This window comes from Rhipicephalus microplus, chromosome 10, assembly GCF_043290135.1.
Source record: "Rhipicephalus microplus isolate Deutch F79 chromosome 10, USDA_Rmic, whole genome shotgun sequence".
Taxonomy (NCBI): domain Eukaryota; kingdom Metazoa; phylum Arthropoda; class Arachnida; order Ixodida; family Ixodidae; genus Rhipicephalus; species Rhipicephalus microplus.
Genome location: NC_134709.1, coordinates 41,556,445 through 41,628,533, shown reverse-complemented (window position 1 = coordinate 41,628,533; position 72,089 = coordinate 41,556,445). Strand labels below are relative to the sequence as shown.

The following is a 72,089-nucleotide window of genomic DNA, read 5'->3' as shown; positions in this document are numbered from 1 at the left end:
TGCAGGTGGGATTGGTTGGAGGAAACCGACCGGCCTCCCCGGTGGTTGCTTTCGTGTCTGGCAGTCGGGGCAGGAGAGAACGTACTTGCTTACGTACGAGAACATCTTCGGCCAGAAATATCGGCAACGAACTTTCTCCCATGTGCGCTTGACACCTAAGTGGCCTGCCGTGGTGGCGTCATGGCAGTACCTTAAAATCTCAGATCTCAAGCACTTGGGGACAACGAGCGCAGCACGATCCTCCGGAAACCCTTTCGCCCTTCGATACAGTACACCGTCGATCAACCGAAAGCTCCGTGCCGTTCTTTTAGTTTTCCTGACAACGGGCGCATCCGGGTGCTCGAGGTGCTGCATAATTTCTTTCATCCATGGGTCTGCCCTCTGCTTTTTTCCAACATCCACCTGATCCAGAACCAGCAACGGTAAGGGGTTTTCTTCGCTTACAGGCGCGGGATCATGGGGAAGGCGGGAAAGCGTGTCGGCATTTCCATTCTTGAGGCCAGGGCGGTGTCGCAACGTTATGTCGATGGGGCGGCCGGGCTGGCCCCCTAGGCCCGGCCGTTCTCGTTTCCCGAAGGATTAGGCTGCACATTCTGATTGCCTTGGAGCTCCGCCTGATCGTTTCTGCCATCTCGGAACCGCTGCCAGCACTGTTGTGCTATGTGACCTATGCGGCGGCAAATCTGGCATCGGGGACGCCCGTCGTTGGCACGGGAAGTTCCCTGAGGCCAAGGCATTGGGGGGCGCCGCACCTCGTCTTCGATGCTTTTTAGCCGGTCAGATAGCAAGGCGATCGAGTCCGCAATCGCTTTCAGGTCTCTTTCGCGGTCGGCAGCCTCCCGTGGGCAACGCGATTCGGCCGCGGCGCAGGTGGCGACACACGTAGGAGGGGAGTGCCCTGTCGCTGCGGCGGGTGCGAACCCTACGGGATGCGCGATGTTTTGCATCCACGACTGCAATCCGGTAGAATACTGGATGCCAATCGGTTGTGGCGCCGACGCACGGCTCATCAAAGCTGCCAGATTTATGCGTTGCAAAATTTGGAGGAATGCAGTGCAGCTCTCCGGGTTTGCGATTATCATCTCCAGAATATCCGGACGCAAACCGCGCACAAGGTGCCGCAACCGATCATCTTCCGTCATGGACGGGTTCACTCTTGCACACAGCTGTACGACGTCGTAGTACTGCTCGGGGGTTTCGGACGGCAATTGGGTGCGGTTTTGTAGCCGCGAATGGGCGATCTCGACTGAGTGGCGACTCGTAAAGGACGTTTTTAGTAGCGTCGCCCATTCTTCCCATGTATTAGGAGCACCGGTTAGAATTTGAGTGGTGTGCCACTTTTTCGCATCTCCGTCTAAAGCCAGATATAGAAATTTCACCTTTGTGGCTTGGTCCCAATTATTAAGCGACGCTACATGTTCGTAGCAAAGTAGCCACTCGGAAATAGATTCCTCCGGTGCGCCTCTAAAGAATGGTGGTCCGACGAATGGTTTAGCTTGGGGGGTAGACATAGCAGAGAAGAAGGTAGGGGGTTCCGTCATAGTAGAGCAGTCAGAGGTAGGTTCCTGATATTTGTTGTTGACTCGGGGCATAATTTCAGAGCGGGACTATCGTTACCAAGCAACCTCCACCACTTTGTAGCGAAACGTCGGGGTTGTTCAAAGTTAGGCGCATCGGACGACCAGGGAGACGAATAAGTGTGGGTGAAACTCCGCGGAGGCAATCGATGAGACGTCAACACGATGATTTCGGGGAGCACTCATTGGGGGTTTATTTAGCTAACACAACTTCAATTTACAAAATGCACTGGGTCACAAAGACAAAACATAGAAAATGGTGACATACCCCTCGGCCTGCATGGCCTGGTCTCCCGTGGTGAGATCCGCTGTTTACCCCGACTCCGCTCACTTTTCAAGTTCAAACATCCTCTTTTTAACCCTTGGTCGAACAAAGAGTCTTCACAAAAACCAATCACATGTTGGGACTCGCAGCATCACAACCAATCACAGAAACACTTTCATAAAAGGCACTACATTTGTAAAAACCTCCTTACCAAATGAAACACGCAGGGGATAGGTTCTCCGCACGGGACACTCTCTCCCATACCAGGCCGTGCTGTCCAACATTACTCGTGCTGCCTCCTTCGGCCGACTACCGTCGGTGGCCGGTCCCACGCTCTGGCCCCGTCAGTTCTTTCATTAACTGTTGCTTCCTAGAAGCGTCCTTAAGAGCGATGGGTACACCATTGCTTACCAGGTGTACATGCGACAGCGAGGCGCCCCGACATCCTAAAAACAGCGCGGGAGAATATGGTCGTGTACCTGCCGCCACTATTTCTCGGTCAGGCTAAGTGGTCGCGTCCCCATGTCATTCTCAATTACACGCGTGCCTGTTAACAATGGCTTAGACTCCGACGGTGGCACCGGACCTGCCTCTTGCTAGACGCTTTTCCGAGTAAGCTTTCCCCTTCTAATCCCGAAAGGGCGACCTTGACTGCTCCGTTTGTAAGCCGTAAAAGAACAAGATTCTCCGCGAAACCTTGCTCTCGCGACAATATGATCCTCCCATGCCCAGATGTTTGCAGTTCTCCGCGGGGGCTCGTCATCCTCCGGCGATGCTCGGTGAGTGAGGCCTCGAGCAACGCGGTGAGCCGCTTCGTTGGGGGTGCTCAGTCCGGCATGTGCCGGGATCCATAACAGGTGCCTTCGGTTATCGAAGTCGACCTCTCCTGGATGTATGGGATGTCGTTGGAGTATGTGAAACGCCTCTTGCGAGATGCGTCCGTTGGCTAAATTGTGAATTGCTGTTTGCGAATCACTAATCACGTATGTGGCATTGGTTTGTGTGAGGGCCAGTGCTATAGCCGCTTCCTCTGCCGCTTCAGCGTGTGCCGTGTTCACAGTGAGGCTTGTGATGTACTTGCCACGATGAGTGGTAACTACCGCCACGAAACTCTTTTTATTGGTATAACGCGCAGCATCAGTGAAAACCGCTTCAGTGTCGTTGGAGTAGCTTTGAGTGATGCGTTGTGCCCTGGCTTTACGCCGGACTAAACTGAAAAGAAAGATTGTTTTATCTAGTACCACTTGGACGAAGTTGCATCTGTCCCTCCATCATTTTCTTTTTTACTTTCTTCCCCTCTTTATCCTTCTCTCTTCTTCTCTGCATTTCTACTTGTGTTGTGTCTGATTATTTTTATCTATTTATCTCTTCTCTCCTTTCTCTCGCTCTCTTTTATCTCTCTCTCTCTATTTATACGCTTCCTTTTTTTTATTCTTATCTCTCTCTATTTATTTTTCTCACTTCTGTCTCTGTCTTGCTCCCTGTTTTTTCTACCTCTGTTTGTTTCTCTTTCTTTATCTGTGTATACTTCTTTCCCTTACTTTTCTCTTTCTTATAATCCCATTGATTTCTCTTTCTACATCTTCCCTTGTCTTTTTTACTTTCTTTCTATCTCTCTACATCTCTCCGTACTCATACATGGGAGTCCCTTCTGTGTATCACCATGGCCCCACAAAAGTATTGAGGGAACATGGTATCACTGACTCGGCACAGCAACGCCGGGTTATCTCACGCGCATTGGAGGCCCCGGCGTCTCAAGGAATCCCCGCTGACCTCCTCTAAGCAGCGTAACCGATCTCTCGGCCGGTACCCTTTTTTTGGGGAGTAATAAAGTTTTGATCATCCTCATCGTTCTCTTGTCATCCGAGTTCTTGCACGTAACGCCGGCCTAATCGGCGGGGCAGGTGAGCGTTCGCGCCGGACGGACGTTTTCGGGCAGCGAAGCAAGATCGCGAAGAAGAGGGTGGAAACAGGTGCAATTGAAGACCATCTTTCAAGTCATGAAACCTAACCTGACCCGCCAGTTTTTTTTGTTCGCCCACCCCTCATGTAATGTCCCATGTGGGTCCTTTGAGGTATTATCAATAAATAAATAAGTTATTCCGGCAGAGGTAATGCCGGCAGACTTTTTGTCTTTCGTGCGCTGGAAAGATAGAGGCGATTAGTTGCGACGATATTTTTCTTTGTTTGTTTTTTTTTTTGCGATTGCATAACGACAAGGCGAAAAGCTCGAAGGACCAATCTTGGTAGGAAGTGCAGCAACTATCGCGCTTGTGTTGTGTGTTCTGTGTAATAGTTGCCGCGCTTCCTACCAAGATGGATTCATACCAACTGGCCCGATACAATTGTTTATCGAAGGACCAACTGTAAAAAAAATGCTTTATCGTTGTGGTATACAGACCGATGCGTCCGGACCATCAATCTAAAAGCGAGAATAAGTTTTATGTTCATTGCTTCAAACAAGCGCCAAGGACCGCATAGACAATTTATAGGGAGGAAGGGGAAACCCTCGGACCATTTTTGTGCGTCTCGTGTTTACGGAGCGACTGCACACTTTTCTTCGAATCGGCCATGGTTTCGATGATCGATTACAGGCTCAATAGACAGCCGCACGTGTTTTCCACTGACATACCACACTTTCCTCTTCGATCTTGGTTGATTTGTCAATGATTTTCTCCTGCTTAATATAGCTAACCAGACGCGCGTACGTGGTTGACCTTCTTAGTTATTTCGTAGCTTTTGCTGGCCCTCTGTAGCCCTCCTGAGATACTTGTCAGCAACTTCATTGAGGGACCGCCTGTGAAACTCGGCATTGTGTGTGTAATGTGACATGTGTCTATCCTTCTCTCTCTATTTTACTCCCCCCTACCCCTCCCCATGTGTAGGGTAGCAAACTGGACGCATAGTCTAGTTAACCTCCCTACCTTTCCTACATTCCCTCTCTCTCTCTCTCTCTCTCTGTAGTAACTACAAACCTGATCGCAAGCGGCGTTCTCGACATGACAATGCGCTGTGAGTGTGAATAATTGTTTCAGTTTGTGTGGGGGGGGGGGGGGTTATTTTTTTTTTTTACTTGGTCACCTTATTCCCAAGGCGAGTACGCTATAGATTACACGAATACCATGCAACCGGAACGCTAGCGTTCGTGCCTCGTGAAAGGCCCGTTGCTGGTGTAAACATGGAGCTGCGAAACCTTCCGCATGATTGAATTGGCTCGCTTGACTCTCATTGTCCCCAAGTAATGGTTGGAATTTCAACCCCTGTAATTATTGCGTGTAATTATTTTCATTTGTTTCAATACTGGCCATGAAGTTTTGTAGTGTTGGATTATTTTGAATTCTAAAAGTGTCGTGTGAACGGAATATTTGATGTTTCGGACGTTTTAAAGAAGCCCTTTTTAAGGGTAATTACAATGTGTTACAATTATACAAAATGTGTCAAATTATACAAAATTATAAGAATGCCGGAGGAATGCTCCGTATATGCTGCCTTTAGTCAGCCATATTTTGTTGAACGCGAAAGTTTGCGAGCATCGCCAGGGACGGCAGTTTTCAGTCTCAACGATGTAAATGCAAGGACGTTCCAAAACATGGGTGAGTTTATGATTATAAAGTTATGTACTCCAACTTAACAAGGTATAAAAAAAAACCTACCTATCGTTTGGCCACCTATTGCATAGGTGGTGAAATCTCTGTTTAGTTTTTGTTATATTTTCAGACGGAATACATATTTTCAATCAACCGTGTAAACGAGGGTGCGTAAAATGACGGTGCTCGATGCAGCACTTATTTAGCGGTTAATGGAGCGCCAGTGTACTTCTTCTAAATGTACGCTTGTATTATTACTACTGTTTTTAAATCTAATGTAGTTCCTCTAAATCCCACGCTAAATACCACCCTATATACAGGTCGTTTTTGTGTAGGTAGGCATCGTGTACTTATAAATACCGTGCTTAATGCAGCCACACTACCGTGGAACTCAAATATTTGCGTATAGCAAGGGCAATTCACCCAGTGATTCCGTTGGCAATTCATTTTATTGACATTCGATTGGATTGCCGTGACGGCGTCCTCTCTACCATGGCGTGGGCTTCATCAGTTGGATATTTCAGAAATGCTTTTTTTTTTTTTTTGCAGCGAAAGCTGTTATGAAATCGCAACATGGATCAAGCGCCGCGCCGTAGTTGTCTGCCGCCGGCACTATCGCACCAAATAAATAAAAAAAAACTAATAAAAAACACCAATGACATAGTGCGATTTAAACACGGGTTCACTGAGTGCCAGTACAGCATTCTACCGAACATGTATTTATTGATTGTCACTGCTGAGCGCCCCACCGCGGTGGTCTAGTGGCTAAGGTACTCAGCTGCTGACCAGCAGGTCGCGGGATCGAATCCCGGCTGTGGCGCGGCTGCATTTTTGATGGATGCGAAAATGCTGTAGGCCCGTGTTCTCAGACTTGGACGCACGTTAAAGAACCCCAGGTGGTCGAAATTTCCGGAGTCCTCCAGTATTTCATAATCATATATAGTGGTTTTGGGACGTTAAGCCTATAACACATCAATCAATATCAAAATGCTGAGCTATGCCGGCGCTTGGTACTCGCTGTCAAAATTGATGTCGGGAAAACAATTTGAATTATTTAAGCAATAAAGCGCTTTAGGATATCAAAGCAGCTACTGCAGGCATCACAAAATGCGAACTGTGCAACGAGTGGGTCGTCTAATGTTTCCACACATTACAAAAGCTTGTTCTTCGTCACCTATTAACTGTGGCGTATACCCGCTTCAGGCGTCATCGTCATCAGCCACTTCATGCAACGAATTTCGCACAAATTTCGTTCTAAGTCTTTAGCGCACGCACTTCTCCGAAGAATCATGAAGAATGTCACGTACATGACGGCCTATATACTACACCGAAATTATGATTATTTTTCGCGTAGTGGGTACCCAGAAAGTGTGTTTGTAACAGTTACCCAAAGACAGTTTAGAAAAGGCTTTGAAAGACCGTTCTTCCAGCTTTCGCTGTGACTGTGCTGCGCGTTCCACGCAGGCATGGCGAATTTTTTTCTTTTTTTTTGTGATCTGAGGAGGAAGTTATTGTGATTTATTCTTGGTTACTTTTGCAGTATATATTGGTTTAAACCTTGTTAGTTCACTCTGCACTGGTTTTGAGCATTGTCGGCCTTGTTTTATAGGCTTGCATATATATGACTGCGCGACCATATGCGACATGAGATATATATAGTGTATATGGACGAGAACCCGGCCCCTCCAAAAGCGCTGTGCACTTAAAGGGACACTGAAGAGCAACATGATTTTTCACTTTTTAGTGAATCACAACTTCACAATCCCAAAAACACCACTCCTACCGCGACACGATCGCTTTTTGGAAAGCGTGAAAACACGGGTATACAGACGCTGCCTTGGGATTCTCGCACCAAACTCCGTGACGTCATCAATTTTGAAGGAGCCTACCATACGTATATAGCTTCTAGTCAACACAATTGAAGCTTATTTAGAAGTGTGGCAGATTTGGGCTAGTTGGTAGGACATGACGATAGTTATAGCGCAAGAACAGAACGACGACGAAGAGACAAGAAGAGACAATAGCAAGAGTGGTCCGCTTAAAGATGCTTTGGCTAACGAGTCTGCCATCTCATTTGGTATTTATCCAAATGAGATGGCAGACTCATTAGCGAAAGCATCTTCAAGCGGACCACTCTTACCTATTTTACCTGATTTCGCCTATAAGTAACAGCACTCAGATATAGAAATGCTTGTTTGCACAAGGAAATAGAAAAATCGTCATTGGATAAAGTCAGAGACTTCGTACATCTAAGATTTTGCTGGAACAAACAGTGGTGTGTGTCTCGGCGGTTAGAAATTACAATCACCAGGTTTCAATGCAGAATTCCGCACCTGAATTATTACCTACATCAAGCTGCATACTCTCAGCATCTCCGTTATGTCTCTTTTGCAAGGAATCAGAATCAATAGATCATTTCTTTTTATCCTGTCAACGATATTCTGATCAAAGGAAAAGTTACATGGTCGAACCGATTGAGAAGCTAGGTTTTAAAATAAACGCGTCAGTAATTTTATCCTTGTGAGGGATTACATTAGGTTATAGCCACCCTATAAGGTTTGCTCTGCCATGTGTGCGTACATAATGGCAACAAAAAGATCACCTTGTTAGTTTATTGTTAATATTATTTCCGGCTACGAGACTTCCTGAATGCCTGACTCCTAACTAACTCACTTAATGATCCTGCCGCCTGGTTCTTGGCCGATCCCCCTTTGTGGGCGAGTGCCAGCAGAGCTAAAGGCTCATCATCATCAAGCCCTCCGTGTCTCTGTCCGAGAAGGAACTGTAGGGTTCCTCGAAACGGTTTCTTTGCGCGCAAGTAGTAGTATATTACTTTTACATTTCTGTTTCGTTTCCTTATAGACTTTTCTTTGCCTTTTTCTGTGATTTTGTTTTTTTTCCTTACTCATGTATTGCTCTTTGTGCCACATGGTTTTCGCGCCTTGCGCAATAAACTCAGTAGCGCTCGTGTCCTTCTTGTCTCTTTGTCGTCGTTCTGTTCTCGCGCTATAACTATCGAAGCTCATTGGCATCTGTTGGTACCATGGACCAAGCATACGATGTTTCAGCCTACTTCATTAAGCTTAGGTCCTTCCTTTGTTGAGCGTACCATTCTTTCGCGTTTTACTAGAGATTTTAATAGAGTCGCGAGAATACGAAAAGTACACTTTCGACGTCATGCCCGGAAATTTCGGCGCTAATTTTAAAATTGAAACTTCAACCTTGACTTTCATCGCTAATGATGAACTTGTGAAAGTGAAACTTACGGCATTGGAAGGTATCATAGTACAACCAACCGATCCTTTCTCATTAGTGTTTTTTTCAAAACGTCAAACCCCACATATCAATCAGTGTTTCTTTAAAGAAAAAAAAAACTCTCCGTGGTATTTATTCCTGCACGGCTCGTATGTTGATTCGAACCCCTCTCCACACCTGGCCGTGACGAGCGGCTCTCAATCGCTCTGCTACGAAAGGGAGGCTCGCCAAGCAAACAACGAAATCGGAACAATGCTTCGAGGCGAAAAAATGTGATGAGCCGAGCGAATGGCGGCAGCGACGTGCTTCAGCGCTATCTCTCCCTGCACGTCAAGGCAATCGCACAAGAGCTCCTGCGCTCTCGTACACGAAAATATGGCTTGACGCAAGCGATACGGGGGGCCATCTGAGACCGGACGCAACCGGTGTCTATACTACTGCGCCGTGCCAGACCGGTTCCTCCGGTGAAAACCTTCGAGGACGTAGCGGGATCTGTCTGCTTGTGTGGCTCACGCGCGCTTGACAACTGCGTAGCTTTTTTTTTCTTTTGCGGAGTGTCGTTGACACCAATTGCTTTGTTTGACTCGAAAGCAAACAATGAGTTCTTCTTGCCCTTCACTTCTAGTCTTGCCTTTTGTCGGATGACGTCCCATCGTGCTGTGTGTTTGCCGCCGGACTTGTCCACTTCCTAATCTTTCTTTGCGCTAACATTTACACCGTCGACGTCAGCCAACTCACCTAGCAAGAGGAGTTGCTCAGCATTATTTTTCGCTTTAGCTTGTTTACGTGCAACGCTATTTAATAATACCAGGGGTTTTACGTCCCATGACCATGCTATGATTACGAGCTAGGAGAACCGTAGTGGGGGGCTCCGGAAATGCTGACCGTCTGGTGTACTTTGACGTGCACTGAAGACAACTTGCGTAGCGTTTCGTAGTGGTCTCGGTATCGAATCACGGCTGCGGTGGCCGCATCTGCGATGGGGGCGAGAATGCGCCGTGTGTATAGATTTAGGTGCACGTTAAGGAACCCCATAGAGGCGGTCAGACTTTCCGGAGCCCTCCACTACGGCGTCGTCTCTGTGATTTCATTTGTGGCATTAAGCCACAACACTTATTGTTACGAAATGCAGGCAAGACTATTTTTGGTTTGTTTTCTCATTATTCATATGAGCTATACTCTGCAGGCAACAACCACGTCGCACATGTTTGTTGCGTGCATAGCAGAGATATAATGACGCGGGTGCCTTTTCAAATTAACAATTATGTACGGGGAGATAGTAGCAAAGAAAGAAAGAAAGAAAGAACGAAAGAAAGAAAGGAAGGAAGGAAGAAAGGAAGGAAGGATGGGGCACGTTGTTTATTCACTTTTTCGTTGCTGTTTTTTTTTTAATTTCTGGCGCTTACGGAACATCCACCTTGAGGAGTAGGGAAGGGTAAAAGGACATCAAATAAAGAAGTGGTAAACATTTCGACGGATACCACGCATTGTGGGAATAGATTTCATGCGAAGCAGTCAGTGAGGGTTTGTTCTTTTTTGTGCTTTTAGCAAAGCTTTATGATGAGGGTAGATGCCTTTGTGTAAATTTAGTTTCGGGCAAATCAAGAGCTTGCGAGGCGCACGCCGACATTTTTGGACCTAAAGGCTATAGCTCGCGATCATCGAAACGAACTACATGCTACGGTTCGATGAGCTGCACATCGTAATAGATGTAGCTTAGCCGCGAGATCGAGAAGAGTAGCCGCCAGGCGGCAACTGGCCGAAACGGTGAAGTGTGGATTGCCCCTTGTGTCGTCTGCTAGCCACGTCATGTTTCTATGTGCGCGTACGTCATGCACGTTTTTGAAGTGTGGTTTGCGCGGTCATGTAAGCGCGAGTGTAACTGTTTCTGCGTATGCCTGAAACGATCGACGTACGAAAGCATTCGGTCTTGCTCAGCTGCTAATGCATTGTAGTAAGGTCGGCGAGTGCAACTTTCCAGAGTGCTGTTTATTGTCGTCGTACCCTCCATTCAGCAGAATAATTTCAGAGTGGGTGTCGCTTTCTGTTTCAAGCACATCGCCAAATGCTCCTGGCATCCTCTCAAACATGAGGATTATAAAATGCTGTGTGAATGCAGCGTTTTATGGAGACCCGGTCGTAAAAAAAAGGTTTCTAGGCCATGCACTTGCACGCTGTGTGTGTACAACTACGGCACTGTAGTTCATCAATTATGCGAGGATGTTTAATTTTGTTTATCTGGCCGTGGTACCACTAGATAGAAATATTACTATATTTCTATGTAAATATTACTATCACACAAACGGTGACACTTCGGTACTTACACTGTACTTCAGACGGAGTTATCGTGCGCAACCGTGTGCATAGATTTCAGAAACGTTGAAAATCAATTCAGACGCCATGCCTTATCTATTATGTTGTATAATTTCATTGAAATTTTCATCTTTTTTTACATTGTTATCAGAGTTTGTGTGGCATTGTCAGTGACTGACGGAAGGTACTGGTAACCCCACATATCAAACTTCCAAGCATTGGCTGATAACTGAATGCCTGCGTTCGACTTCGGCTGGGTCCGTGATTTCTTTGCCCCGCGTCTATCAAGATTTTGGCGACACGAGCTCCTAATGCTGTTCTATGAACATTTGTGTGGCTCATACTCGCATTTCATGGGCCGGGTATGTGCCACACGTAACTGAGGGAAATGGTCTCGTGATGTATGCGCTGAGGATACCATGTTGTACTACATTTCGTGACCTGCCAGTCGTGTTCGTCATACAATCAGGTGCTGCTATGCCAATGTTGGTTTATTTATTTATTTATTTTGAATACCTCAAAGGTCCCTGCTGCGGTATTACATGAGGGATGTTGAGTCGAGTTGAATAAACTTTATTTGCTCAACAGTTGTTACTGTGCCCGTGGCTAGGCTGCCAAGGACACATCGTTCGAGGAACAACTTCTGAGGTCCTCGGCGACGACCCTGGCCCGCTGGACGGCCCACACCTGGTCTTCGAGGGCCTCGCTGAGAAGGGCGGCTTGCCATCGCTCAGCAAGGCGCCCCATTTCGGTGGGTCCCTCAGTTGACGTCATCTTTTCTCGTGGCCCATCTTCATCTCTTTCGCATTGCCAAAGTATATGCGCCATATCGTCTCGTTCGTGCGCGCACAACGGGCAGCCAGGCGACGGGTGCAGCGTGGGCCATAGGCGGTGCAGATGGTAGAGGTTGGATGGGTATTGTTGATTGCGGAAAAAATAAATGACTCGAGGGCAACCTTAAATTGATCAGGGCCGGAGTGGTGCACGGTAGACGCAGGCAGACGGTTCCAGTCCCATGCGGTTGAGACAAAAAAAGGGGCGATGATGGGCAGTGGTATGTGCTGGTGGAGGGTGTGCTGCTTTTGCATGGTTTGTGCCGCTGGATGTGCGATCGACTGGCAGGATGGCTGGAATTTCAATGGGAGCATGGTAAAACTAGTGAAAGAGACAGAGTCAAGGTATGAGACGTCGTGACTCTATAGATCAGAAAGGTGAACCCGGGCTTTAAGTTTGGAAACACTGAAATTATACTCAGAAGAGATAAAGCGTGCAGCGCGGTTTTGGACCGATTCTAGAAGGTTGGATAAACGTTGGAGATTGATGAGGATCCCAGATAGAGCATGTATAATTTAATTTCGGACGAACAAACGTAGTATACGATATTAATTTGACTGGTGGGGGTGCAAGTCTTAAGTTTCTACGCAGAAAACCCAGAGTGCGATTCGTGGAATTTACTATATTAGTGACGTGAGGTGACCAGCAAATGTTACTTGATAATGTGACGCCGAGATGCTTGTAACATTCAGCGGATGAGACTGCGAAGCCGGAAATGGCATATTCGATCAGCTTTCTGGTAATGGGGCCTGTGGTGAAAAGATACAAAGGAAGTTTTCTTTACGTGTAAAGACATCAACCACTTATCACACCACGATAATATGAGGTTGAGGTCGTTTTGTAATATTTTAATATCTGCGCTGTTTGCTATAGGATGGTATACGACGCAGTCGTCTGCAAAGAGGCGAATGCTAGATGTTTGATGGAAGGTCATTGATAAAGATGAGAAAAAGTAATGGTCCGAGCCCTGTACCTAGCGGCACACCAGAGATTACAGAGGAACGGCTATAGATGAGACAGAGTTAGCATGCAAAAACTGTTGACGATTGGTAAGAAAGTTTCGAATCTAACTAAATACATTTGTATTAATGTTTAAGCGAGAAAGTTCTGGTAGTAGCCGGTTATGTGGAGCCTTATAGAAAGCTTTTTCAAAGTCTAAGAGGGCGTCAACAGATTAAGCACGATATCATTAGAGTATACCCATACGTAGGCGGCTAGATATATGCCCCTCTAAACATCAGATAGTAGAGGGGAGGGGGGAGGCAAGTCGCCGCCTGGTGGTCACTGGTTGAAGCGCTATAGTATGCTATGCACGGCCACCTGGATCGGGGCGCGCGGCGGTGTTGCTCCGGCCGTCCCATTCGGACGGAGAAGGCGTAATTGAAGAAAGAGGCGTGGCCGCTCCTTTCGCCGCACCGCGGCGCGCGCCTACTACCCCTCCATTCCTTTGCTATCTATGCGGGAAGGTTTGCGGCGCCTTGAAGATGTCGCTGTATAGTAACCGTGGGTTAGCATACCGCCTCCCCCACCCTCAGAAAACGCACATAAAAGAATGGATGGTGGCTATCGCTACATTCTTTATTTTTGTGCGTGTGTGCACCAGTCCCTGTCGTGAGAATGGTGCTCGAAACGAACACACCCGTGAGCAAGTTTTCAAAAAAAAAATGTTTTGCTGTTCTTGAAGTGCAGCGTATCAGAATTAGGAGGTGCAGTCTGTCGTAATCAATCATCTGTACATGAGAATACGCTCATGATTATCTTATTTTGTACTTGCCATGTTTGTCTTCAAGTGGATTTGCAAGCATTGCACGTTCGCGATGCATAGAATAGTTTACTTAAAATGAAAATAAAAGAAATAAACGCTCCTGCACACTCTCATTGCTTTCTTCAAACGTGCAATACTTTGCGGCTTATTTATTAGTTTTTTATGGTAAGCCACTCTGTCTGTAGTAGTTGTGGCGATATTTGACAATAGGGGCCTTATAAATTTGTTGGCAACTATTGAGCAAGTCACCGATGAATGATCTTCTCTTGCCGGGCAAGCAAAAAGAGGGCAGCTCAGTAAATAGGGCGAAATCGGAGCTGTCAAACTTTTGCACACATCTTCCTTGCCAATGTGTGGCAAAGCGATGTCAACGGCCTTTTTCACGCTAACCAACACAGCAACAAACTCGGGCTTCGGGAACACTAAAGCACCTCTTGTCTGCTGACTAATGAGTCCCATCACAGTGGAATTAGATGGTCTTGATGTATGTGGGCTTAGACAGGCATGTCTGGCGTTCCTCGACAGCCTTTGCAATGAAACCGGCAATGTATGCTACTGCGGAATTTTCCATGGTAGGAGGAGGTGGTAGCACTGAAAAAACAATTGTCATGTGAGATGCCTAATAAAGGAGCATAATACCAATTATCAGTAAAAAAAACTGATCAGGCGAACATCGTATGAATGAATGTGGTTGTACTTACGAGGCAATACTTTCAAGTGCGCCAGCCACCTGGTAATATCATCAACATAACTAGTTGGTTCAAAGAAGCTGGAAAACAGATCAATACAAAGCATATATGTTAATGGCACCTAAACGCTTAACAGGTAGGGAAAAGTGAACTGTAAGCTTTTGAAACTTTTCGTCAAACGTCATTGCAGTTCGTGCATACCTGGGTAATGCATTGTTACTTCCAGCATACATGCTGTCTTCAACCTCCGCACTGTTGGATGGTTCGCGACAACTGAGAAACAAAGCAGTGGAATGAGTTGCGCATCCTGTTGAAGTTTGCTACCAGTATCTGATACGTGCACAGAGTATTGCGCCAAAGAAAACAGAAGTAATGGTCCTGAAACCCGCATAATATTCTGTTAAGACACTCATGCCTACCTAGAAAGGGCACTGCCGCATGCAGCCAAGGTGGCTTGAGTACTGCTCGAAGTTTCTGATTCCGAAGGCATTCCTGTGGGGACTTCAGGAACAATCTTCTCACACAAGGCTGACACAGAGGCACCGTACACGCTGGCGAATAGAAGAGAGATGGCACACAGATTTCACCAGAATGCTGATATTCGATAAAACATTGCTTGCAGTGAAAACATTAAGTGGTTAGCAAACAAAATAAAGCAAACCGAGCGAGCGGTCCTTAGCTAATTCCCAGGCGACAAGCGTCGCTCATCGCTTCCGCGTTCAGATTCGCCTACATGCGGCCTGCACTTAAATAGGAACGTCGCATTCGCATAACTGTCGTATCGTGGGAACTTCAGAATGCAACAAAGAGACGTGTCCACACACACACAATAAAAAATGTTGCCTATCATCGGCAAGGTGAAAACGACTACAGCATTAGCATTACCGCAATTTAGTTTCCCAACAACGTGTTGCTCTCAAGACACCACTCGACCGCAGAACACAGCTATGCAGTGTCGACGACGACGAAATGCATTTTCATTTAAAAAAAAAGAAGAATGGCGTGCGCCGATACAGGCGGCCGTGCGAGAAACGAGCGCCAAAACAAAGAATGAGAAGCACGGCAAATCGCGCGCTCGGCACAACAATGTGTATTGGCATTTGAACGCGCAATGCAAACGAAGTCGCCTAAGCACGCTGCTTGGCTCTATCTTGAGCGAAATACGCTACAGTGAACTGCACTCGCTGTGTAAAGAGCGATTAGGTAAACACAACAGCGTACCTTGATTCCAGTCACCACGTGCAATATGTCCAATGCGCATTTTTCCAAGCACGGCTGCGGCTGTCTACGGCGCCGCCAGCGCAGCGTCGTTCGCAAGGATGGATGGATACGGCTGTACCCTTTAGATCGGGCGTTGGCTAGTGCCACCAAGCCGTAATACTTAATGAACCAAAAACTAGATTTATTTTTTCCCCCTTGAATAGTGAGGTTGAGGATTCGTACTTTGCACTGAAGGGTTTAATTTTCACTCATGCCTTGACTTTAGCCACCAATCAGATAACCTCCTTCTAGTTAATTCTACCCGCTTAAAGTCTATTTTGCCCTCCCTGTCCCTAAACCCCAGTGCTTTGAAGAACTCTGCGCCATCATCCTGAGCTATAGGGTGAATCCCTTTACAGAACATTATGAAGTGTTCGGCAGTTTCTTCTTCCTCTCCGCACGCACTGCATACCGTGTCTACCCCTTCGTATTTGGCGCGATATGTCTTCGTTCGCAATACTCCCGTCCTGGCCTCAAACAGTAGAGAACTACCCGGAGTATTATCATAGATCCTTTTCTTGGCAATTTCCTGCTTAAAAGTTCGATAGATCTCTAGTGCAGACTTCTTAATCATGCAAATTCTCCACATGTTAATCTCAGCTTCCTTCACCTTCTTCTTAACCGATAATTATTTTTGGTTTGGCCCCCTGCTGTTTTCTAAGTATTTACCAGTCAATTTTATGGTTCGCTTCCTCCATTTCGTATCGACATTCTTCATGTACAAGTAGCTGAAAACCTTCCTAGCCCAACGCTCCTCCCCCATTTCTCTCAATCGCTTCTCAAATTTTATCTTGCTGCTAGCTTCCCTGCCCTCAAATGATGTCCATCCCATATCACCTTCTACTCCCTGATTTGGTGCATTCCCGTGAGCTCCTAAGGCAAGCCTACCTATTCCACGTTGCTTAATTTCTAATCTCGCTTGAACTTCTGATCTCATGCACAAGACTGCATTGCCGAACGTCAAACCGGGAACCATGACCCCTTTCCATATTCCTCTGACAACATCATACCTATTGTAATTCCACAGTGCCCTATTTTTCATCACTGCTCCATTCCTGTTACCTTTAGTCGTCACGTATATTTCATGTTCCCTTAGGTACTCGGCCCCACTGCTTATCCATACGCCCAGATATTTGTATTTATCTGTTATCTCTAGCGTGACCTCCTGTATTCTAAGCTCACTACCTTCATTGTCATTAAAAATCATGACTGCTGATTTTTCCTTACTGAATCTGAAATCTAACCTATCTACCTCATTAGCGCAGATGTCCACCAATCTCTGCAAATCTTCCTTGTCGGCCACTAGCACTATATTATTTGTGTACATCAATGCTGGTAGTGCCTGTTCAATGAGTTTTCCTTATTTGAAGAAAGAGAGGTTGGAGCCCAATCCACTTTTCTCTAATTTGGCCGCTAATCTTTGTAGGTACATCATAAATAATAAGGGTGACAGAGGACACCCCTGCCTAAGCCCCCATTTTACCTCTGCAGACTTGGATACCTGTTTTTCCCGCTTTATAACTACATTGTTACCTTTATAGATATACTTTAAAGATTAGTGACTACATCTTCCACGCCTAGTGTGTCCAGTATTCCCCACAATTCCTCTTGAACCACGCTATCGTACGCTCCCTTGATATCCAAAAATGCTAGCCACAGGGGCCGGTGTTCCTTTTCTGCTATTTCGATGCACTGCGTCAGTGAGAACAGATTGTCTTCCAACCTCCTGTGTTTCCGAAACCCATTCTGCAGTTCCCCCAGCACCCCCTCATCCTCTATCCATGCCTGCAGTTTTTCCTTTATAATCTGCATCGCCAGCCTGTCGACGACTGATGTCACTGTTATAAGACGGTAGTTGTTTGTCAGCTTTGTCCCCCTTTCCTTTATAGATCATGCTCATCCTGCTAAGTTTCCATCCATCGGGAACTTCTCCATCAATTATTATTTTGTTCACTGCCTCTCTCAAAGCCTGCTTAGACTTCAAACCTAATGTCGTTATCAGCATAATTGGAATGCCATCTGGGCCTGTTGATGTACTACTAGGGACCCTTTTCTCAGCCCCTTCCCACTCTCGTTGTGAAAATAGAGCCATTGCGCCACTTGATTCATCCTTGTCTACTGTGGTGCACAAAGCACTTCTTTGTTGAAACTTTTCTGTCACCTTTGTTCTTATATATTCAAGAGCTTCGTCCCTAGCCTAGCACCTTGAGCTGTAGTTATAAGCCTCTGCTCTAGGCTCGTCTCATTTCTTAGGGAGTTTAGATAGTTCCAAAATTTCGCAGCTGCCTTTCTATCTTTTTTGTGTACTTCTGCCAGCCATTGAGCTCCCTTTCTTCTAATCTTTTCATTGATCAGAAGGGATGCATCCCTTCTGCAGCTTAGAAAAATTTCCCATTTTCTTTCAACATCTTCTGTCGGTTCACCCCGCTGCTTAGCATGTCTGTGTTCCATAGAGGCTTCCTGACGTTTTGCTATGGCTCTCTTAACTTCCTTATCCCACCAACTCTTGGGTTTGTGTCTTCTTTTCCGGGGTGACTTGTCACGTGCCTTAGCAAGCTCTACCTCAAACAGTCTATTTAGATTCGCGTATGTCCACACTGTTTTATTATTCTCAGTGATTACTTTCTCAATTCGTTTAGTGGCTATTTCAATTTGCCTTTCTGAATAAAAATTTCCCTGTATTTGCTCATCTTGTCTCCTTCCCACTTTCACTCCTCTTCCAAAACTTAGCTTGATACGTTTGTGATCACTACCCAGACTTCTGGAGCCACCTTCATCTATGTGCATTCCCCTGAGCTTATCATACATCCTATGTGACATTAGTGCGTAATCTATCGTCGACTGCAGCCTTCCTACCTCCCATGTTATTTGCCCTTCACGCTTCTCGGTACTGTTTCAAATGATCAAATCAAGGCTTTCACACATATTCATGATCATTTTGCCTGTCGGGTCGGTATACCCATATATATCTTGTATGTGTGCATTCATATCTCCTAGTATAATTATCTCGCACTTTCCTCCCAACTCCTGAATGTCATTTGATATACACTCTACCATTGCCTGGTTTTCCTCTCTGGCCTTTTCTCCCGTCCACAAGTACACGAAACCAAGGAGTGTCATTTGCCCTGCCATTTTCCCTTTCAGCCATAAATGTTCCTTGCACTCCTGCTTGACCCTTTGCCAGTCTGTACTTTTATGAATGAATGCCCCAATACCACCCCCCTTTCTGCTGCCTTCTGTTCTATTACAATATTCCCACGCATAGTCCGGATTGTTAGGAGGTTGTTCAATGTCCCTGAGATGTGTTTCTACAAAACCGTATACCATAGGCCTCTCCTCCCTTAGCTGTTCTTCTATCTCTTCCCACTTCAGCCTGTTCCTACCTCCCTGCATATACCCTATGTCTGAATTGGCTCGGCGCTCGTGGCTACGTCTATTTCTGCCCCGGACTCCACCTATCTCAGATACTGGTGCCACGTTGGAATCGTATCTGTCCATACCACCTGTCAAAGAGTCTCCCTGGTTGTTTTCCTTGTTACTAGCTATCCTGCACCCCAAAGAGCCCGCTTGCCCCCCAAAAAAGCTACTGCGCGTCCTACAAGTCGCCAACCCACCTCATGACCTATATGCCCATCGAAGTGAGTTATGTCTCGTTGAAAACCGCCCCGCCTATGCACCTCTCTGTTTATTTCCACCAACTCAAAGCCTTTTTCTCGGCTCATCCGCCATATCTCTTGGTTCGCGTTGACAACCGCTCTTTGCAGGTTGCTATCACGCACCGGTACCTCCGGTAGCGAGTGGGACAACAGCGCCGCGTCGCGTCGCGCGGCCGAACTACCTCTATTACATTTTTTCAAAGGCGCGCGCACCGAATGGGACGTCCGGAGCAACACCGCCGCGTTCCCCGATCCAGGTGGCCGTGTAGTATGGCACGGCCGGGCTAGACTGCACCTACGCACTCAGGTGCAAGAAGCGCGCGCAGGTGCAGTCTAGCCCGGCCGTATAAACTGCTCCATGCGTTGTCTACTAGCCCCATAAGGATTGCATGGGTGCGTATGTCAAACACGCCTCGTGGCATTACGACGAGCAGTGAACATACAAGATTTACCCTTTGGAGCGATACGTACGGCCGTGGCCGCGGGGTTCCATAGCGTGGGGTTATGCTCGTCCTCAAAGGGTGTTTTGTCTCGCTCTGTTAGCGAGGGTTTAAGTGCATGCTTGTCCACTTGCCTAGCACGATCTGGACACATTTTGGCCTTGCTCGGCTGTACATGCACTGCAATAAGATCAGTTCGGGAACTTGCCGAGGGCGCTGTGTACCGTCGTCGTACCCTCTTTTCGCCAGGACCATGTCGCACTGTAGGAGCCGCTATTCAGTTGAAGCGCATCGTAAAGTGCCCTTAACGTCATGCAGATATATTGAGTATTGTGAATGCAGCGTTTTAGCGACTCATTGGTAACCGAAGTTTTTCAGTTTTAATTGAAAGATGTCTGACTGCGACATTGTTACTTACCGGATGATTTCAAACGGTGGGGCACGTTTGTAGCTGGCGCGTGACCTCGGGTGGGCACCACACCCCCCCGCTCAGTTTGAATTTGGCGCTCAGTTTGAAGCTAACACTCATTAAAGCCAGCATCGTTGCTTTGAGGGAATTTCTTCCGATGAGTTTTATTCACAAGAACAATAAACTGAATCGGTTCTTAACTAGGCCTTTAGAACTGCGAGATTACGGCGTAGTACGCAAGAACCGGCTGCCGTGAATCTCTCGGAAGTGCACCGGTGACGCACCGTTATAACGCTCTCTCGATAGTTAGATAGTCAGCGATAAACCGTTTCTGATACGGCAATCTTTATTTATCGAGGTCACTTCCCACGGACGTTCTCGTCTTCACCCCTCCTCCCACATCAGATCTACTTCCGGAGCCCCTAAAAGCGGCAATGTGAAATGGCTTAAGAACCTGACATATGAGTAAAGATTAATCGCCGACAAGCGAGGGCAATATCTCGTTGGCAAAAGGTACAGTGGCTAGAATTCTAGCCACTGTACAACTTGTGACCGGCGAACATCCGGGAAATGCATTTCCGCGCGTTTGTGGCTGCCAGTTTTTGCGTACGACGCCGTAATCTCACAGTTCTGAAAGCTTCGCTAAAAACTGATTCAGTTTGTTATTCTCGCGATCGTAGTTTACCTGAAGAAACTTCCTCGATGTAACGACTGTGGCTTTACTTGTGGTTCGCTTCAAAATAAGCGCCGAAATGGATAAATGGATGTATGTGGCTGAACTGGTAGTTGTTCTGTGGCTGTACCCTTTAGATCGGGCGGCGGCTATCGCCACCGAGCCGTGAGCGTTTGCGCGCCACGCTGCGGTGGTGTGGCGCCCACCCGAGATCCGCGCGAACTACAAACGAGCCACGCCGTTGGAACGGGCGTGCTAGCCATGTCGCCGCTGTACGATGGGCTGGCTCGAGTCTTCGTCAGGTGAGTCGGTGTATAGCTTTCCCCGCGTCAGGGTTACTGTTGTCGCTGACATGGCGTAGTCGCGGCATAGAAGCCCAGCCGCATTTTCGGTCGAGGCGAAAACGCTTGGGGCCCGTGTGCTTCGATTCGGGTGCACGTTAAATAACCCACGTGGTCGAAACATCCGGAGCCCTCTACTGCGGCGTCTCTTGTATGGGATTTTGGGTACGTTAAACCCCAGCAATTATAGCCTTCACGCCGTTCTAGTACGCTCTAACGGTGCGTTTCTGCATGGGTGGCCCGTGTTGGTGGGGGAAACGAGCGATCCTCGAATTAAAAGCACCGTGCACCGTCTTCAGATCCCATCATGTGGTAGCTAAATACTGGCTCACATGCCAGCGTCGGATAAGAGATCCCCTTTTATGGCTAAGTTTTGTACCGACGTATGACCATGATCCTATAATGTGATTGCGGAAACCGAAAATGTTCTTAATGAGTACGTGGGCGTGCGGGAGGCGCAATTCTGGTCAAGGCTTCCAAGTTCTCGTCAAGGCTACAGCCCTCTGAGTGTTTGTCTTAGGCTAAACAGGCACATTTTCAATGAAACAGCAGAAAAAAAAGAATCCAGCCTCTACCTACATCAACGAGAAGACGCTCTGTACAACCGTGGGCACACCAAAATGCTCATGCTGTGACCTTGTTGTTGCAGCAGTGTCGACGTCCTAGGGACTTGTTTGGACAGATGAGGAAGCTCGCTCTGCAGTAGGAAAAACTTCACTATGGTCACATTTCTGCAATTAAAAAAAGCAATCACTTCAGATAAACTTGTCCAGTACCACGGTGGTCAGGAAACTGCAGTGCCATATTTTTCGATTTTTGTGGAAAGCAAAAAGAGGAGAATACAATGCTACTTGGCAGGCATGCCATGACGATGCTGAACATAAGGCTCTGCCAACACCGATACCTAGAGACGATCGGTCCGCGCAGTCACTCAACTTGCTGAGAATAGCCAACCTGTTGTGCCACCCGCACTGACGCCCAGAGCACAGAATGCAAAATGAACATTATCAACTTTATGGAAAACCACACACTTACTGATTACAATGGAACAGCTAGTTCATGTTTAATTTTGCCCTCGATTGCATGATCATGCAGAAAAACAAAGGGCAAGAGGGAACTGATTAAAGCTTACCAAGTTCAGGTAAGTCAACTATACTAAACAGAAAAAAGTTGTATGCACACAAATGAGGCTACAAATTGAATACGCCACAAATTGGCAACTGCATGTAAAATGATAGTTTCATCCACAGTAAATTATGAACTGAACGGTTGTCAACTTCTTTGAATACACTAGCTCTAATAAACAAGTCTAACTGGCGATTTCAAAAATGATTCTGCAGAAATATACTCCATAGTGGTAACTCAACTACACAAATTAACAGCAACTGTATCATTGCAACCAAGAAAAACTTGCTAGACAAAGATTGACATGGCAAAGGACACAGCATATATAAAACCAATACTTCACAGAACTTTAACTACAGCAGCAGCAAACAGAAAAGATATTCAGCAATTTGTATATTTTATTAAGTAAACAAGACTTTGCAACATGGGCAAAATGAACAAGCAAAAGAAAAAAAAAAGAACATGATAATGAAAAAGCGTTTTATAAGGCAAGGTTATCTTGAATTTTTTAGAATATGCACATGCAAATATACGAGAAGAAAGTAATTGTAAATTCAAGAATTTTGGTACTGAAAATATGAACTCATAACATGCCAATAGTGTAATAGCAAATTATAGCGTTAATAAAAAAGCTTTATTCATCTTCCATCAGACTTTGGAACCTCAAAATTTGTTTTTCAAAGCGTCCGGTTTAAGGACATGCAATCTTCATTTACTTTGGAAGTCAGGGTTCCAACATGTAAGCTTTAATCAGAGGCACATTTTTTTGTCTTTTTTTGTTATTGCACTTTCACCTCAATCGTGCACACGAGGCTGAACCAGTTTTGCATTCTTTTCCACTAAAGACGAGTTCAAAGGGAAAAAAATGAAAGTACAGGTCATTAAGAGTACAAATGAGGAAAAGGTAGAGAAAACTTGTGGAAAGAGAATGGCTTTTCATTTCAAATTGGCACACAATAGTCAATGCAAATGAACCCACGCATGTGGAAAGGAAATAAGCAAATGCAAACAACTGGGAGGCTACAAATAGAAGAGGGTGCCGTTGAGTCGTGAACAGTGCTCGCCATGCAGAGACTGGCCGGCCAGGAAGGCCAGCTTGTGGGCGTACTGGCAGGGAGCCGGAACGCGGATGGTGCCAGGCCAGTTGAAGTAAAGGTGCGTCAGCTTGTACGCCAGGCGCTGCATGTGGTCCGGCCTGAGGCCCGTGGTGTCGTGGATGATGTTGTAGTGCGTTGGTGACACGGTGCCCTGGCGCACGCTCTGCGAGACGAGGAAGAAGTCGTAGCGCTCGGGCCTCGTTACCTCCCTGTCGATGACTGTGCCCGGCAGCGGGTTGCAGAAGCTGCCGTCGGACGTGTGTGCGAAGAAGCGTGTCGAGATGCGCTTGGTGACGACGACAAAGGCCAGCTTTTGCTCCATGCCCGGGAAGAGACCCTCCAGCGAGTCCACAATTTGCTCAATCTCCCATTCTTTCACCTGTGCGAAAGGATGACGAATAGTTAGCAAACTGACCGCGTGCTCAGACGGGCATAGTTACCCATGAATATACTAAGGGGGAACAACTCTGGCGCTGGTGTTTGCAGGAGCTGCAATGCATGGCACTTCTACAAACATGGGAATGATGGGTAGTACACAAATTTGTCTAATCTTTGTACATTCAGCTCAGTTTGCCGTAGCATAGCTTTGAGCTAATTTGTCAGGAAATGACAATTGGCAAATGTTCAGCGGTTACACTTTGCTACCTTTACTTTTTAGGCCCACCAATACAATCAGGTCACAATGTTTGAAAGGGTCCACTCTTATGTTCGAAAAACCAAAACACTGCAATAAACAACGCCAAGTGCGTTCAAAGCCTGCAAGCACAAGCATTCGGCAAATTTGTATACTGCTTCCAATTCCCATGGTTGCTCAACGATCGTAGCTTCAGAGTCCCCTCTAGTTATTTCAGAAAACTATGTACGAGAGTAGTAGAAAGGGGGCAGTGAATTCATTTAGGTTGATAAACTGTACTCCCGGAACTCTCATATCCTTACTTTCACCATCACAGTCTGACTTGAAAGTGACGACTTCGCCATCACTTTCACTCTTCAGGTGAATAAAACGAGAGAATGAAACTGTGGAAACGAAAGGAGTAAGGGCATTTGCTTGGTCAGGGTCTGCCATGCCTGGCTATTGGCGCATATTTCAAGTCTCTTGGATAGGGAGAGGCTCAGGGGTTTTCAGGGTAAAAAATAAGTGGGTCACCGACCACAGCTAAGACAATACGGTAAAGTTTTGACATTGGCATGGCAGACATGTTAATCAAACTTATTTCCTTTGGGGGGAGAAATCAAATTCCTAGTACACTCTCAAGGCCAACCGGAGTATTTGGTGTGCCTTTCAGCCACACAATAATTTTCGTCTGGTTCGCTTGTGTTTCCTTCCTCAAAAAACTGCGAGCTCGCCACTTCGCCATGACGATGCCACGTCAGGCTGATAGCCAATTGCAGTTTGTGGTCGCAAAGTACGGGATGATTTTGCAAGAAAAGCATTCAAGATAAATGACGATTCTTTGCAGCATCATTAAGGAGCATTGGCTGTTGCAATTTGTGTGAACGAGAGCTTCAGCTTGGTGAAAGTGAAAAAAAAAAAAACCATCTATATTCCTGTATTAGGCCAAGCCTTGCTCAACACAAACCCAACCGATATTTCGCATAATATATGTCGACTATAGTTGGGAGAGACCGATCATGGAAAGCATCGCCACTCATTTAATTCAGAGCCCTGAACATGATTCACTCCCTTGCCTTCATTAGAAGTGCAAAACGCTTGCACACGCTGGTTAAGACAAAGCCAAATAGTCTCTGCTCTGGCCGCAAAACTCATCTTCAGGAAAAGCATGGTAATAACACTGTTGCAATGTTTTTTTCTAGTAATCATGATGCGATTTGACAAAAAATCTTTATGAAACATTGTCTAGATGGCACCTTACCAATGTGTAATCGACGTGTTCAGTGAGGCTTGGTGAGGGAACGTCTAAACATGTTTCAGTGTTTGTTTTCTTGACATCTTACAATTTAGACAGCCACAGGGTCCGTATAACAAGCTCTCTACAAACACACTCGCTCAGGTACACACATTGACCAGCGTTGAACAGGCTGGGCCTGGTTCATTTACGATTATTATAAGTGCAGGAGGAAATATCGGATTCTCCATGTTTTTTTTAATGATGTATGAAAGGTAACGGACAGTAGCTGTCATGGCTTTTAAATGGGCACTTTGCTAACACATTTATTTGTTTATTTGGGAATGCCTGATCGGCCCGTAAAGAGGCATAGGGTGAGGAGGGGCTACGGTACAATTCACTAAATAATATACTGAATGCATACGAGGACTCGTAAAATGTCACAGAACAAAGCGATGTCCATGTTGATGTGCAATACAGATGCTAGAAACGAGACTAAAGTAACATAAAATAAAATAAAGGATAAGTGAAAAACAAACCAGCAAGTAGCATAGCATGACAGTGTGTATTGCCTAAGAAATTACTTGACAGTGCCTAGATGTAATACATTTCCATGATTACAAGCACGCACTCGGGGGAAGGCGAAAGCTTGAATAGATGGGTAACATGAGACGCAGGTATGCTACTGAGCTCACCTGAGGGATCTGGCCATCCGAGACGCCGTCGCGGAAGAAGATTATGCGCTCGGGAGAAGTACCATTGTTTTCCTGGGAGTACTTGCAGAGGGAGTCTTTAAGGTGCTGAGCGAGCGAGCTGCCAAGCTCCTGGTGCGACGCGTGGAACGACACGCGTGAGTACCAGCGCGTGAATGTGCGGTTCATGCTGGCGACAAAGGCACCCGCAGAGCGGTTGCGTGAGCCGGCGTCATGGTACGTGTCGTAGCCGATCACCATTGTGTTCGCCAGTGGGATCTCCAGGCACCAGGCCTCTCCGCCCAACTTGCAGTTAAGCTGAATGGCCACCTTGGTGGCCACTGACCGGATGTTCTTGCGATTCCCGATCGTGCGAGAGAGAATAACCTGCAAGAAAGTCGCCCCGACAAAGTAAGATGTATGCTGGCAATTTGCTCACTTGTGAATGAACACATGACGAAGCACCAGCCCCCTTTAACAATCACGCAAGAACGATAAGTTTCGGTGGGCTGGTGATTGTTGATGGCAATCGCGACCTGCCTGTCGCAAGATGTTTGTTCAAAGTTGCTGGGAATGGTCGAATGTTTATCAAGGCGAGTTCGCTGAGTGTACCATACTAACAAAATGTTTGCATAAGCAAATCAAATGATGATGAAACGAGTTGTGCGTTCACTTCATTCTTGAGGATTTCAAGTGACTAAAGGAACAAGGCAGCTTTCTTTTGGTATTAAGAGGACAAGGTACGCAAAAATATTGAAAAAAAATTACTTTTCACTTTATTTGAAATCTTCAGCCTATATTAAATTGGATGGAATCACCCATCATAGTAAGATTTTTCTTCTCTAACAAAGACTTATTTCAAAACTTGTGTAGCGACTTGCCATTCCCTTATTCTTACGTAGCGAAAAATTCCTTGCAATTCAAGCATCATAGCCATACAGAGAAGTTACAGTTCGCAGGTATGAATGCATTTGGCACAATCGGAAAAGAATGGGCCCATAGCTGCGAAAACGAAAGCAAGCAGAAGCATCAAACTTTCTGTCGGGGAATCTGTCGTCAAACTTATGTCGGGGAAAGACCAGAGGCTGGACAAATGAGAGTTCTTGTTTTGAAAGCAAATTGAACACAAATAGAAGTAGTGGCAGAAAGTAATCCAGCACAAGCCAAATGGTGCCTTTCACAAAGTGACAGATGTACAGAATAATTTTAAAGTTGCAATCCTTTCACAATCAAAACAATTTTTACATGCGAGTACTCACACCATGCTTGTTTACTTCACGAAAAGAGCTGAACCTGAGCTGTTAAATTTGCCATACGTTATTTGGAGTCTAGAACATTTTTGAAACGTCTCATAAACATTAATACTTATGAAATATATTTGCCAGACCACAATCAATGTAAATATCATGTAGTAAACAAAGGCATGTTGCCAACATGAGCTGTGAAATGAGTATAAATAAGACACCAGTGTGCCTACATTAAAATACGGGTTGATAAGAAAATGTATACGAGGTACCCTGCTTATATAGGATGCATGTCATATAGAAGACGAGAATTGCTGCCCAGAGCATGCCTCTTATAAAGGGGTTTAACTGTACTGGTATTTGTGGCAGAAATCAAATCAAACCAGAAAAGCTGAGCTGACTTCAGAAGTAACCGCAGCCCCACATAACTGTGACCAAATAATCAGTAGATAATAATCGGTATGAGATAAAAGTAATCATTTTCACATTTCATCACAGTAGCCTACATGTCTAGCTGAAGAAAAAAAAAAACAGCCAAATGAGCTACATATATGCTTAATATGCCGGTTCTTGTCGCACAAATGTGATCAGAGCCTATGACGCTGCACACTAGTAGCACTGTGGGATGATGGCACAATTTTTTTTTTTTCAGTTTATTTAGGATGCACCAGTCTGTGGAACAGTAAAAGTTAAGTCATTCTCATTCTTTCAGTGTCGGTTCAATGTAGGTCTGGAGCAATTACTAACAAAAATTACTGCTTGCAGCAGCAATTCTCTTTTCGAGCAGTTTGGAGCAATGGGAGCGGCACTTCCACCCCTGTAAGGATCAGTGTAAGCAGCGTGGCAAGTGCCGTCAAATAGTATATGCTTTACCATAATTTTCAGCATGTTAACTCAACGTGACGCACTTGAAATATTCATCTTTTTCACATTGTTACAGCAAATATTCAGTTTGAGGACCGGATTGAGTGATACCAGATTCCATTTGTTGTTGAATACCCTCACATCCCTTTACCAGCAGGAAGGAATGACGAGCGTGCTCGAGCACTAGCAATCCCAAGTGTGCTACGTGCAATTTCAAAGCTGAAGTTATACTGCGCCCGCATGCGTGACAGTTGCACTTCCACAGTGACTACGAACTACGAGTACCTGGGTGTGGATGCCAAGGTCCACGCAGGCCTGTTTCTTGATCATGTCATAGCGGTCCTTGCGGTTGTTGGGCACCACGATTAGCGCCAGCTGCAGGTCCCCTGAGCCGCCAACTTCGTGCAGGGCGCGCACGTAGTTGGCCGCCCGGTCGTCCTCCAGCTTCAATACCTTGGGGTGGCCCATGTGCAGGCCCATGGGCGGGCACACGCTCATGAGGGTGCGCACAAACTCTGTCACATTGGCGTCGTCACGCTTGTGGCACATCACGAGCCAGGTTTCGATGGCGACTGCCACGTGCAGCCGCTTGTCTCGCATATCACGCGAAAAGTCGGCCGTCTTGGGGTCGCATTTGTACACCTGCTGTCCCTGCATCACCTTCTCGGGATACAGGGTGCGGGCATCAATGGAAACCAGTGAATCGCTGAATGTCAACCCCCACTGCTCCATCTCTGCGCGTATGGCATCGTTGCCATTGATTCGCTTGATGAACTGGAGCAAGTTCTGCACGCGCTTTGGCGGGTCGATACGAGTGTGCTGGGCCAAGTCTCGCATCACAGACACGTTGGCACGCATCTGCAATGGGGAAAGAAAATAAAAATTAGAAGACTTTTCTATTTCTACGCAATAGGCAACTAAAGCAACTACTACTATGCATAATTCTGGCACCCCTACGGGACGACAACACACTACCTGTGCGACTGCATGTCCCCAAAAGTCAAGTATGTATGTTCTCATGACCCGCATTCGCACAACAGCAGCAGCACCCTCAAAAACCTTCCCAGTCGTCCCAGCTATGCCAGTGGCCTCAGCTTTCCAGTCCCTATGTGGGATTTGTCACAATTATAGAGCTGCAGTCATCGTTGTCAAGTCAGTGATGGGGCTCAGATGTCTGCAGCACAGGTTGTATCAAATCTACATCCTTTCCTTCCCCTACTTCCTTCCCTGCAGCTTATTTACTGTAGACTTGACTGAGATAGTCACGAGGTGCTGTGATCGAGGAGGGCTGTCACGTGACCTTTGGCAGGTTGCAAAAGACAGGGCTACCTTTCTTTTTCTCATAATAACACAGTTTTGAGCATCCATCAGTTATAACATGGGAGATGTCAAGTAAAATTTGCTGCACCTGCTACCTCACTGTGAGTAAAGCAAGAGAGTGCCATTTGACAGCCTCTATTCACCAGGAACCATTTTGAATTGTGAAATAGTTCGATTTCCACCAGCCAAGGTCTCTACACCCCTGCATTAAATAGCACGCAAGACTCTCACCTCATCAGTCAGCCCCGTGAGAACGCACAGCTCGGGCACCAGGTAGATGTTGTCGGTGCGGCCAGCACGTATGTCTTTTTCCTTTGGACGGCACACTAGCAGTGGCTGCTTGGCATCTCTGATACGTTTCTCATACTGGTCCTGCACCAGGAATTACACTACACTGTCAACTTCAGGATTATCTTCAAAAAGTTGTCATTGGCTGGCAAAACAGGCCGAGACAAGGCAAGAAGAGACAGAGCAAGAAAACCTAAACGCATTGAAGACTAAACATCATATTATAACACAAAACACAAGAAAAGAAGAAAAGATGTCGGCTCCAGCAACAGCCGTCGCTGTCATGTGCATATGATTTGTATTAAGCAAGAAAGCTCACAGTCGAAGCGTGAACCATCAAAGCACCACTGCCTTTTACACGTAGATGGCAAGCTTGCTGCCACTCCGTAGGCAGTGCCGACATTCTTTTTTTTCTAGTTGTAAGTTTGCTAGTGCCGTCTTCTTGGCCTTGCAGCAGCCCATACAAACTGCTGCAAGGCCATCTAAGAGTTTGATAACAAACTGGCTTCAGGCAGAGGCACAAGAAAAGTGCCAGACCGCTTATTAGGGACCTAAACTTTACACTGATAAACAAACTTCTCTGAGGTGGGGCCAAGTGTTCATCAAGCGTTTTGCAATATTGTGGTACATCCAGATTTTTAACCCCGTCACATTATATATTACACATTTCTAACTGCTGCATTTCTTTTTCGCTGTCCCGTGAAAAACGTATTAGATGTTCTGCGGTATCGAATCGGAAGGATGAGAAAAAATGCAAGAGTGCCACTCTCACACAGCGGCTCGTTCAGTCTTTCAAGGTCTGGTCGCACCCAATTGTTAAACTTTATGCATTGACAAGTGCATAGCGGGCTTTTGCCTTCACACGTTGCAGAGAGAGCAACATACTATCGACTCTTTGCATAGGACTTCTAAGGGTAGGTCAGGACTGTCCGATCACGAGACTGATTCAATATAACTCATCCTTTCGGCCACATTTCCCACAACAACAACAGTCATAACCTAGCTTGCTTGAATTTACTTTTTTTCTTTATACTTCCTGAAGTGATAAAGAAAAGACCGTGACTATGGTGACAAAATTTAGCCTTTCTTTTGTAATCTGGATAAAATAGAATGTGCATTTACATTTATTGCATGTTTAAGTCTCAAAGGCAAGCAAGTCAGACCTTTGAACTGAGAAAAGCAGTTGCGATTGTGCTATGCTGTCTCCTTATGCTTAGGCATATCCCCCACCCCCCTCTGCTTAATATTTTACTTATTGCAGGGTAAAAATAGCAAACGCTTCAGCAGGGCACGACTTTTTGCTGGTATGCTACCACACTCACCTACTACTGTTTACAGCATGTGTGGCGTGTATGTCCTATCAGCATTGCAGATCTTATGATCATGATTATGTTTCACAGCATTTCCTACATTACCATTTTATGACGGAGACATTCTGATTGGCTAAAGACAACCAGACAACCAAAATTGGGAAGGCATTTTTAGTACTTGGAAATGATAAGTTGTAATGTAGCGACACCCAAAAGCTACCCAATTATGGGTAAAAAAAATGCTGAGATGCAGAGAATGAATGCAGCGAGTGTGCGAACAGATCGAAAGAGAAAGTTGCGAGAAGGGGATCTGGAGGAGATTATGCAATCAATCAGGACTATGAGTTGCATAAACCAAGAAATAATGAAAGTAAAAACCATTGCCCCGAGCACTACCTGGCATGCTAAAGTGCTACCAAATAACATTTCCATTGTGTTGTGCATGGGCATGGCGTGAATCCAAAATAACGCAATTACCCTGACTGTGGCATCTAGATGTTTTAATGCAATAGTGTTAGAGCGCGCTCCGGCAGAAACAGCATATCTTTCAGAATTGTAAGACGAAATGCTCCCTTTTTGTTCAACCCTTCCAGGAAACACATTTTAAAACTGGGTTCAGTTGCCAAGTTCGTTAATTCGGGTTGATGAAAATAACAATTTTTGAAAATGGAAATATTTTCTGTATTAAAAACTTCGTAAAATCAGGTTTTGCTTAAGTTTTCAACTGTACCATAAATAATGGTTGCCAGTCTCTCTGAAGTACTAAGAACACAAAGTTGAAACACCCAAGACAATTAAAGTACTGCAAGAAAATGTAGCCGGGCCATCCAACTCTTTTCTGAGAGAGACTCGTTTAACTGTACTGAACTCCAGTTCCATGGTAACTGAAAAACTGCGTTCTGTATACACTTGGATAAGGGCCATGCTCGTGTAAAAGCTGCCCCGCCGCCGTGGTTAATACTGGGCTGCTGACCCGCAAGTCACGGGATCGAATCCCGGCTGCGGCGACAGCATTTTCGATGGGAGCGAAAATGCTATATAGGTTCGTGTGCTCAGATTTGGGTGCACGTATAACAACCCCAGGTGGTCCAGGTGGTCAAAATTTCTAGAGTCCTCCACAATGGCGTCGCTCATAATCATATGGTGGTTTTGGGACGCTAAACCCCACATATCAATTATCAATCATGTAAAAGCTGTGCCACCAACTTGGCTATCGGAATTTCGAAAAAAAAATCCCTGGCAAAGGCAGTGTTGTCGTGTCTTGTGTACGGGACATTTCGAGAGAGCCACCAGATGGCTATAGGTGTCTGGCGGCTACGTCCCACAGCGCGATCTGTGAGCCAGAGATGGCACGTATAAATAGGGTTTTCCATGCATGGATTAAAAATTAAACAAAAAATTTCACACTTTTGTGGAAGAGACCATCAAAATCGGGGAAAAGAAAAGTGCGGCCCTTACTAGAGTGTACGCAGTATTTTCATGAAAAATGTACAGTCAATTGTAGCCCAACACTGCAAATCAACCCACGCACCTCGTAGTACTGGATGTACGTCTTGGGCCCTTCTTTTGTCTCAAAGATGCTCAGTGGCGACTTGTTCCAATCGATATCATCGATGCGGTATGTCTTGTTGTTATACGGAGTCATTACAATGCAGCCGGCCACGCGCTTCATGGCCTCCTCTCTGTAGTAGGGCCCCGATGTGACCTGCGACAGCAGGTCCAGCACACTGTCGCGCCGAAGCACCTGCATTTAAATCAAGTATGGCTGGTTTTTGCATAGTGTACACCCCATGAAGGGATACTGATAGGCTTGTGCAAATACTTGAACGAATAACGTATTCGACTTCAGGTTAATGGAAATTTCAAAGTATTCTAAATAAATGAATAAATGTATAATACACCCCTGTCGCACTGCAAATTTAATGTAATTTACAGCGAATGTCTGTTAGTACTGTCATTTGCTTGCTGTCACATGGAGAAACTCATTTGATGACAATGGCATTTTCTGTCAAATGAGTTCCCAGAACCATTCTCATTCGATTTTGGACCGAATGAGTAGTCACGAAGCGAGGGACTTTCAGGGAGATGGCTGTTAACTTGTGGATGCGTAACTCTTATAATTTGTCAATATCTTCCTTACTAGATCAAAACTCATTACTGGTTTGAAAACATAATAGCACAAGCAATACTCTTTTTGAAAAAGCTCTGTTGTCGTTGTTGCCTGTAACGCTAATGTTGATCGTCTGATTTCACGGTTATGACTACACGAAATCACTGCCGCCGTCTTATTTCTCTGGCCAAAAAGTCAGCGCCCTGCTTCAGTTAATTTGACTCGCGCCAGGTCATATTGTCACCAATCTTGTCTCACTCAAGGAAACCTTCCGCAGAACTGCTCGTCAAGCTAGGACAAAAAGAAAAACTGCTCCAACCCAACCTCTTCGTCCTCTTCCACACGAAAACCACGCGAATTCATGCGGCATTAAAAAGCGGCTCAATCCCAACCTCTTCGTCCTCTTCCACACGAAAACCACGCGAATTCATGCGGCATTAGTCCCCCCTTTTAAAAAGCATCGACTCGATGCTTCTAAATAAAAAGAAGAAGAAAAAAAAAAAACCCATAATTAGAACACGCGTTGACGCAGAGAATGACAAAGTGAGTGCCAGGGAAAACAAAGAGGGCGTACAAGCACTTGGACCATGCGCGAACACAACAGCACCAGTGGAAGAGTCAAGAAAAAAAAAAAAAACACCACATGAGATCACTGTCACGTTTGCGAAGTAACTCGCAAGCACAGAGACTATTGTGTGTAGTACGGCTTGAGTCGTACGACATGCACAGTTTCGGGCCGATGTTGTCGACGTGACGACACTGTGCCGTCCGGAAGTACTTCGTATGTAAGGTCACTCACACGTCGGATAACCTTGTATGGTCCGAAATAACGGCTCAGAAGCTTTTCAGACAAGCCTGGTCGTCGGACAGGAGTCCACACCCACACTCGTTCACCCGGGTGGTATGCGACGTTTCGACGGCGAAGGTTGTAACGTCGTGCATCTGCGTCTTGTTGGTGACCGATGTTCACGCGAGCCAGTTGACGAGCCTCTTCGGCGTACTGCGTGTATTGCTCGGCTTCTGGAGAAAGAGCATCGCTATTATCGTACGGCAGCATAGCGTCAAGCATCGTTTGTACGTTGCGTCCATAAACAAGGTGGAAAGGTGAAAATCGGGTTGTTTCCTGCATTGCCGTATTGTATGCGAACGTGACGTATGGGAGGATATCGTCCCAGGTTTTGTGCTGCACGTCCACATACATTGACAGCATGTCCGCTATGGTCTTGTTGAGCCTTTCCGTCAGTCCATTACTTTGTGGGTGGTAAGCCGTTGTTTTTCGGTGACTCGTGCAGCTCAGTCTGAAAATGTCCTCTAGCATTTGTGCCGTAAATGATGTTCCTCTATCCGTAATCACACATGACGGCGCGCCGTGCCGGAGGACGATGTGCTGCACGAAGAACTTCGCCACTTCAGACGCCGTGCCGCGGGGTAATGCCTTTGTCTCAGCATACCGGGTCAAGTAATCGGTTGCCACTATAATCCATTTGTTACCAGTGGCCGACAAAGGGAAGGGTCCTAGAAGGTCCATTCCCACGAGGTCGAAAGGTGTCCGTGGTGGTGTAATAGGGTGGAGAAGGCCCGCAGGTTTCACGGGTGGCGTCTTGCGACGCTGGCACTCGCGGCAGCCTTGCACGTAGCGGTGTACACTGGTCGAAAGTCGTGGCCAATAGTACTGCTGGCGCACTCTGGCGAGAGTCCGCGAGTAGCCCAAGTGTCCCGACGTGGGCTCGTCATGGCACGCGAGGAGGATGTCATCCCGCATGTCGGCTGGTACAACGAGGAGGAAGGCTTTGTTGCTACCTCGAGCATTTTTCTTGTAAAGAATGCCCCTCCTTAGACAAAAGGATGACAATTCGCGAGCGATGCGCCGAGGAGTGTGAGAATTTCGGCCTTCTAAGGAATCAATAATAGGGCGCAATTCCTGATCGGCTCTCTGTCTAGACATAAAGTCAGAATCACTGAGGGCTCCGAGAAAACCATCAGCATATTCCGAGTCCATATCAGGATGTCCCACGGGTGCTCGAGAAAGTGCGTCGGCATCTTCGTGCTTGCGCCCAGACCTATACACAATCATGATGTCAAACTCTTGCAAGCGCAAACTCCACCGAGCGAGACGACCAGACGGGTCACGGAGATTGGCCAGCCAACACAGCGAATGGTGATCGGTCACCACCTTGAAGGGACGGCCGTAGAGGTAAGGTCGAAACTTTGCCGTTGCCCACACGACTGCGAGGCATTCCTTCTCTGAAGTGGAGTAGTTGGCCTCGGCTCGAGAGAGAGTACGACTGGCGTAAGCTATGACATGTTCTACGCCGTTGTGCCGTTGTACAAGGACAGCGCCAAGTCCGACGTTGCTTGCATCCGTGTGAACTTCGGTATCAGCGTCCTCATCAAAATGCGCAAGAACAGGTGCCTCTTGCATTCGCTGCCGTAACTCTGTGAAAGCTGCTTCTTGCTCTGTAGTCCAGGCAAACGGTACATCATCTCGGGTGAGTCGCGTGAGCGGTTCGGCTATCGTCGAGAAGTTGGTAATGAATCGGCGATAATAAGCACACAAGCCGAGAAAACGCCGTACCGCTTTTTTGTCTGACGGCACAGGAAAGGTGGCGACTGCTGCAGTTTTTTCTGGGTCAGGCCGCACTCCATCCGCACTCACAACATGTCCCAGAAATTTCAGCTCATCGTAGCCGAAATGGCACTTCTGGGGTTTTAGCGTGAGTTCGGCCGAACGAATAGCTTCCAGAACCATTCTTAGACGCTTCAGATGTTCTTCGAAACTCTCGGCAAAGATGACCACATCATCAAGGTATACAAGGCAGCTTTGCCACTTCAAGCCAGCGAGGACGGTATCCATCATTCGCTGGAATGTTGCGGGAGCCGAACAGAGGCCGAAAGGAAGAACTCTGAATTCATAAAGCCCATCGGGAGTTACAAACGCTGTCTTCTCTCTGTCTCGCTCATCGACCTCTATCTGCCAATAGCCGCTCTTCAAATCTATCGATGAAAAATACTTCGCGTGTCGTAGCCTGTCGAGAGAATCATCAACCCGTGGAAGCGGGTAGACGTCTTTTTTGGTGACGCTATTGAGTTTCCTGTAGTCAACACAGAATCGCAGCGTTCCGTCTTTCTTCTTTACTAGAACGACTGGCGAGGACCACGGGCTGCTCGACGGTTGTATCACCCCGTCGTCAAGCATCTCCTTTACCTGCGTCTGTATAGTCTCGCGTTCTTTAGCCGAAACACGGTAAGGTTGCTGGCGGATTGGGCGAACATCATCGTCGGTAATAATTCGGTGCTTTATGAGGGGTGTTTGACCGACTCTAGATGAAGAGGCGAAGCAAGATTTAAATTCCTTCAGCAGGGTATGCAGTGCGGCCTTCTTCTCGTCCGAAAGCTTCGAACTGACGTCGATGTGGTCCAGAAACTTATCTCCATCAACCATTTCCTCGGATGCGAAGCACTCGGTGACATCCGCTACACGGTCTCCGAAGGCCACGGTGGTGCCGCGGAAAAGATGTCGGTGCTCGAAGTTAAAATTTGTGACGAGTATCTGCGACCGTCCGTCACGCACACGCAGAATGCTTCGCACTGCACACACACCTTGAAGCAGTAAAAGGGATACGTTGCTCTCGGCGACCACGTCACCGTCTTGGAGGTCTTCACAGGTGACTTCTACGAAAGCAGTCGCTCGGGGAGGCAACGTCACGCTTTCGTCGGCAACACGCAGCGCAGGTCTACGACAGCTATCAGCGCCTCGATCGGTTGCAAGTTGCGTCGAGAAAGTCACCATTCGCTCGCGGAGATTTATGATCGCGCCATTCTCTCGAAGGAAGTCCATTCCAAGGATGAGCTGACGAGAACAGTCGCGTAGTACGAGGCAGGTTACCACAAACGTTGACTCGCGTATTTCCACTCTTGCGGTACAGCGACCCAATGGAGTAATAACGTGGCCTCCAGCAGTGCGAATACGCGTCCCATTCCAAGGTGTCATCACTTTCTTAAGACTGGTTGCCAATTTTCCGCTCATAATAGAATAATCTGCACCTGTGTCCACCAATGCGCTGACCTGAAGACCGTCTATCAGCACGGGAATGTCGAGTGAGACTCGGCCACTGGGTTCAGACGCACAATCCGGCATTTCTCTCGCACTGCACTCAGACGTCAATTCAATGTCTGCAGCGTTTTGTGGAAGCGTCGATAGGAGGTCTTCCGCACTTTTAGTCCCAGCGACCTCGCCCCCGAAGGTCGCTGCCTTCAGTTTTCCCGACGAGGGCTTGGGGAACGTCCCCGTGCCATCGTACTGAGACGTGGTCCAATAGCTGCGGGTCGTCGTGGAGATGGAGACCGCGATTGACGCCGTGGGAAAGGCAGACGTTGCTGCGCGAGGTAGTCCTCAATTTCTCTTGGCCTCTGACCAACTAGGGGACGAGGCGAATGAATAGAGAAACCGCGCAGTCCAAGTTGTCGGTATGGACATTCCCGGTAGATGTGACCGGCTTCACCGCAATGGAAGCAGAGGGGTCTTCTATCCGACGTACGCCAAATATCGGACTTCCGCGGAGGGGCACGGCGACCGTCGATGTCCAAACCAGCATGCGCAGATTGAATTGAAACTGGCGGCATCGTCTGGATTGGGACTGCAGGGCTTGAGACCGGCATGGAAGTGCGCAGAGCTTCGGCATATGTGCGGTTCCCAACATCAGTGGACGCAGGAGGTGGTTCTAGATTTGTAACCGTTGGTTGAGGGCGACGGCTGTGAAGCACCTGCTGGACCTCGTCCCGAATAATATTGGTGATGCTGCTTACCTCCGGCTGTCTCGCCCCGTGTAGTTTCGCGATTTCCTCGCGGACGACGGAGCGGACGATTTCGCGAATCCACTCAATGCTGTTGCTCCCGAAGCTGGCGGAAAATTCAGTAGGTGATGCAGAATTCACTTGCCGGTTGAGTAGGGCTGACCGCTGATGAAGTACCCTCTCCATCGTAGTGGCTTCGGTCAGGAATTCTGCTACACTCTTCGGAGGACTCCGCACTAGACCAGCAAAAAGCTGCTCCTTCACGCCTCGCATCAGATAGCGTAGCTTTTTTTCTTCTGGCATTGCCGGATCCGCTCGCCTGAAAAGCTGCGTCATGTCCTCCACGTACATGGTGACGGTCTCATTAGGCATCTGGATGCGTGAATGCAATGCACGTTCAGCACGATCGCGGCGGTCGGGGCTCCGGTAGGTCTCCAAGAGGCGATGCTGGAACTCGCGCCAGGATGTCAAGACATCACTTCTGTTCATGAACCACGTTCGGGCGCCGTCTTTCAAACACGCGTAGACGTTGCGGAGTTTGGCGGCTTCGTCCCAGTAGTTGATCGCTGCGACGTGTTCGAACTCGCTCAGCCAGTCGTCCACATCCTCAAACAGCTCTCCGTGAAAGGGACTAGGCATCAGCGGGTTCTGGACAGTGCAATAAATTGGTGCCGACGACGTAGGAGTTTCCATGACGCCTTGAGGCGAAGTCATAGTCGCTCTATGGATAAGCTGTGCCGGTGTCTCTGGTGGTAGGCCTCGTTGGCGGCGGCTTGTTCTGTGAACTGGCGTGTCCACGGGCACAGGGCTTGTGTTCCGGCTCCTGGATGGGCTCTTGTGCATGGGGTGCGTCGTCAGTTGTCGTACCCAGCAGCTCCACCAATCTTGTCACCAATCTTGTCTCACTCAAGGAAACCTTCCGCAGAACTGCTCGTCAAGCTAGGACAAAAAGAAAAACTGCTCCAACCCAACCTCTTCGTCCTCTTCCACACGAAAACCACGCGAATTCATGCGGCATTAAAAAGCGGCTCAATCCCAACCTCTTCGTCCTCTTCCACACGAAAACCACGCGAATTCATGCGGCAATATCGTCAGCCATGTTGGTTTTAGTGTGTTGTGCAGCCGTGGCAAGTTGTCTAAAATGGCCAAAAAACGACAAAGGTAAATGACTCATTCAAACATAATTATGGCATGCAAGTCAGTAAGGCATAATTTACGTCCACCTCGTAAGGTGCTTATTTTAAAGTGACATACCAACCGTCCTCATTCCCACAGTATGTAGGATCGGTCAATTTTTTTGACAATATCAGTACCACCGTGAAGTTTCACTTTAAAGTTAAATGAACATATTACCCCCCACACAGACTAAGCATTTCCTAAGTTACAAAGCTTGTCATTTAGACTGTCATATGTCCCATATCCCTGCGACAGCTTGAATCTCTTTTCCAACCTCAGGACACTTTTGTGCATAACAAAAATGTACTGCTGCAAAAGTGAGTTAGCCAAGCCACGCCCAATAGACTGACGCCATGAAATCTTAGAACTGCCATTCATTGTCATTATTTTTTTTTATTGCGCTGCAGGTTAGGGCTGTATTTTGGGGATTTATGTCCATACTTCATTCCAAGAAATGGTTTGTCAGATATACATTTTGTTATGTTGCGTGTACAGCATTCTGGATGTGGAGTGCTTTTTATTTTCTGGTGCATTTGCATTTAGTTATCAATTTAATGTTGCACCCAACAATAGGTGGTCAGCAAAAATGAGGCCCCATGTGACAGTTTCCTCTTCAAGTCCCAGCCACGTATCCAAAAGCCAGTTCTTTTGTGTAATTCAAGCCCCGAAATCAATTTTGAGAGCTGGAAACACGCCTGGTCTCCACCTTTGGCACCGCATGCTAGAACAACACAGCTGCGACATCACAACATAGTCAGAATTTGGTTCATATGTACAATTTGGTTGATAGCGAGGAAACGAGATAGGAGCCAAAAGATTATCCAAGCAGCCAAGAAAATTTTTTTTCTGCTGCCACTGGAGTAAGGATGTAGTTAACTAAGTAGCCAAACCTCGCAACCGTCGGCGAGAGTTAGAACACACCCAAAGGGTGCGCATACTCTGGGTGTGTGCACGCACCTTGTGCACGGTGTCCGTGACCATCATCACTGCTGTCTCGTACTGGCCAATGGCAGTGATGAGGCCTTGCCACAGCTCAAGACCGTGCTGCGGAATGGCCGACACGGCACTCTTGTCGAAGAAGTGCCGATTGATTTGCACAAAGTCCAGGTGCTCGAGATTACGCCGCATCTGCGTGTTGAACAGGCGCAGCAGGTCCGGGTTGGTCGGGGCCAGTTCCTGCACCCACTTGATCTTGATTGTGATGGCGGCACCGTCTGTGCGTCGCTGCAAAAGTAACAGTCCAGATCCTCTCTACAAAACAAACTCTGTGGCCATTATATTTGGCATCTTGTCGGGAACAGCAAGAAACACCCTCCTGTCATAGTCTTGCAGTAAGGTTCATTTTTATCAATTTGGTGTTGAAGGTACCAGCTATATCTCCCAAATCATCCGGCCAGCTAAAAGCAAGACTTTGAAAAAACAAATGAAAAAAAAAACAAAAAAAAAACGCACCACTCCATTGACTACTGGCAATACTTAGAGATTGAAATGCATACCCAACTCGAAAATCCACACATATTTTGTGGCACACAGCAGAAAATTAACACAAAAAAAAAAATGACAGAAGAGCACCTCAGCTCAGGGAACCAAGTATCGTAAAAACCAAGACATAGGTTGGATTCAAGAAGAAAAAAAACAACACGGAAAGTCTACCCTCGTTTTATACACTTATCATTGGCAGAAAAAAAATTTTGAAGTCTCGTAACAATGTGCAGCTGAATTCCAAAAGCCTCCATTGTCATCGTGAGCATCAGCAGCGGCACCGTTGGGCAAGGCTAGGCAAGGCATACAGTGTTCTAGCAACGTCATTTTGCCTTTTTTATCTGCTGTCACTGTTGTTTTCTTTTTTCTATTTCCTTCAGAATATAGTGGTAGTCGATGGCAGTTTTACGATAGGCTTAAAGAAAAATGTTATCAAGTATGCTAAAGCGCACGGCAACCTGGTGGCACACCGGGGAAAAGTGTCCCAAAATGTAGAAGCCACAAGCACACAAGCGGTGCATCACATCCTGCAGCACCCCCCCCCCCTCCGAAAAAAAAAAGCTCAATCATTTTGTGGATGAACTGCAGTGCACACTTAACTGTAAATGCTGTTCGCCGAGTTCGTCCGGGAGCTGCATGCAAGGTCGCTACCCATAGCAGCGGAGTGCATCTGCATGGAAGCTCTCGAGAGCGCGCGACTCTGGACGCAATCCGAGAAATTGCCATTGTGCGTGCACAGATTTATGAAGTGGAATAGCTTTGTGCTGAGGTGCGTACTTTCGTTTTTCTGCAAACACTGCATTAGTGACTCATTAGATGGAACAGAGGACGATGCACTCTGGGACGTTGCTAGTGAAAAGAAAGACGTTGTCGAGTCCGAGTGACAGGTTTGTGGCCTTCTTGCATTCAACTGCATAAGATTAGTGTCTAAATAAAAAGAAAGGTCACCAAAGTGCAGCTGGTTATGTCGTGTATTTACCAAGGTAAGGGTGCGCAGCGATACTTTGAGATTTTTAAAAATTTCCTTTTCGGGGGGGGGGGGGGGGGGGTCAAAGTTTGCGGGGTCGACCTATATTCCGGTCGAACCTACATGCCGGTTTTTACTGTACTTGGACTGTCCATTCTCATGTTTTGCAAGGGTACTATGTTCAAAACTTGGCAGCATGCACGTGCCATGGTGGTATGGCGCTCAAGTGCGAACTCAAAGGTAGATGTACCAAATACCGGCTGCAGCAACCCCATTTCAAAGGAGGCAAGGTGCTCGAAGCCCGTGTGTTTAAATTCAGGTGCACATAAAAGAACCTGAGGTGGCCAAAATTTTCGAAGCCCTCCACTATGGCATCCCTCATAATCATAATAAGGTTTTGGCACTTAAAAACAAACAGTAATTAATGAACAGTCAGCAGCATTTTCAGTAAATTCATACCTTAGAAAAGAGCTCGGTGATGGTCTGTGGCATGCGTTTGGGTGTTTTCAGGTCCGACATCCCATCAAACACGAAGCACCGGCCAAACTGCTCACGGTGGTCGTTGATGAGGGCCCGGCGGATGCGACTCGACTCGACCAGCGGCAAGAAATCCACATGGTACTGGTTGACGCACATCTGGGGCAGAGACTCCAGCCGGAAGTAGTTGGCCACCAGCTTGGTGGCCATGCCAGTCATGCCGGTTTTGTCAGTCATGTGCTTGGGCCGGGTGGCCACTACTAGGTCGTCCCGGCGGCCCCGGTGGGCACCACGGCCCATGGCAGCAGACGCGGCCATGGCAGCCGCACCCGAGGAAGTCACGACATTTTCAAATTGCTGTGGGTGGATTTTCTACACAAAGGGCAAGATGGAGTAAGTAGTCTACTTACTGTACTCTGGAGACAACTTATAAGGCTTTGCAGCCAAAAACTACAGACAAACAAAAAATACATGCATTATCTCAGTGTCCAGATGCAGCTGTCACTGAGGTAATGGTAATACCATAAAGGCAACAATGCAATAAAAAAAAACGATTAAGCACTGTGACATGTTTTTTAACACAAGTGCTCTCTGAGAGGCAACCAACTGTATGCAAGTTTCTTTATATTTGCACAGGATGACTTCTAGCACAGCCACTGGATAAAAAAAACAAGGTGGAGCCTGTTGCGTGCCGCCAAAGCGGCGAGACGGGCCTAGTTAACCTCGTGCCCGCTTTGGCGCCACCCATCCTCCCAGGACGAACGCTTTCACAAGCATTTCTATGCGGGACGGTAGGCCGTAGCATCGCGTTTCATAGCTGCACACCACAGGTTCGATTCTGATTCGTTATTAGGAGTACCTATTACACCACATGTGTGAACAGTTTGCCCTATGATGGCCAATCATTTGTAGAGTATAGGCCTCAACACTCTCCATCAATGCTGCCCGTTTGACTAGCCTGAAATGAAAAGGGTCAGTGATTCTGTTTATGGGGAGGCAATCGCCAGGCAGATTCTAAGGGCTGACATATCGATCCACCAAAAAGCACCACCAAAGCACGCACAATTTAAATACTGTTTCTTTCAGTGCATTAATGATGCCGGTTGCGGTCCAAAGACAGTCGTAAAGCAACAGTTTACGCCCTGGGCGCTTTTTGATGCTTTTCTTGTTTCGTTCCGCAAACCCATGAAGAGCACGCTTGGCAGGGTGATTTGATGCTGTCGTCTAAAGGTAGTGGCGCGCAACTGCTTCAGCACTTGTTTGTGACAAAAATAAATGCTGTGTTAGGAATAATATGCATCAAGATATATGCATCCTGATATTGTAGATCGCAAAGGAATACGTCGTGCTTCGGCGTAGTCTTTTTTTAGTGTTTGAGCTGCTAAGCAGCACACAACGGCTTTGTGGCGTCACACCACTAAAAAACAGTCTGCCACACAGGCCTGCACCAGTCATCATACTAGATCACAGGAAATATGAAGCAAACTGCCCCCCCGCACACGATCACACACGAAAAAGCACACGCACAAATCCTCACGCAACCGCGTTGAAACGCGAAGATCCATCCGCTTTGACGGGTAGAGCGTCAGCGCCCTCCCCAAAATAGTGATTGAAATAACTCTGCCCAGACTCGCTCACCCATTGACGGCAACGCTACGCATCAGGCCGCACCTTGTCTCTTATCCAGTAGCCGCGCTTGTTCAGTAGCTCCAACCTAGTAGCATTCGCTGCATCCCCACAGGGATGCGAGCAGTACCCGAGTACAACAGCGCGCAGTTGCATGCATGTACATCAGTCAAGCATTGAAAATACAGCGCAACAGCAGATAAGCACAAAAGTGAAAACCTTAGTGGGCATAGAGCACTTTCAATACCGTGACAGTGGGCGCACATTCAGTGGGAAAGATGTAGTGCCAAATAAGAGCCAATACAGAAGTCTCCATGCTGTCCTATATAGATACAATCAGTTGTATAATAAGCTATTACGTGTAACAAAGTACGAAGTCCGCAATTTTTCTCCCTTGCCAATATAACTTACATTAGCTGGTAAAAAGGTGCCTAGTTTATTCTTATTCGTAACCAAGTAAGTTGTGCAATCATGCTGTAAATGTGCATGGTAAAAGGTGTGGTGCCTTCTCCCAGGAGCCTTGCTTTTCCCAGCAGACTCCTAGGCAAAAGAAATGATTGTATATTTTATATTTTTACTGAGCTATCTATTTCAATGGAAACTAAGCTATTAAACGTTTCCTGCAGCAAATAATTTCTTAATCAGGAGGCTGACTACCTACTACAGAGGGTGATTAACAGCTTTAAAGTTCAATAATTACAAATATAGTTAATTATATTATAGCACATTCTGACTTCTCATGACAGTCGCAATGTTGAAAAAGGAGAGTGGCCCAGTATTAAGGCAGTTTTCACGCCATTGCACGATTCACCGAGTGCAGTGTTAAATGCCGCAAAAGATACGGCCACAGCCTACCTTCGAGCTGGTTGCATTGATATCGCTGACGGACATATGTTCGAAGGAGGAGGTCAGGCTGCCGACCTGCGACGAAAGTGTGGATGACGCGGGCGACGCCATGCCTGAAGTCATCATTGAAGAGGTTGGGGTTAGAGGAGGCAGAGGAGCCATGGCACCAGCCATGGCCGCCTGGGCGGGCATGGCATACTGCTGATGTCCATACATGCTGCTCTGTGGCACGGTGGACTGCGAATACCCGTACATGCTGGACGCCGGGCTGGCTGCCATTGGAGACTGTGTCCCGCTGAACATGCTGGCCGATGGGCTGGGTGTTGCCATGGGAGAGTGCGGGTCCCCAAACATGCTGGCTGCCGGGCTTGTGGGCACAGGGCGAAGGCGGCCGCGTGAGCGGCCCCGCGCTCGGCCATAGACTCTCTGTTCGTCGCCACTGTCCATAGCTGCCGATGTGGGGCGGAAATTGGGAGTACTGGGCAGCAATCTCTGCAGGAGAAAGTGATGTGGCACCTCCAGCTCTCAAAGCAGCAGTTTAACTGATTCACAATTTTTGTAACAAAATGTCCATAATAGAATTTTAAACCTTTGTGGTTCGTTGTCGGGCAGCACCCGACAGTGACACACGGCCGCAGCGGTCAATTTTGGGGCACTACTGGACAAACACTTTCAGGGTTGATTCGCTCGACATTATGTGCCATCTCTGAAAAATGTAAACCTATATTACTTGAGCTGTAATCTCTTTAGTTTTGGACCTGAACAGACACCTAGCTGATAGAGGCTACAGACAGCAAAGGTTGGAGTATTTCCTAAATAAGAACTATAGGGTCTCGAGGTTGGCAGAGCCAGGTAACTGAACTCCAAGTCCATCTTTTTCTACACAGCGAATGCATTTTTTTTAATTATAAGTATAGATAAAGAGAATAAGGATGAAAGGCAGGGAGGTTTACCATGGCTGAACCCCATAAGCTACCTTGCACTGGAGAAGGGGGAACAAAAGTTTGGGGGTGAGAAATGTTAACCTATATGAAATCTTATATGAAAAGAAAAAAAAATGCTATTCTGGCATAGCGGTTGGTATAGCTTTAGGTCCCTACCAAGTGCAGCTTAGTTGTTCTGAAACTGAAGGTAGCGTGTATCATGGGCACCCAGAAATTCCCATTAGTTTCCACTTCTCTGTTCACCAAATCGTGGATAAAGCTTCGTGCGAAAAATGCAGGGTTTCCCGTGCACAAGTATATAATCTTGTAAGGTAGATTCGCAAACTTGGTGTGCGACATGTGCTTCACTCTTTGCCGAGCTTTAGCGCTCTAATAGTTCCCTGCTTGCCACAGCAGTGGACATGCGTGCAGTATGCAGCAAGCGTGTTGGATAGTTTCCCCTGCAGATGTCGCAACGAAGGCGCCGATGGGAGGAGCCATTGCGTGTTCGACGAGCCGGTGGCGCTCCCTCTATTGCGCGGTGCAAGCTTCATCGCACGATTTCGAACAACATTTAGCCACGTCAAGTCACATATTGCTATTGGTTGTTGGTTATTTCATATACATATATTACTCAAGACCTTGTTGATTTACTTCAACATGGTTGTGACCATTACCAACCATGCAACATGACACTGCACTACAAGCTGGGCTCTTAAAGCGCCCTCGACAAAATCATTGGCTTTCTGAAGATCTTGTACAGCAAACTTTTGGCTGAATTCTGAGGCACTGAAGTGTCCTTCATAACCAGAATGAAGACAAGGATTTTATTTCAGATGCAGGGGAGGGGTCTGTCGTGCACCTGCGTTGCTTATCAGCCTGCACGTGTATACATGAGTGTACAAACTAACAGGGTGAGTACAGGTTTGAAACATGAGAGTACTCTAGGATCTTTAAGGCCCCGTGAAAAAAAAAAATGTTTTTAAGATCAATGGCATCAAGTGGTATCTGATGTGCAATTCTTGGCTACAGCAGCATTTGCAAGATACTACAGTATTGAGCCTCTACTAGAATTCAGTGATGTTCACCCTCTCTTCAGCTAAAAATGCTATTAAGGCACTCTTCAAATAAAAAGAAAGTCAAAGAAACACCACCTAAATGTGCTACTATTTGCTTGACAGCATGAGCGAGAAAAAAAAAGTGGAACCATTGAAAGATCAGAAGCTTAGTAGGCCAAATGAAGTTCCTCAAAAATGAAGTCACAGAAACAAACAAGAATTATGGGCAAATTGGCATGAGAAGTAGAGTATCATTTATCCAAAGTGTTCCTTTTAAGAGTCGGGGGGGAGAGGAGCTGCAAGTTCCCAGCAAAAGAAACGAGGGCCTTGTTTATGCTCTACAATTAGGAGTTCACATTAGTATGCTTCACTGCAACGCAGACATGTCGAGCGAGAAGGGGCACAAACAGCGATAAGAAACCGCATGCAGTTTGAAACGTGGCGATTCTGCAACATGTACCGCAAGCTATGCCGATATATAAAATTATCTAGCATTGTGTTCCTCTTCAGATTTCATTTACGCTAGTTCAACAGGTCATCTTTTTCTTCAAAATGGAGAACACCGCCAGGTCTTCACCGATCCGCCACAGAAAGCGGTGTTGATAAGCTCGAAAACTCTCTTGAACATCTTTAGCAACTACATCACTCAAGAAATCTATTGAGCTTAGGAAAACAACACTTCTGACACCTTCAAGCACATTGAAAACGCACCCGATTGAATTCGAGGTTTCAAATAGGTAGATGGCCTGTACGTATCATATAAAAACGCCCGTGCCCATAGAGACGGGGTCCGTAAAAATGGAACGCGATGAGCGCGTCTCCCCTGCATGACTGGACATGCTTGGCACAGCAAAGCTGCAGAGGTACCGACGCGAGGTGCGACCGGCGTCCGTTAGCGCGCCCCGGCGGCCACCACCTGGCACCGTGCCAAGGCACGGACGGACGGACGGAAGGGCGCGAGACGAAGGCTTTCGTTTTAATACACCAGAAAGAACGCGTGGAAATCCCTACCCCCTCCCCTTCGCTTCACTCGTACGGAGAGACTGCGAGAAATTGTAGCACAACAAATGGTGATTTTGCAAAGTACCCCGGCGGCCACCTGGCACCGTGCCAAGGCACGGACGGACGGACGGAAGGGCGCGAGACGAAGGCTTTCGTTTTAATACACCAGAAAGAACGCGTGGAAATCCCTACCCCCTCCCCTTCGCTTCACTCGTACGGAGAGACTGCGAGAAATTGTAGCACAACAAATGGTGATTTTGCAAAGTAGTAATCTGGCCCAAGCGTGTTACAATTTGAATTTTGTCTCTTTGCCGCCGCGGGTCCAATTTTCCTTTTCGAAGCAGGTGTGGGGCAGATGCAACCAGGAAACGCTTGCTGCAAGTGGTCTCCCAGCCACGACCGAATGTATTTAGCTTACGCATATAAATGGGGCCGTCATTGTCAGAAAAGTTACCGAAAAAAACAAACAAAGAGTTGAAATTCATCTTGAACTTCCGCACGATTCACAGGATTATGTCATAAGAACATGTCGCACAAGCAAGCGTACGCGCAGTACAAGCACCGAGCCAACGTGAGCGCAACGCAGCCGGCGATCGCTTTCGCGTCTACGTCCGCAACATCTGCGTAGACAACACGGCATTTGATCAGTACGGCAGCGGTTACGAGACAGTTTATCATAAGTTTCACAATATATTGAAGTCAACGTCGTGCGGCCAACGATCGAGTATTTGTACCACGGGCTGCGCCGTGATGCCCTATGGTACCCTCTATACCACAGTACGTCGTGCCCACTACTGCGCCTGCTAACCCTACTGTGTCGAAAAGCACGCCGTGTGCTTCGCCAACCTCTCGCCGATTTCAACAAACGCCCGAGCTCGCGTTAACAAAAAAAAAAAAAAAACGCCGAGCAAGACGCGTTTCTGCAGCACTTAATTGTGACAACAGGGACTCTGGAACCTTCTCGATGCTGCCAGTTAACAAGGGAAACCGCAGCGTTCAACGCGTCCCGCACCGCGGCAGGTGACAACGCCAACTCGCCGAGAGCTGTCTAAATCGCCATCGAAGTTAAAACCTTCCGGTAAGAGCGCATTTGCTTGGTTATCAATATGCTTCCCCATCACGGACGAGTTGCTACAAAATGCCACGATCCATTGGCAGTTCCTTTGCAGAGACGCGCACCTTCAGTCACACATTCGAGCATACGCGAACAGAGGAATCGGCAAGTAGTTCCACGCATTTCACGTAAAAACAATACATTACTGGTCTTCGCGACGGCTACGAATTCCCCAAAAAACCGTTCCGAGACTATATACCTGGTCTAATTTAAGGCCCTCGCAAACACACGTGACTCAACTTCCGAGGTAAGAGACGCGTCTCCACATTCACCAACGCGAAACGCGCTTTTTGTTTCACGAACTCGGAAAATGAATCCGCGGCGAAGATGATGGTGCACACTGATACTGTTGACGGTCCCGAAGACTGATTCAGCAGGGCGGCCACGTCTCCGCAACTCATTGCCAATCGTGAAACGCGCTTTTCGACGAACGCGACACGGCCGTCGTAACGAGATTCAAGTATAGCGGGAAAACGAGCGGGCAGTAAAATCTAACGCGCGTCCACCAAATGAGGTCACTCGTTTGATTCATTCCTAGATGCAAGTTCATGCACACAGACCAGCGCATCTCGGACGAATATCGTTGAGAACACCTCTCTCTGAGATTTGAGACGTGACATCCCCGCGTTGTCAAACTCTTAAGCGGACCCGCGCTAACCGAAGCAAAATACCCGCAGAAATGCATCTCCTATTCGACACTATGAGCGCGTGAAGTGACTTACGTATTCCAGTCGCAGGTCCTCTTGTGTCCAAGAACAGGAGCTCGCGGCGATCACTGCTCGCTAGTCGCCGAGGAGCCCAGCACACTGCGTCCTTACTCGGCGACTGTTACGTAAGAAATGCCGCGGTGTGGGCTCTCCGAAGAGTTCGTTCCGAAGAGTCCGAAGAGCTCTGCGCCGCCGCTTGAACCAATTAAAATCGCGCCTAGCGTCACGTGCTTTACACGGGAAGTCGGCGATTGGCCGGGGGGCCGGCGCAACGTCATTAAGAGACCGTTGCTATGCGTGGATTACCACAAGGGTTCTAAGGCGCAGGAAACTTTTTTTTTTTATGCTTAACATCAAACCTAAGCAGTGTAATGAGCGTCTCTGCGGTGTCTCGTGGGACGCGTTGGTCTGGCGTTTCCCATACTACGCGCGTTGTTCCTTGGCATGAAGGAAAAGAGAATGTTCAAAGACCATGAGAGAATGCCCCGTTCCATTTAAAATGTTGATTTTCGCCACTTCTACACGCGTGTGCATATCTCATCACTGCCGGCAGTCATCACTTTGCTGTGGTCTTTCAGATTCAGGAAGTAAATGTATCAGTTGGCTGATGATTGTGTGTTTAATATTACGTTTCGCGTTGATCGCTTTCGTTGAGAATTAACGTTATTCGGCGTATGTGAAATTTGTTGCAAACTCGTAAAAGCGCTGGGTTGCGTGTGCCTCCGCATGCTGGCCAGTTGTGAATGATCGAACGCATGATCAGTGTCTGCAGCAACAGGGATGCGGCTCTTCGTGCATGTACATATATTGGATTTCATGGCACTACCAACGCTAATCCAATTCAAGTTCAGCCCCGCCGCGGTGGTCTAGTGGCTAAGGTACTCGGCTGCTGACCTGCAGGTCGCGGGTTCGATTCCTGGCTGCGGCTGCTGCATTTCCGATGGAGGCGGAAATGTTGTAGGCCCGTGTGCTCAGATTTGGGTGCACAATAAAGAACCCCAGGTGGTCGAAATTTCCGGAGCCCTCCACTACGGCGTCTCTCATAATCATATGGTGGTTTTGGGACGTTAGACCCCACAAATCAATCAATCAATTCAAGTTCAGTTCTTTCGCGTTTTGAGTATTTGGGTGGGCGGGCGTGCGTTACTGCAGGAGACGCGTTCCTACCGAGTTGGGTAGCTTCAACTATTTCAAAGTACGAGCACTTGCTGTCACAGTCCTTCCCTTCGTTATGGTACTGTCTTGAGTTGCATATGTGTGTCCTGCGCGTGATTGAAAGATAGACCAGCTGAACGAATGACCTGCATAGGTGCTGTTCATATTTAATTAACGGCTGCGTCTACATGTCGAGGTAACACTGGCGTAAATTATAGGGGAGGGGGGGGGGGGGGTCCTGACCTTCCCTCGTGCTCAGGCTGGAGGGGAGGGGCAGAATCCCTTGCAAGTGTGCCCCTTTGAACATCTTCCTTGAGACATTATATATATCTGACTAGCTTGATTGTTATTCATAGGGCATTCAACTGTTCAAATGTCTAACATGCGAAGCATCTCATGCTTGAGTTCAATCATGTTCGATCCGGTGTGCCTGCGGTGACCACCTTTACTGGCATGCCCATTCCTCCTTTGTCTCCTTTCTCTCCTACGCACCCCCTCTCACCTCGCGAAGCCGACGCAGGCGGCGTCTGCTAGCTTACGCTCACCCCCCTCTCTCCCTAGGCATCCCTCCCCGCAGCTTTTACACCTTCATTGCGCATGCGCGTCACCTCTCCTCCTCGCCTCGTAACGCCGACGCCTGCGTCCTCCTCGTTTTGTGTGTCGTCTTTGGCGCTGGCTTTTTACATCTCGAAAACAGTCTGCTACCGAGTTTCTTGAGAAAAAAAAAATACAGACAGTCTGCTACAGAGTTGCTCGAGGAAAACAAAACAAAAAAAAAAGACTAGCGCTTTTTTTTTATTTAAACAACTGCTCGCGTTGTACAACCTCCAAGGTAGTGCCAGTGAGATATTTCTCCTGTGTGTTGGTGAACAATGAAAGGCACTTTTAGCTGACCGTATTTTGCCTCCCGCTCCGTTCAGCCAGTCGGTGGTTGCGGACCGCCGTAGTACAGTGCTTAGAATATACTTACTAGTGTGCCGACCGCCGAGCGTTTTCAATGAGAGACGCTGGCAGTCCCGACGATGCCTTCTTGCGGAGGCCACCAGACGGCGACACCCTTAGGGGCCGTGCTATCCGAGCGGCGAGACGCGCAGTGCATGTGCGTCGCTTGCACTTTGGATGCACTTCGGATGCGCGTTCGTAAACCCAGTCAGTCGCGGTGTAGTTCAGGTGCATTTCTGCTGTTGTGCACATAGCGCATACCTCCACCTGTAATTGCCATGTTTCTTTTCTGTACGCGTTGTTCACGCTTGTGTCTCTTCACGAAACCAGGATGTCGTCGCAGAAAATGAGGCGTAATGAGAGCACCTGTTTTTTTTTTTATATTGTGTGAGTGGATACTGCTCTAACAATGAGCGGATCTTATTATTCAGCGCCCCTGCAGACACAGAACGCTGAGCCGAGCGGGAGAAAAACAAAAAAAGCGAAAGGATCAAAGACTAACTGCGGTGACTGTCGTTAGTGAGAAACATTTTAGTGAATGCAACGTTTAGCGTTCCTTCAAAATTACAGCCGATGGCGTCATCAGTAGAATTTCCCGTGAAAAAGTCAAACCTAAAAAATTTATCCTTCATTTTATTTTATTTCTTTTCACGGCCAAGATGATTTCTCGTTTAAAACAGCGTGGCCGACACCACCATATCTATGAAATGACCTCCTTAATGTTGTTGCGTCAATATTCTTTTTTTTTCCTCTAGCAGTCGACAATGTCCGCATCTGTATCGGGTGTTTCAACCAATGCGTCGAAAATCCCCAAAATGAAGAAAATTCGATATGTGCGTATAGCACTCGCAGCATATTAGTTATGAAAAAAAAACTGCGTTTAATGAGTTAAGCTAGCGTCAACGTCATTAGATTATTGAAGCTCATGCGAAAAACTCATCCTACCTTTCAGCAATAGAAAAATTGGCTTATAGTAAATGTTGTTGCATAATTAAGCCAACCAAATGCCTCCAGTTTAACTGTTGAATTTTATTGAACTTAATTAAACTTTTTTTCTTTATCCTCGTAAACCACGCATACTTATTCACTTATTGGTATTTTTTTATCAAACACTCGATATCATGTACCGTATTATTAATAATGGGGCGTACGTACCTTTGTAAGTGCAACAAAAAAGATATTGCTTTGAATACGCATCGCCTCCCAACCAGCGTTCTACAGTGGGCTGGCTGGGAGAGCTCATGGGCGCCTGTCGCACGCTCGCGTTGGCTGGAGTGTTCCACTTCTCCAGGACCAGATTTTGGATTGGGCCAAGAGGGTAGCGGAGACCTCCGCTGGGTAGGCTCCTCTGACACTCCGCCACCGCACCTTTCCCTCTTGGGATGAATAAAGTTTTTAAGTGTGAATACACTTTATAAGCCACCCCAAACCATCCACCGCCGTCGGCGGCGTCCGCGGTCTTCTCTCTATCTTTAAAAGAAAGAGGACTTGGCGGGCCGCAGCGCGACGCTCTACCGAATAAGCCACGGACGCGACGCTGATATCAGTGTCGCTCCTCCGCTCTCCTCGCTCGCTGCAGCTGCGCGCGCACCCCTCTCTCTCGCGCGCCCGCCTTCTCTCTCAGCCTCCCGTCGAGAGCGGGTCGTGCGATGGATGTCGCGGAGGCAACGCTACCATCTGGATATAAGGCGCGTTACTGACACTGATATATATATATATAGAAGACTGCGGACGCCGCCGACGGTGGTGGATGGTTGGGGGTCGCTTATAAAGTGTATTCACACTTAATATATATATATATATATATATATATATATATATATATATATATATATATATATATATATATATATATATATATATATTGAGACGTTCCCCGCTACGCCACCGATCGCCAAAGAGAGGGAAGCCCCTCAACCCCTTTTTATCCGGTTCCCTCTTGGCTACGTGTCTCAATTGCTTTCCACATACAGGGATTCGTGCTGGGGCCGGGAAGTAAGAGACGTCACGATCTTTTCTTAATCATGGACGCATTTAATTGAATAACAAGTGCAAATGGCGTACACACATAGCGCCCGTGAACGATCTCTTTGTTACACAAAAGCACCTAGTTCACTTCAACAAATACTCGCGACACGCGAAACAAGATACATAAGCGAGTAGCGGTGGCAATACAACGGTGCCTCAATACACAGTAAATGTACAACGACACAAATGATAAAGTGATGAATTAATAAAACCACGCAATGCCTCAATACACCGCATTCCTTCCCGCAAAACTCGTTCAAGTAAAGGAGGTGAAGTTCGTCTCACAGAATGTCCATGTAGTCGGAGTCTCGGAGTTGGCTGCTCGAGTCGGGGCCGAAGGTTGGTTCTTCACATCGCGGTCTGATCTGTCCCCTTCCGTCGCCGTCTACTTCTTTTTCTCCCCTGGGAGAGACCCTCCTCGCCTCTCCCCTTTCTTGACACGTGGCCGCTTTTCTCGGGTTCCCACTCTGCCCTACCGGGGCACCAAACCAATCGCCGCTATCCACGCAGCATATTTTCTTCACTGTCCAGAGTGTATTATCTTCGGCGGCCGCCCCCGTGGCCTACACCAGTAGAAAACCCTCTCCCGAACAAAGCCGAGCAAGTAAAATGCATAAACTCAAGCTTCAGGGAGAGTGATGGGCGCGCCGATTATTGTACTCTGTCACACGGTCTGTAGACGACAAGGCGCCGCCCGGTCCTCGTGTCTGCGCGGGGGAGTCCGTGAGGATAATAGAAACAATCCTTCTGGTACTTAACTCCGGAATGGCCTTTATGCGTGGGTTTGAGAAACGAGCGCACACATCTCGAAAGGAGCGGGGTTCAGTCCGTGTTTGCGGGGACGTCACAATCCCTTCATCTTGCAGAAGAATTTTCCCAGTGGGGAAATTCAAACACGAGAAATGCAGGCGCATAACGCCTTCGGGTTGCGCAGCCAAATTGAGACATTGCGGCAGTCTTAGGAATACTATACGCGAACACAGTACACTTGAGAGTCAGCCGTGACGGTGGCGCGTCGCTGAGAGGAACCAATTTGTGGTTGTCGCTGAATCATCACCCACCACGAAGCAGTTTGATTCCGTATTTCTACCGCGCACAACATACTTGAAACTTTCAGAATCACTGCAGAAACTCGTGGATGACGCGTAGACAAAAGGCACACTGGTCACAGCTGTTCGGATGGTTTGGCACGCAGCGTTCAGTCATGAATGCGGAAGGTTCACTACCATGCGAGCACATCACACACTTCGCCGGCACCGTCCACTCTCGGCACAACCGAACATAGGATACACACATTTAAGTACACTTTCTGTAGTATCGTAAGGGCGAAGAATAAGACGATGCATGGCCAGAACAAGAAGGAACAATGTTTATTCACGAGGCTGCTGTCTTCGTTTTAATACCCTGGCCCGAGGCCGGAGCATGCGCCGTGGCGAGGGGTGGAGGCACGTGTTATCGGTATGTTCTTCGGCGCGTGCACCTGATAATCTACGATATATCACTTCCTCCCCTCTGAGCTAAAACCTATCCGGCGGCTTGCGGGCACGGGTGGAGCGTCGGAGTGGGAGTGGTTCTGCCGTGGACCTTGGACTTGCTGGCTCGATGCCACCGCCAGACGCTTCCTCACCAGGCTCGGACATACCGGCCTGAAGGGCTTCGCTGCTAGTTGACTGGATGCCGCTGGATGAGAGTGGCAATTGCTCCATGGCCATTGGCGTTTCGCACGGTTCTTTCTTAATCGGTGTCGACGAGTCGCGTGGTCGTACTTGATCGACGTGTCTACGTTGTACCCCCCTTGGCGTGTTAACGGTTAACAATCGCTTGCCTTCGACTGTTGTCACGGTTCCGGGTAGCCACCTTTGACCTAGCTGACTGTACTGTCGACTCCACACCTCCCTTCCTGGTGCAAACTCTCTCTTTCCAGAGTTCGGAACTCCGTTGACGGTAGCCTCCCTCTTCGCCCCGTCTTCCTCTGCCAGGTAGGTGCTCAGGCGGGTCCGTGGTTGGAATCCAAAAAGCCTTTCCGCGGGCGACTGCTCCTCTCGGGTCGGTGTTGTCCTGTAACGCAACAAAAATTTGGCAAGCCGACTTTGCAGCGTTCCCACCCGATTTTTCTTCAGGCCCTCCTTGATGGTGCGTACTGCCCGTTCCGCCAAACCGTTGGATTGCGGGTAGTATGGGGCCGTCGTTACGTGGCGCACCCCATTTTCCCGGAAGAACCGCGCTGTCTCTGCACTGGTGAATTGTGGACCATTATCCGACACGACAGTCCGTGGTATGCCAAATCGCGCGAAAATGCACCTAAGTGTGTCTACCGTAGTCGCTGCTGTCGCCGTCTTCAAGGGCACTGCTTCGATCCACTTAGTCTCGGCGTCGACGAGGACGAAGATCATATGCCCTTCCACGGGACCAGCAAAATCCACGTGTAGGCGGTACCACCGTCTGTTGTTCTTTGGCCAGTTTGCCGGGACCTGCGCTGGGGGCATGGGCAAACACTGCACGCATTGGGGACACCGTTTTGCAAGCATTTCAATTTCACCGTCTAGCCCTGGGTACCAGAAAATTGAGTGCGCGAGGTTCTTCATTGCCGTCATGCCTGGGTGCGTATCGTGCAACTCTTTCAAAACAAATTGCCGGGCAGCTTTAGGCAGAACCACACGGTGGCCCCAGTAGAGTATCCCGTTACTCACGGCCAATTCATGCCTCCGTGCAAAATACGGTTGGTACTGCTGTTCCTCTGAACCGAGACGCCTTGGCCAGCCTTGCAAGATCCAAGTCTTCACTTGCTGAAGTACGTCATCTTTGCTGGTGTGGTCTGAAATACTCTGCGCAGACAAAACAAAATCATCCATAGCCTGCGCATGCAGGACATATTCGGCTAGTTCATTTTCCCAGCCATTATCGCGAACCGGTAATGGCAACCGGCTTAGAGCGTCGGCATTTGCATTTAGCTCTCCTTTTCTGTATTCCAAGTCGTATTGATAAGCTGCTAAGAGCAGCGCCCAACGTTGAATGCGGGCCGCTGCCATTTGCGGAATGGGTTTATCTGGACCTAGCAAACCAGTCAGAGGCTTGTGATCGGTCACCAGAGTGAACTTGTTGCCAAAAAAATAATCTCGAAATTTTACAACGCCGAAGACCAGCGCTAGTGCCTCCTTTTCCAATTGTGAATAATTACGTTCTGCCGACGTTAGAGTTCTCGAGCGGAACGCTATGGGATGATCCACTCCTTGTATGCGGTGCGACAAAACTGCGCCTATACCCTCGGCCGACGCATCACACTCAAGCCGCAAGGGTTTTTGGGGGTCGTAATGCACAAGAAAGTTCGCCCTTCTCATGGCGCGCTTGGTTTCTTGGAATGCTGTTCTCTGTGCGGGCCCCCAACACCACAGTGCTCCTTTAGACAAGAGTCGGTGTAACGGGGCCAAAGTGGACGACAAGTTCGGTAGAAATTTGGAATAGTATGTGACCAGTCCTAAGAATGATTTAAGCTGGCTTACCGAAGTCGGTGGTGGTGCCGCTAGCACTGCTTCCAAATTGTCCTGCAGTGGGGGGAGGCCTTTTGCATCGATTCGGTGCCCTAGAAATACCACTTCTTTCTCCCGGAAGTGGCACTTCTCCTTGTTCAGTGTTAGGCCGTTCGCCCGAAGTCGTTCGAACACTTGCCGCAGTATCGTTGTGTCATACTCTTTTTCTGCTACAATAATGTCGTCCAGGTAAACTTTCACCCCTGGTATACCCTGCAGCACGGCTTCTATGCGCCGCTGAAACAGCGCAGGCGCTGAGGCAATGCCAAAAGCCAAGCGGTTGTAGCAGAAGAGGCCTTTGTGTGTATTCAACACAGTTATCTTCTTAGCATCATCATCCAGGGAAAGCTAATTGTATGCGTTTCGTAAGTCGAGTGTGCTGAACACTTCGCCTCCTGATAGCGCCGCAAAGATGTCGTCAATTTTCGGAAGCGGGTACTGCTCTGTTCTTGTCGCTGGATTAACTGTTAGCTTAAAGTCCCCACACAGCCGGATGTCTCCGTTCTTCTTTACTACGGGCACGACCGGTGTTGCCCATTCAGCCACGCTCACTGGGGACAGCATGCCCACTTCCACCAGTCGGTCAATTTCGGCGGAGACTTGCGCTCTCATGGCATACGGGACTGTCCGAGCCTTCAGAAATCGAGGTTGCGCACTTTCCTTGAGGTACAGCTTCACCGGTGGTCCCTTACAGCATCCGAGGTTCTCAAAGAGGTCCGGAAACTCGTCAAGAAGTGCGGTTAGCTGGCTGTCGGCGTGAACAACATTCACCGAAGACGACGTGCCTTCTACTAGCAACATGCCTGCTTTGCGAAATTCCTCTATTGTGTCCCTTCCGCACAAAAGGGGCCCTCGATGGTCCACTACTATCAGCGAACTGCTCACCGTTACTGGTCCAAGCTGTACCTGCATGTCTACCTTGCCAACGACCGGCAACGGTCCCAGGAAACATGAAAGGTGTAGTGGAGTTTTTTGCAGAGCCGGCCACCACTTGCGATGCTTCTTGTACAAGCTTTTGGGAATCACGCTTACTGGTGATCCAGTATCGACAATCATTCGCAGCCTACGGCCTTCCCACGTTAAGGTGCACTCGATTGGCTGCACCAAGTGCTTAATGGCGGAACTGTGTGCAACGAGAGCATACAACCTCTCTTCTTCGCTTTCACATTCGGTTCCGTCGACAGCGAACGTTCCTGACCTGGGGGTGTGGGGTCTTTTGCAAGCCCTAGCAAGATGCCCTCTTTTACCACATTGATGGCATATGGATCTGCGATGTCGACAGGACGCCGTTGCATGTGCCCCTTTGCATCTGTCGCATGAAAGGCTGCAATTCTTCCTCCACTGTCTGCCTTGTTGCTGTATCACGTTGACGCCGCCACCTTCGGTCCGGGCGTATGAAGTACGCATGCCCCGAGCGTCTTCGTTCGCTTTCTCAGAAGCTAAGGCGAATTCTTCGGCTTCTTCACGAGTCAAGTTCTTGCGGCCCAGCAGGCACCGGCGCGTTTCCTCATCCCGAATCCCACAAACGATTCGGTCCCGCAACATACGGTCCAGTGTCGCCCCGAAATTACAATTTACGGCCAGTCTTCTCAGTTCAGCAATGTAGTCCCGGACGCTTTCTTGCTCATCTTGTTTTCGCATAAAGAAAGAATAGCTTGCTGCTATTTCGTTTGCCTGAGGGTTGAAATGTTCTTCCAAGCATTTCACAACGTCATCGTACGTCAAGGAGTTGATGGCGACCCCCGGCTGGTGCCCTTGCAATATCCGGACGACACTGTCGCTCAACGATGAAACCAGTAGGGCCCGGCGTTTCGCTACGTCGGTAATATCGTTGCCCTCAAAGTAGGCTCCCAACCGGACACGATACGAGCTCCAGCTACTCACGGCGTCGTCGAAGGCAGGGGGTCGGGATCCCATTCTTCTGGTCTCAGCGTCGGAGTGCAATTAACCGGATCCCATCCTCGTCGCCACTGTAGTATCGTAAGGGCGAAGAATAAGACGATGCATGGCCAGAACAAGAAGGAACAATGTTTATTCACGAGGCTGCTGTCTTGGTTTTAATACCCTGGCCCGAGGCCGGAGCATGCGCCGTGGCGAGGGGTGGAGGCACGTGTTATCGGTATGTTCTTCGGCGCGTGCACCTGATAATCTACGATATATCACTTTCATTTCACACATGCACAAAATCTCAAGACCTCGAACATTTCAAACCAGACGAAAAGCGGGAAGGCGGGAGAACATAGGTCACACAGGCAGTATAATCTATGTTCTGAATCTGAATATGCACTGAATCTGAATTCTGAATATGCACTAAATTACCTTCGCATACCATCTACTGCCCGGCCTCTGCTGCACGAACCTGTCGGTGAGGGAGAGGAGCCTTCAACGCGATTTGCGTGTTCGGAATGGCTGAGAACGTAGCGTATTTGCTGTCCTATGCAACTGTGACATTAGGTGTTATACATCAATACCGATCACGACGCCCCCCTTCCTCCTAACGAGGCGCGACACTTCCGTGCGGGGAGACGCCGTGAAACCATTTCAATCTGAACTTTCACCTCGCCTCGTTGATACCGCGGCTGCTTCTTCTCTTCCTACAAACCAGCCCTCCCCGCCTCCTATCGAGGCACGACACTATTGTGTAGGGAAAACGCCGTAGTGTTTGTCTGTTATCTTGTCTCATCTCATCACCTGTTGTGCAGCGCCTATTTAGGTATCTCGACCAACCACCTCGCATAATCTGCCTAGTTTGGGCCACAGATGCCAGCCACATATCCTTTCTATCTAAACCACACCGTTCCCAAACCAGTCTCCCTCGCGCCCTTTCTCCGACACGCGGCAAGGTCTAGATAATCTCACATTGACTAACTCTATGATCCTCCCCTATGCCATAGGTGCAATCGGTTGTAGGCACATCATTCGCTCAGAAGCCAACATCAGATATTACGACTAACACAAAGCCACACTAATCAAATGAACTACATGCCCTCTTCGAAATCCAATCTTTGAAACGAAACAGGTCTATAAGCAAAAAAAAAATACCCCCAAAGGGCGAAAAACTTCCGCACAGTGCTCACGCAAAAGTAATGAAAGTAGAATATGGGTAAAAACATGGGGATAAAAATAGCAATCACCATGCACATTTATGACCTCGACATAGCAGGTGGCCCAAGATCCCGCCTCGCCTCTTGACTACCTGTTCGTCCGCTGTATGGGTGGGTCATAGCGTTGTCTCCTAACCTATAAGGTAGATCGGGGACAGGACCGTGGCTTCTAAGGGCGTATCTAGGACCCGTGGCGCCTGCTGGACATGCGGGTCGCTGCGGCTGCTCCTGTAGAACTAACTCCAGCAGCAGTTCCGGGGGTATGTTAGGCATGTTCGCGTTACCTGCCCCGATGGCGGGACTGCCGGATGACCGTGTCGAGGATTCTGGCCGGCTGCTTTGCTCAAGTTCGGCGCGTCCCGAGGGATCCGCTCGTCGCAGCCTGTTTACGTGGATAACCTTGCTTTCGCGCATTTTGATGTTACGCACGCGCATGGTGACGGACGAAAGGCGCTCAATGATGCGATACGGTCCAACCCATTTGGCGGCTAACTTCCTGGCCAGTCCCCGCACGACCGCGCCGACCCTGATATAAACTCTCTCTCCAACTTTAAATTTCGGGTCCCTGCGGGAAGGTCCAAGCCTCTTTTTACGCAACTCTGCCGCGGAACGGAGCATGGACGAAGCCATGTGGTGAGCTCGCTGGAGCCTCTGTGTTAGCTCCACGCGGTAGTCATCGAGTGTGCCGTAGTGCCCCTTTGGTTCACAGAAAGCCACCCCGGGCACGACGGGGTCCCTGCCAAACAGGAGGTAGTAAGGGCTGTCTTTTATGCCTTCGTGGACGGCGGTATTATAGGCAAAAGTCGCGAACGGGAGCCACTTATCCCAATCCCTCTGGTCCTCGCTCACGTAGTGGGACATAATCCCAACGAGTGTTTGGTTTAGGCGTTCGACAGCTCCGTTCCACTGCGGGAGGTAGGCGGTTGTTCGTAGCCTCTTCACACCAAGCACGTCGCATACCTCTTTCATGAGTTTACCAGTGAAGTTGGTGCCCTGGTCTGTGAGGAGTTGCAGCGGGGCGCCATAACGCAACACTACGCCCTCGACGAATGCCTTAGCGATCGTGTCCGCCTTTTGGTCTGGCAGCGTGAATGTTTCCGCGAATCGAGTCAGGTGATCAACAAAGGCCAAGATGTACCTATTTCCGGACGTCGTACATGGCAGCGGTCCCACAATATCCATCGCAGTTCTCTGAAACGGCTCGTGTACATCAGAGAATATTTGAAGTGGAGCCTGTTTTCGACCCTTCGGTATCTTTCGGAGAATACACGACTCGCATCTGCTACAGTATTTGACCACATCCGCTTTCATCCCTAACCAAAAAAATACCTTCTTCAATCGCAACAGGGTTTTCCTCATTCCCAGGTGTCCGGCACAAGGTGAATCATGGTGTACTCTCATCAGTTCGCCGACCATCGATCTCGGAACGATGATTTTCCCGACGTCTGCGGTACTTCCCTCTTTTAGTCTCAATAGTCCGGTGCTGTCTAGCCGATACCTCCCACAGGTGTTGTCTGTGGAGTTTTTGCATTGCTGGATCACCTGTTGAAGTGCCTGATCCCTACCCTGTTCCTCACGGAAATGAGCTTCATCAGACGACGGCGTGAAATCGACCACACCCGCCACACCCACACGGCTTAACGCATCGGCGTTTTGGTTACGCTTTTCTGGGTGGTGTACGATGTCGAAGCTGTACTCGTGAAGGAGTAAGTTCCAGCGCGCCAGTCTCGAGCTAGGGTCCCTCACGTTCATGAGCCACCTGAGAGGTTGACAGTCGGTAACAATTCGGAAACTCCTACCGTACAAGTAACACCTAAAGTGACGCACTGCCCAAACGACGGCCAAACACTCTTGTTCAGTCGCGCCATACTTCTGCTCCGCCGAATTAAGCTGGCGGCTTGCGTAGGCCACTGGGTGTTCGAGTCTGTCATGGACTTGAGATAGCACCTCTCCGACAGCGTATTTTGACGCGTCCGTCGTCAAAACAAACGGTTTTGAAAAGTCTGGAAACCGCAGGATAGGTGCCGTTACGAGTAGCGTTTTTAGTTGTTCGAATGCCGCCTAGGTGCCTGCATTCCATTCGAATGGGCTCTTGCTAATGAGACGGGTAATTGGTTTCGCTATTTCCGCGAATGAAGGAACGTGTCTCCTGTAATAGGACAAGAGTCCCAAGAACTGTCTCGCCTCGGTTTTGTTTTTGGGTGGTGGGAAATCCCTTACGCACTGTACTTTCAACGGGTCCGGACGGACGCCCTCCGCAGACACGATGTGTCCCAAGTATTTAACCTCCGGCTTTAAAAACTGGCACTTAGCGGCTTTCAATTTCAATCCAGCCGCTCGCACTCTCGAAAACACCTCACCGAGGTCCCGCAGATGGTCCTCGAATGTCTCACTGTATATTGTGATGTCGTCTAAATACACGTGGCAAAGTTTGCCGAGTAGGCCTGCGAGGATCACATCTGCGGTTCTCTGCCAGATGGCCGCACTGTTTACAAGCCCCATGGGCATTCGGTTCCACTCGTAATGACCGGAGGGGGTGTTGAAGGCTGTTTTTTCTTTATCACCAGGCTCCATCTCAATTTGCCAGTACCCGCTGGCCATATCCACGACCGTGAAATATTTCGCCTTCCCCAGTTGGGCGAGTGTTTCGTGAACATTTGGAAGCGGATATGGGTTAATGCGGGTAACTTTGTTGAGGTCCCTGTAATCGACTACAAATCGGTATGACCCGTCCGGCTTCTCGACCAGCAGTGCGGGTGCTCCCCAGGGGGAGGTTGAGTGCTGAATTATTTCTGCTCTCAGTAAGGAGTCTACCTGTCTTTCCATTTCTTCCCTGCGCGCGAAAGGGATCCTGTATGCCCGGCGATATACAGGTGCCGCCCCTCCGGTGTGAATCCTATGCTTGATAGCTTCGCATCGCCCCAAGTCTGTTGTTCCTGTTGAGAATATTGACCGATTGTGCACTATCATGTTCTCCATCATTTGCCTCTCCTTTCCGTCGACGTGCGACAGATCGAACATCCTCAACAGATCTCCTTCGTCAACGGGGCCTCCTCCCGCTCCCTCAACCATCGCGACCGCGTGGTAGGCTTCCGTGTCAACCAAGGAGCCCACCGCTTTATTCTTAGGGAGGTGGATCTCCTTCAATGTTAGGTTTGCCACCCTTACTGGCAATACGCCGTCTTCCCGTGTGGTGGTCAAGGTAGGTACTGCAGTTAATTCGTTTGTTTCTAGGCCATTAACCTCGACAACCTTGGTTTCGCCTGGGGGCACCGGCGCGCGAGCCCGACCTGCTAGTACGCACTCGCATAGTGGTGGGAGAGTAGCCTCTTCGATCAGGGAGACAACATTAACATCACGCGGCCTCAGTGGACTGTGGTTCATTTCACCGGAACTAAGTTTTTCGGCTGGCCTGGGTTTTCCAACCCAATTGGTAAATGGGACACGCTCTCTGCCTATTCTCAGGCACCCCTCACTCAGCAGGAGGTCGGCATCTTATTCTATTAGAATGTCTTGGCCAATTATACCATCTGCCCGTAATGACACTCCGTCTCCACAAATGAAAAATTTTGCCTCAAACGTGGTTTCTTTCATTTTTACGGGTACTCTAAAACGACCAAAGGTGTGTATAGGGTCACCAGTTATGCCAACGAGGGACATCTCACTATCCTCTTTCCGCAATGTCTCCTGCCACCTCTCATCTATTCCTCCCAGTGCGCAGCTCTTCACAAGACTCACCTTTGATCCCGTATCTACCAGCAGCCTCAGCGTACCCTTCCCCACGGCACACTCAACGACCGGATTCGTCTCCCCGCAAAAGTTCACCACTGCTATTGACCTCCGCCTGTCGTGGTTACCAGAAGAGGCCGCACCTAGTTTTCCTGAGCCGTCGACTTCGGCGTCGTCTCCTCGCTGCCACAATTTTCCTGCGTACGACGATCACCACGCGTGTTCCACGGTCGGCGTCGTCGATACCGGTCGCAATCTCGCCAAAAATGGCCAAAGCCATCGCAGTTAAAACATCGACCGGAAAAGGGGGGCCGCCTTGCGTTTCTTTGCCCATCATCTCCGACGGGGTCGCGTGACCTCAAACTCTCCTCTAGGAGTTTTTCCAGGCGGTCGAGGCGGCTGCGCATTTCGTGCGCATTCGCGTTTTCGTCGACATGCCGAACGGGCACCGAGGAGCTCTGTGAAAGTTTTTCGTTACGTTCTTCCTTAGCTGCTACGTCGATGGCCTCGTCGAACGATTTGGGGTCGCGAGACAAAACAAATCTGCGGACCGGATCCCTTAGGCCAGTTAGGAACTGCGACAGCATTTGTTCGGCCAGAATCTCGCGGTGCAGCTGAGTTTTCGCCGGCTCTTCGCCGCTGGAGTTAGCCAGGGTGGCAGTCCCGAGCAATCGTACGCGATTTGCGAACGAGCGCGCTTCCTCTCCAGCGTTTTGCCTCGCGTTCCCAAACCTCTCCACCTTGCTGCTAAGGGGTTCCGTGTCGAACCGCTCAAGGGCCAAAGCTCTGAACTCAGGGTAGGTAGACGCTGCGGTGACACTATCGTCTCTCCACGCAAAATCATGTGCGGCGCCTAGCATTTCACATCGCGCAATGCCAATGAGTTGGCTGTCTTGCCATCCCCCCATTCTACCAACCTGTTCTAAAATTTGCAGGAAGTCCCTAATGTTCGGACCTGCGGCGTCTCCCGTGAACGAGGGAACCATGTTTCCTAACATCAAAGCGCTCGTTCCTAGCGCGCTCCCCTGAGCCACCTGCGTAGCCTGTTCGTTCATCGTGCCGTCTCTCCTTCCCTAATACGAGGGTGAAATCTCGTACCGTTGCCCCCGCAGTAATCCCACCGCTGCCACCACTTGAGACGTTCCCCGCTACGCCACCGATCGCCAAAGAGAGGGAAGCCCCTCAACCCCTTTTTATCCGGTTCCCTCTTGGCTACGTGTCTCAATTGCTTTCTACATACAGGGATTCGTGCTGGGGCCGGGAAGTAAGAGACGTCACGATCTTTTCTTAATCATGGACGCATTTAATTGAATAACAAGTGCAAATGGCGTACACACATAGCGCCCGTGAACAATCTCTTTGTTACACAAAAGCACCTAGTTCACTTCAACAAATACTCGCGACACGCGAAACAAGATACATAAGGGAGTAGCGGTGGCAATACAACGGTGCCTCAATACACAGTAAATGTACAACGACACAAATGATAAAGTGATGAATTAATAAAACCGCGCAATGCCTCAATACACCGCATTCCTTCCCGCAAAACTCGTTCAAGTAAAGGAGGTGAAGTTCGTCTCACAGAATGTCCATGTAGTCGGAGTCTCGGAGTTGGCTGCTCGAGTCGGGGCCGAAGGTTGGTTCTTCACATCGCGGTCTGATCTGTCCCCTTCCGTCGCCGTCTACTTCTTTTTCTCCCCTGGGAGAGACCCTCCTCGCCTCTCCCCTTTCTTGACACGTGGCCGCTTTTCTCGGGTTCCCACTCTGCCCTACCGGGGCACCAAACCAATCGCCGCTATCCACGCAGCATATTTTCTTCGCTGTCCAGAGTGTATTATCTTCGGCGGCCGCCCCCGTGGCCTACACCAGTAGAAAACCCTCTCCCGAACAAAGCCGAGCAAGTAAAATGCATAAACTCAAGCTTCAGGGAGAGTGATGGGCGCGCCGATTATTGTACTCTGTCACACGGTCTGTAGACGACAAGGCGCCGCCCGGTCCTCGTGTCTGCGCGGGGGAGTCCGTGAGGATAATAGAAACAATCCTTCTGGTACTTAACTCCGGAATGGCCTTTATGCGTGGGTTTGAGAAACGAGCGCACACATCTCGAAAGGAGCGGGGTTCAGTCCGTGTTTGCGGGGACGTCACATATATATATATATATATATATATATATATATATATATATATTCCCCTTACTCCGCCGGGCCGCTCGGCCATTGGCATGGCATAGGATGGATGGATGGATATGGCTGTACCCTTTAGATCGGGCGGTGGCTAGCGCCACCAAGCCGTAACACCTAATGAACCATAAACTGTATTTCTTTTTTTTCTTTAAAAAGTGAGTTTGAGGATTCGTACTTTGCAGTGAAGAGTTTAATTTTCACTCGTGCCTTGACTTTAGCCACCAATCGGATAACCTCCTTCTAGTTAAGTCTACCCGCTTAAAGTTTATTTTGCCCTCCCGGTCCCTAAACCCCAGTGCTTTGAAAAACTCTGTGCCATCATCCTGAACTATAGGGTGAAGCCCTTTACAGAACATTATCAAGTGTTCGGCAGTTTCTTCCTCTCCACACGCACTGCATACTGTGTCTACCCCTTCGTATTTGGCCTGATATGTCTTGGTTCGCAGTACTCCCGTCCTGGCCTCAAACAGTAGAGAACTACCCTGAGTATTATCATAGATCCTTTCCTTGGCAATTTCCTGCTTAAAAGTTCGGTAGATCTCTAGTGCGGACTTCTTAATCATGCCCATTCTCCACATGTCAGTCTCCGTTTCCTTAACTTTCTTCTTAACCAATAGTTTTTTTTTTTGGTTTGGCCACCTGCTGTTTTCTAAGTATTTAGCAGTCAACTTCCTGGTTCGCTTCCTCCACTTTGTATCGACATTCTTCATGTACAAGTAGCTGAAAACCTTCCTAGCCCAACGCTCTTCCCCCATTTCTCTCAATCGCTTCTCAAATTTTATCTTGCTGCTAGCTTCCCTGCCCTCAAATGATGTCCATCCCATATCACCTTGTACTCCCTGATTTGGTGTATTCCCGTGAGCTCCTAAAGCAAGCCTACCTATTCCACGTTGCTTAATTCTAATCTTGCTTGAACTTCTGATCTCATGCACAAGACCGCATTGCCGAACGTCAGCCCAGGAACCATGACCCCTTTCCATATTCCTCTCGCAACATCATACTTATTGTAATTCCACAGTGCCCTATTTTTCATGACTGCTGCAATCCTGTTACCTTTAGTCGTCACGTATATTTCGTGTTCCCTCAGATACTCGGTCCCATTGCTTATCCATACGCCCAGATACTTGTATTTATCTGTTATCTCTAGCGTGACCTCCTGTATTCTAAGCTCACTACCTTCGTTGTCATTGAAAATCATGACTGCTGATTTTTTCTTACTGAATCTAAAATTTAACCCATCTCCCTCATTACCGCAGATGTCCATCAATCTCTGCAAATATTCCTTGTTGTTGGCCATTAGCACTATATCATCTGCGTACATTAATGCTGGTAGTGCCTGATCAATAAGTTTTCCTTGTTTGACTAAAGAGAGGTTGAAGCCCAGTCCACTTCCCTCTAATTTTGCCTGTAATCCTTGTAGGTACATCATGAATAATAAGGGTGACAGGAGGCACCCCTGCCTAAGCCCCCCCCCCCCCCCCCCCCCCCCGTTTTACCTCTGCAGGCTTGGATACTTGCCCCGCCGCGGTGGTCTAGTGGCTAAGGTACTCGGCTGCTGACCCGCAGGTCGCCGGTTCGAATCCCGGCTGCGGCGGCTGCATTTCCGATGAAGGCGGAAATGTTGTAGGCCCGTGTACTCAGATTTGGGTGCACGTTAAAGAACCCCAGGTGGTCGAAATTTCCGGAGCCCTCCACTACGGCGTCTCTCATAATCATATGGTGGTTTTGGGACGTTAAACTTCACATATCAATCAATCAAAGGCGTGGATACTTGTTGTTCCCACTTTATAACAACCTTGTTACCTTTATAGATACCCTTTAAAAGATTAGTGACTACATGTTCCACGCCTAGTGTGTCCAGTATTCCCCACAATTCCTCTTGAACCACGCTATCGTACGCTCCCTTGATATCCAAAAATGCTAGCCACAGGGGCCTGTGTTCCTTTTCTGCTATTTTGATGCACTGCGTCAGTGAGAACAGATTGTCTTCCGACCTCCTGTGTTTCCGAAACCCATTCTGCAGTTTTCCCAGCACCCCCTCAACCTCTATCCACGCCTGCAGTCTTTCCTTTATAATCTGCATCGTCAGCCTGTAGACCACTGATGTCACTGTTATAGGACGGTAGTTGTTTATGTCAGCTTTGTCCCCCTTTCCTTTATAGTTCATGCTCATCCTGATAAGTTTCCATCCATCGGGAACTTCACCATCGATTATTATTATGCTCACTGCCTCTCTCAAAGCCTGCTTAGACTTCGGACCTAATGTCTTTATCAGCCTAATTGGAATGCCATCTGGGCGTGTTGATGTACTACTAGGAACCCTTTTCTCAGCCCTTTCCCACTCTTGTTGTGAAAATGGAGCCATTGCACCACTTGATTCGTCCTTGTCTATTGTGGTGCATAAAGTACTTCTTTGTTGAAATTTTTCTGTCACCCTTGTTCTTATATATTCAATAGCTTTGTCCCCTTCTAGCCTAGCACCTTGGGCTGTAGTTATAAAACTCTGCTCTAGGCTCGTCTCATTTCTTAGGGAGTTTAGATGGTTCCTAAATTTCGCAGCTGCCTTTCTATCTTTTTTATGTACTTCGGCCAGCCACTGAGCTCCCTCCCTTCTAATCTTTTCATTGATCAGAAGGGATGCATCCCTTCTACAGCTTAGAAAGGTTGCCCATTTTCTTTCAACATCATCAGTCGGTTCACCCCGCTGCTTAGCATGTCTGTGTTCCCCAGAGGCTTCCTGACGTTTTGCTATGGCTCTCTTAACTTCCTCATCCCACCAACTTTTGGGTTTGTGTCTTCTTTTCTGGGGTGACTTGTCACGCGTCTTAGCAAGCTCTAGCTCAAAGAGTCTATTTAGATTCGTGTATGTCCACACTGTCTTATTATCCTCCGTGATTACTTTCTCAATTTGTTTAGTGGCTATTTCAATTTGCCTTTCTGGTTAAAAATTTTCCTGTAGTTGCTCATCTTGTCTCCTTCCCACTTTCACTGCTCTTCCAAAAATTAGCTTGATACGTTTGTGATCGCTACCCAGACTTCTGGAGCCACCTTCATCTATGTGCATTCCCCTGAGCTTATCATACATCCTATGTGACATCAGTGCATAATCTATCGTCGACTGAAGCCTTCCTACCTCCCATGTTATTTGCCCTTCACACTTCTCGGTACTGTTGCAAATGATCAAATCAAGCATTTCACACATATCCATGATCATTTTGCCTGTCGGGTTGGTATACCCATCTATATCTTCTATGTGCGCATTCATGTCTCCTAGTATAATTATCTCGCACTCCCTTCCTAACTCTTAATGTTCTTTGATATACACTTTACCATTGCCTGGTTTTCCTCTCTGGCCTTTGCTCCCGTCCACAAGTACACGAAACCAAAGAGTGTCATTTGACCTGCCACTTTCCCTTTTAGCCATAAATGTTCTTTGCACTGCGGCTTGACCCTTTGCCAGTCTGTACTTTTATGAATGAATGCCCCAATACCACCCCCCTTTCTGCTGCCTTCCGTTCTATTACAATATTCCCACGCGTAGTCCGGATTGTTCGGAGGTTGTTCCATGTCCCTGAAATGTGTTTCTACAAAACCGTATACCATCGGCCTCTCTTCCCTTAGCTGTTCTTCTATCTCTTCCCACTTCAGCTTGTTCCTACCACCCTGCATGTTATCCTATGTCTGAATTGGCTCGGCGCTCGTGGCTACGTCTATTTATGCCCCGGACTCTACCTATCTTAGATATTGGTGCCACTTTGGAATCGTATCTGTCCATACCACCTGTCGAAGAGTCTCCCTGGTTGTTTTCCTCGTTACTAGCTATGCTGCACCCCGAAGGGCTCGTTTGCCCCCCAAAAAAGCTACTGCTCCGTCCTGCAACTCGCCAACCCACCTCATGACCTAGCCACCCATCGAAGTGAATTCTGTCTCGTTGAAAACCCCCCACCTATGCACCTCTCTGTTTATTTCCACCACCTCAAAGCCTTTCTCTCGACTCATCCGCCATATCTCTTGGTTTGCGTTGACCACCGCTCTTTGCAGGTTGCTATCACGCACCGGTACCTCCGGTATCGTGCATATCACTACCTGTACCTTAGCACATTCCCTGCGGCTATCGCCGTCTGGTGGCCGCCGGTAGAAGGCATCATTCTCCGTGCCACCGCGAAGGCCGCGGTCGGCACACTAGTGAGTATATCCTAGGCACTATAGTCGTAGCGAGTTCCGGAGGAAGGAAAAAGGTAAGGAGAGGGCATGCCCAGCCGGCGCAGGGCGTAAAAAATGTGGCGGAAATGACATCATGGCGGCCATATTCACTAGGCACAATGGCCGCGTTGCTATGGTTACGTGTTGCGCAGTGAAGCTGGTCTAGCAGTGAGCGGCCGCGGCTGGCGGCGGAATGTGTGCCTCCCCAGGTCTCGTGCTGAGCCGTGGCGGACAATATCTGTGCTCTGCGCCGCGTTATTGTTTACGCAGTGTTCGTCTGGCTGTTACATTACTCTTAGCAACGTTTACAAATCTCTTTGTCCATCACGGGGTTTCAACAGTGCGTAGAACAAGTGCATATCCATGTGTCGTGCGGCGGATGACGCGTATGAAGCAGTTAGTGTTCAGCGAAATGGCGTTGGGCACCATGACGAAGCTGAATGACGACGAACGCCTTGCAGGTCAGTGACGGTTGAGCAGTGCTCCTGCTTGTGACAACGGACGACGCTGTTGAGCTCAGCAAGACGCCGTAAGGACCATGTGCACATACGTAGTTTTGTGTTGTGTGAGTACAGTAACAACTTGCATGTGCGTATTAAAACACCTTTTCTGTTCCGCTTGGTACACTCTCCACCAGCATTGCATGTAATCTCAACGTAACAGCAACCACGTTCAACTGTCACTAGCACCATGCTCAAAGTCACCACGGTCGCAGAATGCTGACGCAGGTGAGTTTCACGCGGAACACGGACACAGTGGCAGGACGCTGCGTCAGTCGCGTGGCGGAATGCAACCGTAGAAGGCGCACGACCGATCGTGTTGTCTGTACAGTTGCTGAATTAATGACGTGAAAGCACTCGCCGTTGTCAGTGCGTCTAGCGCGCGTTCTTTCGTAGTTGCTTCGTCGTCAGCGAGCTGTTACTCTTTGTTATCACTCGGACGAAGCGATTTCGCTGAAGGTGTCCCGCTGGCTCTGAGTGATGAGCCCAGTTCCATTAGTTTCGGATCGTCACGACACACGCGCTGCGCAGCCCACGTGCTTTCCGGGCTGGAGAGGGAGTCGCGCCTTCTGCTTCGCATTCATATGTAAACAAGAGAGGAGAATTTGCCTACTCAATATGGCCGACTTCCGGCTTCATCGCGGCTTCACAACGAGTGACGTCAGGGCCTCTCCTTACCTTTTCCTTCCTCCGTGTAGCGAGTGAATGATCACGTGACGCGAGGAGAAACGACCAAAATGGCAGCCTCTTGTGCCGCGAGTCCGCGCTGCTCGGAAAACGCAGTGGTTGTGCGGAAAACACGCTAGCACCGACTGCACTTCGGGGCGCACAAGAACCTGTGCCTCCTCCGAGAAGTCGCGGTAGCCAATCCCTTCAAGAATCCGCGCATATGTGGGGTGAAGTTCCACGGAACGATCTAGAGCTGACACTTCGAACCAAGGAGCGTCTCGAGATGCTTCTAGGTACTTAACTTTTCGAATCTTCGATAGTAAGCGATTTTATGTAACAATGGTAACAATTAACTTGTTTTAACAGCATCCATTCTTCCAGCTATCCAGAAAAGCTCTTTAGCATTGCCACATGGCAATGCCGTGAACGCGCTGCTTTAGAAAACGGCGTTTGTAACGCGTTTGGGCCAGTATACTTTTCCATGGTATATAGGTGTTCTGTTATTGGGCCGCCTGGAAGGCTTCGATTTTAGTGCAACTAACATCCTTAGACGTGCTCCAAGTGAAAGTGACAAGCTCATAAATCATACAGCAAATTAATTCACAATCTTAATTAAAAAGCAGAATTTTCCACCTTGCTGCGTGATTAGAAGAATTTTTATTTTCCTTTACAACAATTTTCATACACCGGTGGCGCCGCGATTGCGTTGAACGAACGACGCTTGGCTAAAATCTGGGTAAAATCAGATTCTAATTCTAGTTCACTACGCTCAGGTAACGTTGAGCGTTTGAGCGAAACGGGAAACGGAGCACGAAATCGGTCAGTGAAAAGTGCCTTTTAAATTCGCGGCGTGCGCGTTAACTAAAAGCGGACTGCGGGTCATTATGTTCAATCCGAGTCTTCTGCCTCTCATTGC

At 48.1% G+C, this 72,089-nt stretch overlaps 1 protein-coding gene across 1 annotated transcript; it reads right to left on the bottom strand.

Moving 5' to 3' along the window:
* Window positions 1–21,862: 21,862 nt before the first annotated feature.
* LOC119181117 (piwi like RNA-mediated gene silencing protein aubergine) lies at window positions 21,863–49,312 on the bottom strand. The gene is made up of 9 exons (XM_075875542.1): window positions 49,149–49,312; window positions 44,339–44,821; window positions 41,840–42,229; window positions 39,889–40,155; window positions 32,383–32,595; window positions 29,485–29,625; window positions 28,219–28,791; window positions 25,829–26,212; window positions 21,863–23,665 (listed from the first exon to the last, which is right to left on the bottom strand). Exons 2-9 carry the CDS (start codon window positions 44,774–44,776, stop codon window positions 23,210–23,212), a joined length of 2,862 nt encoding a protein of 953 aa, XP_075731657.1. The 5' UTR covers window positions 44,777–44,821; window positions 49,149–49,312; the 3' UTR covers window positions 21,863–23,209.
* Between the last annotated feature and the right edge of the window lie 22,777 nt (window positions 49,313–72,089).

Excerpts from the sequence above, each read along its gene's own strand:
- LOC119181117 (XM_075875542.1), bottom strand. The coding sequence starts at position 44,776 with ATGGACAGTGGCGACGAACAGAGAGTCTATGGCCGAGCGCGGGGCCGC. Across the intron at positions 29,626-32,382 it reads CGTACATCCAGTACTACGAG|GACCAGTATGAGAAACGTAT; the intron begins GTGCGTGGGTTG and ends TTCCTGGTGCAG. Across the intron at positions 28,792-29,484 it reads TCACGGGGCTGACTGATGAG|ATGCGTGCCAACGTGTCTGT; the intron begins GTGAGAGTCTTG and ends TCCCCATTGCAG.